This window comes from Lates calcarifer, linkage group LG8 (assembly GCF_001640805.2).
Source record: "Lates calcarifer isolate ASB-BC8 linkage group LG8, TLL_Latcal_v3, whole genome shotgun sequence".
NCBI lineage: Eukaryota > Metazoa > Chordata > Actinopteri > Centropomidae > Lates > Lates calcarifer.
Genome location: NC_066840.1, coordinates 12,966,529 through 13,035,744, shown reverse-complemented (window position 1 = coordinate 13,035,744; position 69,216 = coordinate 12,966,529). Strand labels below are relative to the sequence as shown.

The following is a 69,216-nucleotide window of genomic DNA, read 5'->3' as shown; positions in this document are numbered from 1 at the left end:
AACTTACTTCATTGTAACTGATGTTCCACGTACAGGTATATAGCCTGTTTTACTACAAGTCTTCAAATATTACAAAACAGTTCACTATTCCCAAGTGTCTGCAACCACTACAGGAGATGAGAGCATTGTTTCAACTCAAATATATAAAATATGCATCACCTATTTTGCTTTAACATAGTAAAACACCTTTGCTGCTGCATTTTTATACCGTGGGTGGAACATTTAAGTTCCCTGAAAGATGCTGACTGCCACACACTGGATCCTCAGGTGAAAACAAGCTTTTGTTGATTTAAAAAAGGGAAGGAGAAAACGCATAGAAAGCTAGATATTATCATCTTGTGAATTCAGACTTTAAAAATAAATGTCATTTCTTTCCAGTATTCGCAAAGGATGCATCTGATACCAATGTGCAATGGTTGAAACAAGGTCATCGCAACACAACACAGTGCTCCTACTCACCGATCGTGCCTGCTGTGTCGGATAGGGTCCAAACTGTCCAGGCTGGGGCAGGTGAGGTGGGTGGTGGGAGAGATGTGTTGGGGGATGGGGGAGGTGTGGAGGGGGAAGCAGGAAGGCTGGGTCACTGGACAGCAACGATGGGAAGGGATAGGGCATCGGTAAATGCTGCACAGAACAAGTCTGAAGGACCTGACAGAGCAAGGGAAAAAAGAAAGCAAGATTTAATTTAGGAAGTAAAACATCAAGTAAAGAAAACTCATCAGTGAGAATGAGGAACCACACCACATGGAAATAACTGGAAAGAAACACAAACACTCACAGGAGGAGGGACGCTGCAGACGGGATAGTGCTGTCCACTGAAAACCACCGAGCATGCTGGGATCTGTTGAGGGGCAGATCGAGGCGGCAGGCCGGGTGGCGCTCCCGGAGGAGACACGGGATACGATACTGGAGCTGAACCCTAAATATGGAGATCAAAGGGCCCTCAATGTTACATATGCAGACTGTGACTTGAAGCTGTAATCAGAAGACTTAGCACAAATCCTCTATGCACCAAATAAAGCTCATCAATACCTCATGTATCAACCGCAGATGTGTCTTTGTGTTACGCACCACTGGTGTGAGGTTTCCCAAGAATGCAGGCATTTTCTTAGATGATAAAATTCAAGCTTTCATGATAACAAACATATTGCTTTGGATTTAATGATGCTCACGAAAGGATTTAGCCTAATTCCAGATGGATTTAGCCTAATTCCAGATGTATGCCCACTTCTTTATTTATTTTTGGAGTGATTCAATTAACAAATTAAATGGCAAATTCAGTTTGATTATAAAGCTACATAATAACATTTGGAACAAGTCAGTTAATTCAAGTTACAATCAAGTTACATCAGTATTTTGTGTGTATAAGTGCCTTTCTTTTCCTTGTAAATGGCACTTGTGTGTGGATATGAATTCCAATATGAACTTGGCTGAATTATAATTTAAATGACAAAATCCCAAAATCCTGCAGATGAAAATTAGTCCCATCACAGACTTTACAGGTTATCTACTAATACAAACTGTTTCCATCAAATCCAATTAGTCATGCGTTGTTTTTCACTGTTTCTAAAAAAATGAAAGGAGAGTATATGCTGCAATATACAAAAACAACTATATACTGAATACAAAATAACTCCTAGTTGTATTTGGCTTTCTAAAAAGATCAATGATACACACCACAATTTCTCTAGGGTAAAGTTTCCATTATGCCAATAACCTTTCCTCCATCCCAGCCAATTTAAAAACTTATTTCACTGAATCATTCCCCACTGGAAGAGAACAAGCACACACATGCTAATAGACAGACCCACATTAACCATCTGAATCTTTCACCAACATGGTGATGAAGAATTTGCTTTGATAAATTACAGGGAGTGTATTGGTCGACATCTCCAACTGCAAATAAGTTAATATACCCACGAGAGGCTGGCTTTAATTTTCACATTTCATTTTTTTTAGAAGAAGTGTATAAAGTGTTATAGTTTGTGAGCATGTCTCGATCTTTGCAGCATTACAAGGAGGCGATCTCAGTCGGTCATAAATAGCAAGTCATGTTTTCTCATTTCAGCCCTTTCTATACTGGAGTGCTTTTTTTTCCCCCAATACACCCAACAAAAAACAAACTCACCTGCTCATGGAGGTCCAGCACCACACTGCTCTGTTGCTGGGATGGGTGAGGGTGAGGGTGAGGGTGCTGTGGGTGGGCTGCAGGGTGCAGCAGCCTGGGAGACAGGTTTGGTGACTGGTGGAGGGGCCTCGGGGAGGGGTTTGGGGGATGGTAACCTGGGCGTTCTTCTGGTCCGGGCCCAGGCCCGGGACCTCTGGGCGGTTGCTGGCTGTAGGGTGGGTAGCCCTGAGGAGGCGCCGGATGACGGTAGTTTTCGTCCTGGTGGCCTGGCGAAGGGCCGTGGTGGGAGTGCAGGTGGTGGTGGTGATGATGGTGGGCGTTTGGGTGGTGATGGTGGTGGTGGTGGTTGTTGTTGTTGCTGTTGTAGTGGTGGTGGTTGTTGTGGGCGTGGTGGTGGTGGCGGGTCAGACGGTCTCTCCGGCCTCGCTGGCGTCTCATTGGAGGGCTGAGGTGGAAGAAAGAGGGGAAAACTAAACAAGAGGCAGAAGAAGCTATGTGCTCATTTGCATCACCATTAACACTGGAGCTGCAACCTACTGCAAAATGATAAATATGACTATAAAAGAAGCAGGACAGAAGAAGATAGTACATGTTAACCTTTAGTGTACTTCATGTGTGCTCAAGAGTCCGTTTAAGCACGTGAGAACATGAATACTTACACTATAAACACATATTTAACACTTGACAGACAGGTTAGGGCTGATATCATTTAGATTTTTGACATTAAACTTAAATTAAACTGCTGATTACTCTACGAGTTAATCAGTCTATCGCCTAAGTAGACAATTTTTTGGTTACAGTTTCTCAAATTTTTGTTTTGGTGATGTCATTTTTATTTAAACACCTTTAAGTTTTTAGACAGAAAAGGCTATTTCAGGATATAAATCTGTGATCTTGAAATCTATGATCAGAATTTTTCATTTTTTTTTAATCATTTTATAGACTGAACATTAACCAGATTGATAGTAAGGATAATGGTTATGTGTATTTCTGTGACACGTGTACACACACTTACCTGCGTCGGTTGCGAACAGGTGTGTGGCATCTCTCTGGCATGTAGTGGGGGTGTGGTCTGCGACTGGGAGGCAGCTCCCAGGGGCGAATGGGAGAGGAAGGAGTAGAGGGGGGGGCGGAGCTCAGATCCAACATGGACTGCTGGGAAAGACGCTGCCTTTTGGGGCTTGGGCTGTCTTCCATCTGCACACAGAGGTGAAGGAGGAAGGGAGGGGGGGCAGGGGAATGGTTGGTCAGTGGGAAAAAAGATAAAGAGGTCGGACAAAAGGGGAGAATGAATAAGGAGGAGAAAACAATGGCATACAAATCCTATTCAAACCAGGAGCAAAGCGGAGGCAACAGGCAGCGGTCATGTTTCATACTTACTTTGTCCCGATCCTCGCTGCACACATTATCTGGATGAAAATGTAGCACTCCTCCTGCAGGCCACAGAGGAAATAAAAACATAATCAGATAAGAGGGCTGAGAAAAACATCAACATCACAAGACACATGGACATACGCTTGCTAAGCCAACAGAAATACAACAACACGGACAACACACGAGCATCTGGTTGCCTTTGATTTTATTTTCCATTCTAAGACCACACTGGATGCCAAAAAGGCCTTATCTTAATGCAGCCTGTCTGATTTGCTTGAACAGTTACACAGACATAACACCACAAAATTCAACAGTGACAACACAAATGTGCATCTAACATCATGTGCAAACAGAGTTACAGCCCTGTGTTGTCACTGGGGGTCTGTCTTCCAAACAGGCTTTAAAATTTCCATCTTTTAACGGGGGAGACGAGAGAGGACGCTATCTCTGGAAGATGTCACACTGGACTCATCCTCTCTGGCTCTCACAAATCATTCCCTCTGATCTACCATGAGAAGCCTGCCATGCAGACTCACAGAAACAGATGCACAGACATCCACAATCAAACATGCGCAAGACTTTGAAGCATCTGGTTGGGTTTGAGAGCGAGAACACGTGCTACAGTGTTTGAATCTGGATAACTTTTGTTCTCAGACATCAGCCCATCGTCACCATCACTTTTCTCCAAATTATTACAGTGTAGTATCTGAAGGTGAAACAGTTGATTGATTGATTGATTGATTGATTAGTCCATTTAAAGGAAGTTAATAGGAAACAATGTTGATAATCAATGTAATTATTTATGTACTTTATCAAACAAAAATGCTGACATGCTCACAGCTTTTCAGATGTGAAGACTTGCTGTTTTTCTCTGTTTCCTATCATTATAAATTTAATATCTTTTAGTTTTGGACTGTTGGTCTGACAAAACAAACAATTTTTCTCACCATTTTCTGACATTTCATGGACTTGGTTAATGAAAAAAAGAGAAAAAACAGTATTATTCCATAAACTGGAGCTACACTGTGGAGTTCTCGCTATGGAAACTAACCCAGAAAGCCTGGGTTCAAGTCTGTGAGCTGGCAAGAATCTGCTGTGCTGACGTTTCCCTAAGCAAGGCAGTGAACCATTATTAGCTCTGCGGCAACTGCTCAGTTCCATGCTTCTTGCCCATTTTTAAATTTTGTAGTTGTGGGAGAACAAGCGATAAAAATCTCCCTCCAAAGATCAATAGACCATCGCAAAAAAAGACTCCTTAATGATATGAATGAGATGAGTATATCCAAAAAAATTCTATACTAAAAAAAAAAAAGAGAAAAACACATTACTGACTAAAGTGCTAATGCCATGAAAATAATCTCAGAAAAACACAATGCTCTCCCAGCTGTTTATCTGACAGTCCACATGTGCAATCTGGATGCAGCATGCGCGCACAGACATTTCAGCAGCTTAAGAAGGATGTCCTTGAACTCAGCTGACAAGAGTTTCCTCTAAGCAGTCTCCCAAAAACCTTTAATCACCAAAAAGAAGAGGAAAAAAAAACTCTCCTCCCCCCATCTCTTTCGGTTTCTCCTTCCATGCCTCCCCTCATCCAAACAGCCCCTTCAGCCACCTCAGAAACAACAGATCTGAAAGCAACCCCCCTACCCCTTTCTTGTCTTTGCGACGCCACTCCAGAGCCATGTGAAGTCTGCCGATAGTGACAGCTCAAAGACGCCCTGCTAGTGGCTGCGAAGAACAGAGGGATGGTTGGTTGACTGACTAGCCGACAGGAGGGCTAACACACACACCGGCTTACATCTTTATTCATCTACCATTGCTTTTTCTTTAGAACCTCATAGGGTCCTGGGACTCAGATGCCCATGTGTTTTGTGCAGAACTAGGTCTGTTAATGCTGATTCACCCCCGGGGGCCATAGGAGAGGGGATGGTGAGCCAGACTGGACGGGTTTTGCTGGCGAGCACACACACACAACCTTGTTTCCTCCAAGCATGGCTGCTGGGGAAGACTGACACCATTTCTTTCACGACTGACAATCCAGTCAGGCAGGGTGGGAAACTTTGAGTATCAGCTGTCACCAAGTAGCAATTTCCTCCTGTTCTTTAACTGAGACACACAGACTTGAACCATTATTTAAGAGCGACAAGCCAAAAACAGAGGAAAAAAAATATTTTGCCCACATAATCTTTAGAGATCTCACAAAAGTATCAATGAAGATCTGTACAAACCAGCTGCTTTTAAGTTGCAGTGCTGACAGGTTGTGGGACACAACAGTCGTTATTAGAGCTACACTGGGTGATAACATGCTTGAAACTGGGGGAGTGAAAAAGGAGGAGAAAAGGATTTAAAAAAAAAAAAAAAAAAAAAAAAAAAGAGGTATGACAGGAACACACATTTTTAACACCCCCAAATCCAACCCTGACTCTTTTTGCATAAAGTGACACCAAGGGGTGTAACACTGTGACATGAACAAAAACAAACACACACAGACAAACAGGAAAACTGTAATGCACAACATACAAGCAGAACACGCTACACACACACACACACACACACACACACACACACACACACACACACACACACACACACACACACAGACCCCAGCCATCAACGAGGCATCTGCAGCTGCTAAAAGAAGGAAGCTCACACAGCTGGGAGATTCGCTCTTTAAGTCATTCACACAAACCCCTCTGTAGTCTTTCAATTTAGGAAGCATGTGTTTCTGTGTGTGTCCCCTCTATGTGGGTTATTTTGGGTGTTTGGCAATAGTGCTGCCATTACGACAGAGGCCCATTAAAAGCCTGCTTTCATTCATTCACTGCACTTTTTTTTGCCTTTGAGGGAATCCAATCTGGTATTACAGAAGGTTTCTCCAGTCACTTTCCAATTGTCAGCAGTGGAAGCCTGCTGAGGACTAACCAGACTGGTGTTAAAAACAATGAAAAGAGACTGGAGTGCACTCTCACTTTTCTGGTGGTTTCATTTATTTCTTCCTCTTACTCCTTAAAGGTTTTGGGGAGCTTTTCAGAGTCTTCTTAGTGAGTTTGGGTTGGATAAGGAACTGTTGACGTTGTGGGCACAAAAAGCCAATCGAATCACCATTTGACTGATATTGAGCAATAAAAATAAATCTGACTTGACAAAGTGAGAAAACCATCAACACTACTGTTCATTCCTCTGCTACTCTGTGTTTGGACGGTGCTTTAAAAGTACAACATCAATCGTTACTCTGCCCTGAACCACTGATGAGAGACCTGTTTGGCTAGTTTAGGAAAATATAGAGCTTTGAGTAGCATTAAGGCTTGTGGCAAACTACTGGGAAGACTGTGCAATGCCAGCCTGTATCACAGCAGTGAGCAATCTGAAACAAAAAGATAAAATCACTATCTAGAAAGAGCTGTCGTTTCAAACAATTTCAATGCTTGTGTCAAGGCTCCAGGCTGCTCTTTTAATCAGCCTCTTCTCTTACACAGATCTTGTAAAGACCAAAGAAGAGTATGTAACATGTCTAAACCGCTACACAAATGCATCTGTCCCTGATCTCCACAGGAGTAACATAATATGACCTGCAGGCCTTCAGCACCACCATCCCTGGACTATCCAAAGGAAAATTCTGCAGTGCTAAATTCCTTCTGAGGGCCAGGATAATTTGCACTGCAAGTATAAAGCCAGGCAGTGACATACAAGACAGGGAGTTCAGGAAGCTGGTGTGCCCTATTTACCTAAGTAAATGCTACTCAAACCTCTAAAGCAGAGCCTCCACTATATCACCTGGCATGACACGTAGCTGGCCTTTCAGGCAACAGCTGGCAGTGAAAGCACCAAGCCTTTTAGTTAAATGTCTCAAAGCCTGTTAAGCTGCTAGTGGTCTGCCTGCATCCCTCAGGGGGTGTATCCTGTGTGAGTGTGTGTAATGATGCATCTAGCTGGGCTGCAGGCCCTGTTTACTGAAGCCTACTTACCGGCCCCAGGGTGTCTGTGAGCTCCGTGCGAAGAGTGGCGCTGCGCCCCTGCGGACAGGTAGCTCCCCTGGGTGTGCTGCTGCTGGCTCTCCGGGTAGCTGCGACCACCGTGGTGCTGCGCCCAGCCAGGGTTGCTCTGCTGCGGGTAGCTCACCCCTCCTCCGCTGGCATTCATCAAGCTCCCGTTACCGACCGCGTTGCCACTGCCGTTGCTTCCAACGCTGCCGTTCATGCCGAAATGATAGAAGCCGGACCGAGACCGCGACCGAGTCCTCGGGGGGTCCATGGCTGGGGAGGAGGAGGAGGAGGAGGTGGAGGAAGAGGAGGGCGGCGGTGGATGGACGTGATGAAGGTAGGCTGGAGAGATGGACGTCCAGAAACGGGCAGTAGCCTTCCTCTTCAGACCGCTTCTCCGCGTCTCTCTATCCACCTAGTTACCTCCGATGACGACCGGCTACTGCGAGTGTTTTCTGAGACATTTACAGCTGATGTTTTAAAATAATGAGGTGGGATACCTGGAAGCAGCGGGTTCAGGGAAGCACAGCCTTCATATGTCGCACAAGCAACATCTGCATCGACTCCATCCACTGTCCCCTCTTTGCTATCTGTGCGGGTCAACTTAACGCAAGCCGCTTATTTATTTAACCACTTACGAGCGTGCGTAAGTATTAAAAATATTCTAGTTAAATCAGCTTACGATGGAACAAAACAATGATCAAAATACAGTTTAGTTATCAGTGGTTTTCGTCGTTACCAGAACAACAGCTGAGCAAGTCTCAGGTTCTCTATTGTCTTTTCACAGAGGCGTAAAATAAAGTATTTTTATGAGCTTTGGTCGCAAGCAGTTGGGTCCTAAACGAGTGAGTCCATTGCCGACGCGTACATTAACAAGCAACTGCAACTGAAGTTAATATCCCTGCCACCAAAAGCTAGCCAAGTTTAATACTTAAATCCTTCAACACGAGCAAGATGGCTAGCTGTCGAGCGTTAGCAAACTAAAGGAAACCAGCCGCCCCGATAGCTGGCTGTGAAACAAAGTTATTAGCATAGGTTCGTGAATAAATTACAACTAAACTGCAACGGGTAGCCCACCGTGAGTAGTTAAGTTACACCCCTCAGTGCTGGCAAACTATACCTGCTCGTTCATTAGCATAATTTCGATTTTCCAGCTAGCCCGAGGCTAAAAGGAAGCGGGGTCTAGAGGGGAAAACAAGTCCAACAGTGCCGACATTACAAGCTAGCTAACGCCGCTCTATATCGATGTTAGGCTGGTCGTTAAACAGCGCTACAAGCGGGTTATTTCAGACCGCATGAGAAAGCAGATAGCTACCTTATCCGTCAAGTAAGGTGGACAATATTTCTCCAATTTAAATCCCCTCTCGCATTCGCTGTGTTTTCTCTGGTCAGCGGGGAGTGTAGTGGAGATCAATCAATGGGAGTTTCACATCTCTGCTCAGTCATTACCAATCGATCACAGACTAACGTGTCGCTCGGTCACAGGAAAACCCGCGTTATACTTGTACATAAAATCACACAAACCCAAAATCGAGGAAATGTTAAAGTTCCTACAACACCACACACCCGCAAAAGCGACAGTAGTTTAATAAGCGGCGGTCAAGGTCGAGTTTGAAGCAGCAGCTTTTTTATCGGATTCGACTGCTTCGGTCTGGCAAACCCCGGGCAGCTGCTCAGCTCATTAATAATTCAGCAGCTTCATAGCAGCAATACTATAAGACAGCGCTTTGAAAAACACTGACTTCATACACACACTGACGTTTGAGGCTTTCTACGATGTACTACTTAAACCTGAGCCCCCTCTTCTCGCGTGTTTTCATGTACCAAATGTGTCACAATAATCCTCTCTTTGAACACAAATTACAAATGAGGTTATCTAGAAATGCACGTTTATTGTCGCTGTCTTTACAATATAAATATGACGCTTTACAAAGGCCAATCAAAGGTCTGTGCCTTTGACCTGATTTCAAGTATTTTACTGACAGAAAATGAAATGTCACTGCAAAACTAGCATTATATTTAGTGAGATGAAAACACGATACAAATGAGCAAAAAAAGCTAGGGTTGTATAAAAACATATTCAAGAATACTGTATGTTTAAAATTGTACATGTGAAATTTGGCCCAGCCAGTATAATAGCAGTAGATGTATTTACAGGATAAGGTTAGTACAAAATTACACAGACGATGATGACCCTTCAACTGTATCTGCTATTGTTTATTGCTATTATCTACAGTTGTGTTTTTCTGTATAACAATAAATTAATGAATCAATCAAAAGACCATGAAATACAAAATCACTTTTTTTGTCTTCCAGCTACATTTCTCACTATTTAAAAATAAATAAACAAGCAGTCAGGCTTTATCTTCTTCTGTGGCGTACTCTTTGCTTTGGAGAAAGAAGGTTTTCACTTCCAATGTCAATGTCACCATGAGGATATAAATCACCTCGTTTTATCCCTCCTCTCTTCTTCCACCTCTCTGTCTCTCTGCTCCTCCTACTCCTCCTGCCGCCTGCCTCATCCTTTCTCTTCTTCTGTGGAGGGTGTGTGGACGCCCAGTGACCATGGAGGGGGGACTTGAAGGGGTCTGCATGGCATGCTTCATTGTCAGCGTTGCCCTGGGACCTCCCCAGCAGCCCTCCTTCTCGTCTGGCTTGAGCCTCTCTCCTCAGCCTCTTGACCTCCTGCCTCTCTCTGCGCCTCTCTGGCCACGTCTTCCTCCTGCCAGCTCGGCGACACGTCTCCTGCTTTGTCCTGCTCCTCCTCTGGACCGGTTCATTTTCCTCACCACTCTCCCCTGTTGGTTCAGACAAGGGCTGCTGGTCTGAAGGACCCATGGATCCAGAATTCATGCGCTCTAAAAACAGACAACAATGATGAAGATTTCCTCGTTAATGAGATAAACATTCTGCAGAGCCTTTAAGCGTCTCTCAGCTTGTTGTGTTAATTTTGTAGTCTTGAACTTCACTGTTTTGATACACTTTCACTACCTTCACCAACCCTGTTTTGAGCGCAACACCTCTGATAAACCCACCTGCTCAGCACCAAACAGCAGACCAACAAGGCTAGCAAACAGCTGGTGAACATCATGGTAGATTTAGCAGCTAAAGAGTCAGATATTTCCCTCAAGAGTCATTGGAGACCTAAACAGACCTTAAAAGAGACTGAATATTGGATTTACATTCGTTGAGTGGCCAAAAACATGACTCCAAAGGAATGCTAATGTTTCTCTGTGCTAACATCAGGTGGATGTAAATAGGCAACTGTTTTGGTAACACAATCATCATAACAGCTTTGAATTGCTGACCCCAAATGGCAAAATGTTATAGTAACAATAATACTGCTTTAAAAAGTAACTTAACACTTGCTGATAATCTCTTTTAACTTCTCCCCTTGCTGTAGTGATATCCATGGTCCTGTTGGGTGTGGTTACAGGTTCAACAAAACAGAGGTTTTGAAACTTCAACCACAGAGGGGAGTAAATCCCTGTTTTTAAACCTGGTTTTAGTCACACTTTAAACCAATTTTAGAACAGGTAAAACTGTTCATATCTTGCCCAACATGACCCATAAAGACAAGATGACTTGCTCTGTCACCTTTGGCTCTTTTCTGAGTCCTGGTACGACATTGGAGGATATCATCAATGGTGTCATAGTGGCAAACATAAGGCAGTGAAGGAAAAGTCCCACTGACCATCCTCCTCTTCGTGCACTCCTGTTACAAGCAGAGAGATAGAGGGAATAAGGGAAAAGACTAGGAAAGACAATTAAAGTGAGGGAAGGATGCATTTTATTCACCACTTACATAGCCATAATGTCCTCTCTCAGAGCAGTTGTAACAGTGAGCGCGGTGTCTCTTATGTTTGAGGGTGTGAACTGTCCGTGGTCTGAGTGGCACCTCTAACCGGATCTGGAAAAAAAGTTTTTTAAACATTTTTTAGACATGGAAAAATGGCAATAGTTGATTTCTTGGAAGTTTTACCAATACACAGCCATGAATTTAGGCTCTAAATTTCATCACCACGTGAAGTGTTTTGAAGCTTGCTTAAGCTTAGGGTGGGATGAGAGTGTGCATTAAAGTCAAGGCTTCAACTCACTGTCAAGTGGTATTGTCTCCATGTATCAGGGCAGGCCTGAGGAAAAAATGAGAAAAGGAGAAAATTACTCTTTTGGGCAGGAATACATAAAAAAAGTAGAGTGTGTAACTGTGCTGAGGATGAGGAACTGTTTGCCGAGATCAAACAACACTTCATAATTGGGGCCCACACACACCTCAGGCTAAAAAAAATCTGTCAACACACAAGTGACAAATGCCTCCAAAGTTTCCTTCAACGCGGCAACACAAACACTCAAAGGGGCCAGACCTGCGGGCTAACAGACAAACTCACATCAGAGAGGTGTCCTGTCATGCCACAGCGCTGGCAGTGTTGGTTCCATACTGGGGGGGTTTCACAGGGCCTGAGGCCATGTGAAGGCAGCCCACAGCTGGGGCAGGGGCGGCTCGGACAGCCCCTCTGGATGTGGCCCTGGATCCCACAAAGGAAGCAGGTGGGACATTTCTGCAGGCACAGAGACCAAGGTTTAAAGATGGGTGTTATTAATCGGACAGATCAAAATATGATGTTGTTTTTTAGACCAATGGGACACCAGGGGCCAGAGGCATAAAACTCTGTAGATTCAAGATTATAACTAAATATGTATGCACCAAGACGGAAATAGGCAGATGCATTCTTTTTACAGTGTTTAGTTCTGTTTTATTAATATCAATAATATCAATCATTGTGGAAGTGGGCCCACACACACAAGCCTCATTTCTGTTCCCACAGTTTGCCATTAATGGATGCAGGAATGCCCATACACATCTGTTTGTATACTGATACGTGTGCCAGCTCCACCATTCATTAGACCTGTCACCTGTCAGAATGAGGAACGGCAAAGACAAAGTGCAGTTTTACAGATTCTATCTCCAGCAACATCGAACAGCTGTCAGCGCACACGGCCGTTACACACAGCTGTGGATATTTACCCATACTACTTAGGGTATCACACCTATCTGTAAACTATCATTACTCTAATACCTCCATCATAATTATTAAACATCAGAGAGATGATCATTCATTAATTTTTTGGTCTGATACAGAAACAAGCAGGGGTCACTGACACAGTAATGGCTACTTCAGAGTTGGGTATAAAATAACTGATCGCTGGCAGGGAGATAATAATGATTCATCAACTTAAAAAAACTTAAATTAAGCTTAGAAATTTGTCTTGAAATTTCACAGATTACTGTGTAGATTTAGAAAATAGTAAAATATTCACCATAACACACCTAAACAACATTTTACCACAACACAAAGCCAGCAGTCTCAGCAGCTGGGTGTGTATTTCAACCCAACCACTGTATCAAACTCCTGTAATGGCAATTCTTTGTAACAAAAACATAACACATGCTCACTACCTACTTACTGAGAATGTAAATGTATACCTTGTGTATGTATGAAAAAAGGATGTGTGTTCCTTTACCTTATGGTAATAGCAGCTTTTGGCAAGGTGTCCTGTCCTGTTGCAGATGTTACAGAGCAGAGAACGACCAGGCATAAAATAGCGGCTGGACAGAGACTGATCAGGACAGGAGAAGACAAAAAAAATAAATGAAAAAATTCAATTATTTAAACTCATGCTACTGAGTTCATATTGCAATATTAAACTAAAGCCAAAAATAATTGTGAAAACCATTTTCTTTCCCTCTTATGCCACAGTCTTTTTGTATTTAAAAAAATGTTGCTTTTGAAATTTGATATTATAAATAAAGAGGAGGAAAAAATACTGACTGCCAACTACTTAACAGATATTTAAACTGCCAGAGGCTTGAATAACGACTGTGGACACATAGTTCCCCGAATAACTGAGGTCTCCTGTTGTATTCCTCAAAATGGATGAATACTAAGAGTTACCTTGTCTTTCTCTGATACAGCCCAAGTATCTTTGACTGACTTCTCACTGGGATCTGTGATGGAAAGATTCACCATGGACATTGAGTTATGAAGACATAAATGCAGACCACAATGAAAGCCATAACTGAATGGCTCTCATGAAGGACACCTCTTGACATGCAACAAAGATTTCCAAAAACAGCCTTTACAAAAACGAACAGTTCAGGAGTTTTATTGAGCCTAGTAAATGTCGTCTCTCCCAGGTATTGTGTCTTGTAAAAGCTGTAGCTCCCAGGGATTAGAAACCTGATGAAAAACACTTGACCTTCCTAAAATAACTGTCACTTAGGTGTGTGGAAAAACTCAAATAAAACCTCTCTGCTGTGTTGGAGCTGCTGGCTGGCAAGACAAGATTAAGTGGCTGCATGGGGCAGCTCCCTGGCATGAATATGAGTATCTTCATTAATGTGAAGCAGAGCATCTCGGAAAAACAGAGTGCACGCTGAGCAAACTGGCTCTGCACAAGTTTAAAAATAAATTGCACTCCCACAGATTTACACAAATTTCTGTGATTCAACACACACAGCAACCGTCTCAGCTGCTAAACTGTCTATGAGATACTGCTGCTCATGGAGTTATCCATTATGCTGGAAAGGAGATTATTCTCATGGTTGTCCAGAGAGGTAAACAGGAACTTCACTTCAACTGAAAGTCCACAAATAGCAGTGACATTCATTCAGGTGATATTCACATACAAAGCAAATATAGTTGTAGCCTATTCCCCAAATGTAGCTGGACACACTTGGACATCTACTTGAACCTCACTCAGTTTCAGTGGTGTCTTCCTTCTAGTGAACATTTCAGAAACCAACAATGCAAAATGAACCACTATAAAAAATAAATAAATAAATAAAACTTAGCAGAATTCAAACAGGATGGCAGACAGCAGCACAATGTTAACCTTCACCTCCAGAGTCATCTTCAGAGCTGCTCCAGTATCCCAAGTTGAGCTGGATGCTTGAGTCTCCTGCTTGCTCCTCTCCTCCCAGGATCATCCACTCCTCGACGGGCTGCTCAGTGTCCTCCTCTTCCTCCTCTTCCTGCTCCTCCTGTAAGGCAATACTGGAAGCCGGACTGGAGCTGTTGTCCTCCAGAGTCCGTCCTGAGGTGATGGAGAAGGCCAGGAGAAGTGGAGGAGAGCTTTCCCCGCTGAGCCGCACAGCTTGTTCACAGCTGCTGCGATGTTTCTGCTGGCTTAACTCAATCACTCCTTCACCATCTGAACTCCAGGAGTCCTCAATAAAGAAAGCCCCCTCACTATCATCCTCCTCTTCGTTTTCCTTGGTGTAGTCCATAGTACAACCTGACACAAACTGCGGCTAAACAGCGCCAAGCAACGACTGCTCGAAGCACTGCTATGAAATACCAGAGGCTGTCGGCTCGATAATTACAGCTAACCCGGCAGAAATAAAATGGCTTTTTACTGTTTTTTAGTCTTCTTCTTCTTTATTCTGGATGTTAACATGCAAAATATCCTCACATGTAGCTTAATGTTAGGCTAACCAACTTTATGCTACCGGTAACTGGCTCCGTAGTAGCAGAGGATATTAATGTAGCTACTTTAGCCAACAAGACCAAGTCAAATAAAGTCTATACTGACATTTCTCGGATGCTTACCGTTTTCAGTTCACTATATTTCGGTTGCAACTTCACGTAGAATCACAATATTAATTTGTTCCCTCCCTACAACTGAAAAGATTGCCGCTTCCATGCTTGTTTACCCGGTGTTCCCGGAAAACATTGGACAACCAAAACTAACCCAGCGTTACAAAACAAAAAGCGTTTGGCAGCTAGCGCCTATCCCGGAGTGGAAATACTGCATTTTTTTAACCAGCATTTGCAAGACAGTGGTCATAAAGTGATGTTGAATGACTGGTGTTGACAACAGAAACATTATGAGTGGTTTGCTGTCAATGGTTGTTCCCATAGCAACGATCTCAAATCAGTTTACAAAGAAATTTGGGCACCAGCTAATTAGGCACCATTTATTTGGTTCTGTATGCTGTAGCCTAATTAATCAGACTACCTCATTAATGATTACAAATTATGTATTATTTTTAATTTATAATCAGTTATTTAGTATCTTTTTATCCTGCTCCAGCATGACACTTTGTTTGTCTTTTTTAGCTCTTAAACCAGCTGTGTATGAAAAACTTAAAATAGTAGTTACTAATGCAGAGAGAACAATACAGTGAATGTGAAATGTTGATGGTAAGTTTTTAATTATATTTTTGTCATGATGTTCCCACCCCACCGTGTTGTTTCAGTAAAGACTCTTTTGCATTTAATGTTTTGGTAAAAACGTTGCTGCTGTTCGCAGTAAGAGCTGACCACAGCTAAACGCACCGCTATAACTGGTCGCGTGTTCCAGTGTGTATGTGTCCAATCAAATAAAGCTCGTGCGACTGTCCACCGCTCAGGTGCTGAAAGCAGCAGAGAGGTGGTGCACCCTGTCACTCAACACCGCGAAGATACGGGACAAAATCTGAGCAGTGCTCTGTGAAAAACTTCAGTTTCATGTTTGAATGAAAATGTTTCATCCTCGGAAACAACTACAATTCGTAGGAACTAACATCTGAAGTTCAGGAGGACTACAGACTTTCTTTTAGAGTCAGACAACAGTGTGTGATGGAAGTACGCTTTGGACAGGTGCCGCTCACCGTAACGCACAGTAAGTAACGACATTTCCTAATTTAAAGTCATAAAGTGACACCTGTAGGCTAAGCGTACACTTTATTATACGACTGAATTATGTTGAGCGCGCGCTTAAATGTTGGTAGAACTGTACGTATGTCTTTTAATTGGTGTTCCTTTGATTCGCTCCGGTGCTCAGGGCACGGCGGCGTAAACCAGCTCGGCGGAGTCTTCATTAACGGGCGCCCGTTACCGCACGTGGTGAGACAGCGTATTGTGGAGCTCGCGCAACTGGGCGTGCGTCCCTGTGAGATCTCCCGCCGCCTGCGCGTCAGTCACGGCTGTGTCAGCAAAATACTGGCCAGGTAAATTTAATCCGCCTATTTCTGATTTTTTTTTTTTTTAAATATACAGATTCATCTTGGAGCATCTCACTTTATTCCAACTTCTGTACTTGTCAGGTAAAATGTTAACCTCTCCTGACAGATATCGACATTGTTCATTCAGGTACAATGAGACAGGGAGCATCAGACCAGGAGTGATTGGAGGCTCCAAGCCAAAAGTGGCCACTCCTAAAGTTGTGCAAATGATCCTGCATCTGAAACACACCAACCCCACCATGTTCGCCTGGGAGATCAGAGACAGGCTGGTGCTGGAGCGAGTGTGTGACCATGACAGCGTGCCCAGCATCAGCTCCATCAACAGGTACAGAGGACTTCACGTGTGTGCTTCAGCAACAAAGAATATTAAAATGAGAGTTGAGTGAGCTCCCTCTGTCTTCACAGGATCATCAGAAATAAAGGCCAGTCTGAGTCTTGTGAAGTTGGTGAGTCTCTCTGTCCCTTCTCCTCTCTCCTGATCTATCTGCCTCTGTCTAATGTTTCCTGACACTGACCTCTGCCCCTGCAGTGGCATCAGCATCATCTGTTGCCGTGGGAACAGCCCATTCCTCAGAGTCGACCTATTCCATCCGTGGGATTCTGGGGATCAGAAAACACAGCGGCAAATATAAAGAAGGTAATACAGTCTGTGAGTGTGAGTGGTGTATGTGCATGTGTTTGAAAGTGCATGTATATATGAGAATATTTTATTCTGTTTTCTTTCTGTCAGAAGTTGTGTACTTCATAAATCAAAAACAATCTTTTACCTACCTGGTATAATAAGTTAACTTTGTCACTTTTCTCATGTGAATGCCTCTCTGACTCAGATTAATAATTTAATTCAGTGTGGAATTGATACATAATTCCATTAAGTTTTCTTGGAGTGGACATCTAGGGGCCAAAATGTACTTAAAGTCAATTCATAGTAATATCACATGTTAGCTGTGACGTTTCCTCCTTCATTTACAAGAGCAATTAAGTTTTATTTTCACACAATCATCTAGTTTGATTTTTATTTTAGAAAATCTCAGTGATCCCACAACCATGTTTTTCAAACAGCTGTTAAAGCTACATAGCGATAGCAAAAAAACTGACATATAGCACCTTTAAGGCAGAACAAAATCATCTGACTCATATCAAGAAAATGACACTGATGCAATAACATTTCTGAAACAAGTTGTTTCGGATTGTAAAAAAGACGTGACCTTTCTCCGCTGACAGCTTCTTTTCTTGTGTTATATCGGCAGAATGTAAGATTCCACGTTAGATTAAACATCTCGTGAAGATGGATGAACTTTCAGTGCAGACACAGAGATTACAGTGGATTTTCTGTGGCACCAGGCCACACAGCAGACTGATGAGTAAAGCCGGCAGTCTTGTGTTAATATTAGTCTGAATGAAACAACCTCCACAGCAGGAGATCCACCTCACCGCCCCAGGCTTCTGTCCTCTCAGCCAGCAGGCTCTCTGCTCCTCCCCGCCTCCCCCCTCACCTCTGCCTCTCATTACAGACCTGCTTACACCTCCACTCCTCCATCACTGAAACCATTAGAATATGAGATCAAACAGATAAATAAACACACTTACACTTGGGAACACACACACACACGTGCATGCATTTTGTCATTCTTCTAATTAGAACAAGTGAAGATCACAGTGGGGGGATTGAGGTAGGAGGAGAAATAAATGTGAACGTGGACTGAAGCTGGTTTGTTTTCCCAGTCAGGGACGTCTCCTGCGGCGTGTACCACGATCAGCCATGTTCCTGTAATGACACCTGGGGACGGTGTGACCCCTGCCTGACCTCTATCTCCAGCCTGACCTTTTACCCCAGCCTGCCAGCTAATCATAATCCAGGTCTGACAGGTCAGTCTGCGTCAAAATATGACCACTTCTGTCCAGTGTGAGTTCAGCTTTGATGTGTTTTCTCAAAGGTCTGTCTCTCTTGTTTAGGGTCTCCATGTCATTACAGCTGAAGGGAGGGCTGTAAAATACCCCAGAAGAAAGAATCTCATCAATTTTTGTGCCAAAACAACACGATTTCACAACTGGATTGATGGAAATTTTATGTATTAGAAAATCAATGATCAAGATAGAAACCTACATCACAATTTGCAAGTCTGTTCAAATAAAACTGAAATGACAGGACTAATTTTCTATGTTTTATTTACATAATTTTTCCTCAAAACACATACTGTTATTTCAGAGGCTTAATAGAGCTTCATCAGTCCAACATATTATCCCCTGTCCCTGTCACCCCTGTGGCCATTTTCTCCCCAGTCAGTGGTAGAGGTGGAGCATCATTAGGGGCACCATGATGGAGGACAGTGATTGTTTTTTCTCCTCAGTGTGCATCTCCCTGGCCTCCCCCCTTTCCAGGATGAGGGATTAAAGGAGAAGGTGGGGAGCTGCCAGAGGGACCGCCAGGGTCAAAGAGCACAGCTGAGACAGAAACCTGTGGCCAGCAGTGGGCATCAATCTGCAGGAGGCATGTAGAGAACCGGGCGCATGGTGGCGACTGTTATTACTGTGTATATGAACAGACAAGCACACGTACACACACATGGATTTTTACATCTACAACTACTTGTGGCTGAGACTCTTGGGAATTAATACACATGTTCAAGTTTGTGTCACAACTTTTTCACATTTCACAAATGTCAACCTAATTATATTTTATTTATATTAAACTAGACAAAAAAACTAAAGGAGAGCAACAGAGGAGGTGGAGAATACTCTTCTATCAGACCTGCAATGGGTGTCAAATATACAGAGAAGATAGAAGTGGCAGGTGTAGAATTACAGTGTGTGACAGTTAAGGGAATTAAATGAATAAATAATCATTATCAGTAAATTATTAAGCAGATAAAGTACAAACATATTAAGTGTAATAAGTTGGAGAGTCTAGAATATGAAAGTGTTTTTTACTGTTTACTGACACAGCAGAATGGATAGGAGTCATTGTTAATGTTAGTTAGTTTCACCTTTTCTATAATAAGTCAAACTGTTTGCTATGAAAAACAAACACTCCTGGTTGGTACATGGTGAAAACAGGCTCATAGTAATGAGTATATTATATGAAAGCGCAGGCCTGTGTTTTAAGTGGTGTGTTTTGTTCTTTGCATGCATTCATATCTTCACCATAAGCCTGTCTGAACATCACTAGTTAACTAGTATCAGTAGTTTTCTTGGTAAACTGACTCAGTGTTCATGAGGCAAAAATAACCGAGCTCTGTTACGTTGAAGCTCCAGCTCATTAAGACAAGATACAATAGCTGGCTCTGATTCACTTTTACAAACAACCAAAGTGAATTGCTGCTTATGTCCTCAGGCAATCTCCCAGTATAATCAGTTGTTTTTAGGTTTTAGTTTCAATGCAGCCAATTCTCCAGTGGACATTGTGAGACTAGCTGTTGTTGCTAGGAGAATAGTGACACAAGTGCAAGAGCCAGACAACCAAGAAGGGAGCTCTTATTTTAAGTCTAGACAACAAAAACAACAGAGACCTGCTGATCCCAGGCTGTGTGTTGTGTGATATAAGTAACGTGAGCCAGGTCTGTTAATGCCTGAAACATTTAAATTAATGCAAAAAATGTCCTAACCTGGGTTTCTGCTGCATGCGGTGCAGGACATCCTCCTCCGGACACACAAGATAAAGATTTGGTTTGAAAAATAAAAATAACTTGCTGTTAAAACTATATTCATGGAGAGTTAAAATAATGTAAACAGACTGAATTAACCAGTGCATTTCTACAGATAAATAATGTGGAAATAAAGTGGAATATTCCTATAACTGTGATACTGAGGACAATGACATTAAAGGCAGCATTGTACACAGTGTGGAATGCAGACAAACCTGCTCTCAGCACCATATTTAATTACTGAGCCAATGTTTCATGTGCTGAGTCTCTTCTCCAAATCTTTGCAACTGCAGAGATGGAAATAAGACACCTTTAAATTTTGTTTCTACACACAACATTTAAAAGTTTTGTGTAAAACTCACCATCACACAACTGAAATAAAGTAATGAAACTAACATCTCTTCTCACTGTCTGTTTAAACACTTTATGACAGACATTACAAGAGAAAAAACATACAGATACAAGGCTTGATGTGTAGCATGTATTTATATTCTCTACTCCTAATTCTAAATAAAGTAAAATGAAATATGTGGAGCACTGGTAAACATTTGTGCACAGTATGAGCAGTTGTTAGGAGGCACAGCTCTTCCTCTCACCAGCCTCCAGTTAGTTTCACTTTCCCAGCCTTGTTGCCACTGACGACAAACCTGCTCAGTCACTGTACCAGACGCTCCACAGCAGGAGCAACGTGCGACTCAACGACATGAGGGGCTTCAATGATGGTGATGATGATGATGATGATGATGATGAAGATGACATTTGTCCAGAGGGTCGATCACCCAGCAGCTGTGATGAGTTCAGTTACTGCCGCTACCTGAATCATATCATCAGAATCTGCAGGAACTATGAGCAGGCAGCAGAGGGCGATTTCTTTTCACACATTTCACAGGTGAGAAGAAGGAAAAAGCTTTCAGATGCTGCTGTTGTCAGTTACTGACTGGTGTATGTTTAACTGTTTGTAGACCAAATGTAGGATTATGGCTTGTGCTGGTTGTAACTAATACACTATAGATCACTATTTCTATTATTATTTGTTACTGTTACTATCAGTGCAGTACCTTTTGGTGGTGTGTATTACCACTGACACTACTATACTACTACACACTACTGTAATATCTGTACCATTACTAATATCTGCCTGAAGTATTTTTACAGCTGCTGCTAATTTGGACACTCCAGCATTACAACATTTTTCAATTTCAATAATAATGATAATTTAAAAAACTTCAATTGACTAGAAACACTTGATCATAACTCTAGAGTTGTGAGTAACAAGTGTGCAGTAAAAAATGAAAATAATGTTCATCTCTTGTGGTATAAATACAGTGTAGACCACAGAGAAGGAACAGGCTCGGTGTGAAATGGCTGTGGAAGACCTGCGTGTTGTTTTTCGTCTTGGCGTTCACTTTTCTCAGTAAGTGACAAAACTGTTGATCGTGAACACGCTCACAGAATGAAATTATGTTTATAGCAGAATCTCTCTTTGTACATCATTTTACAAAAAACATGGAGATAATATTTCACCGTAAAGATGCTTATTGTTGTTTTTGTCTTTTTCTTGTCAAAGTGGGAACAGTTGGAAAGGAGGAGAACGATGCACACGACTATGTGAGCACATATTAACACTCTGTAAAACATTTGCAACTTCCTGATACAAAACAAAAGGAGTGACACTCTCTCTGTCTCTTCCTCTCTCTTGTAGGATGCTGATTTCTTTCTTCCATCCAAGGCTCTGTGGTTGTTGGGTTCTCTGCTGTTCTGGACCGTTTGGTTTCTCCTGCGTCTCCTCCAGATGTTCCTCTGGTTGATCAAAGGGCTGCTGTGGTTCATCTCCATCTCTGTGCCTCCACTGTGTCGCTGTTTGTCCTCCCTTCTGTCCTGTGTGCTGCTGCTGCTGCCTTACTTATGTGATGCTGTGTATTTTGCCACCACCAGTCCCGTGTATGTTTACAGCATGGTTCTCTGTGTCTGCATCTCACTGTTTATTCTCAGCACAAGAAAACCAAACACATAAAGTTTCACATGTAAAAACACTCAGACACGGACAACAGGCTTTACAGGAAGACATTACAAATGACATGTTTCATTTGTAATGCATGAAACGCACCTTTGCTCAGTTCAGTGCACTCAGGGCCTTTGCTGCTACAGCTTTACTCGACTGTGGTGTCACCAATACCTTTTATTGTTGAGTAACTAACATTACAGAGTCAGTTCACATACTACTTACTATGTTACTTGTTAGCATTTAGCATCATCCTGCAGTATCCACATAGGGGCATTTATATATATATATATATATATATATATATATATATATCATCATTAAATTACTCTATATCATGAATACACTTTTAGTATTGTGCCTTCTCTCATTGCATTCACTCTCTGTGACATTTTGAGCTTCTTTTACTTGAAGATCTATGAATTAAAAGTCATTTCCAGTTTCCTTTGATTTCATAATAAATTTGATCCTCATTCATCCAGCTGCTGAACTCACAGCTGCTAGCTGTACCAGTGTGGGATAAGTCAGGACTGTTTTCACTCTAATAATCTGAAATAAAACCATTACAAAGTCTGAATGTTGACTTAGAAAGATAAACTGATGAGAATTCTCCCTGATGTGATTCTGAGGTAAAAACCCCAACCACTCACACCCTGTGCAAATAATTAATCTGGCTTGCACAAAAAGGTTTAGCTCAGTGTGTGTGTGTGTGTGTGTGTGTGTGTGCGCGCCTGCATGCTTCATTGCCTCTCAAAGCTATTTTTCCTGTGTTATGCTCAGGTTCAAAGTACAAAAGTGGATTTTTATTTGTGATATTTTACACCTAACTACTTCCTTCTTTATAAATCACTGCAGCATTTCCTCATTCTCAGGGTCAACACTCCCTGAGAAAGGAGGAAAGGGGGAAGAAAAAAAGCATATCAGTGTAGCTTTATTGGTGATAATAATCATCTCAGATATACCAAAGACTCAAGGTGAATTCATCACTGCTTTGAGAGCTGCACAGGGAAGCAACAAGGAAAAGGAACTTTCTTGGGGACTCACCTCAGCAGAATTGTTTATTCAGCGTTAATGACCACACTGCCGGACAAACAGAAGTGAGCTGGGAGCAAAAACTGAACCAAACCAGGACAGAAGAAGCACAGGGATCAGACTGAGGGCTGGATCATGTCTGTGCCCCCCAGAGTTGTCCACAAGAGGAGAGCGACGATCACAGATCTGCCTCTGTACTACTCAGGATACCTGCTGAAGAAACACACCAAGGAGAAGGTGAGGACAAAGACGGGAAAGATATAGAGTGATGCAAGTGCAGTGAGAGGAAAAATAACTGGGAGAAAACTCAGACAAGCAGAGGATTAAACAAGTGATAAATGGTGTGAAATTCCAGTGTGTTCAATTCTGTTTAATATGTGAGGGCAGTGGTGGAGGAAGTAATCTGATGTTACAGAAATATTACACTATAAAAAATACTTTATTACAAGTAAACAATCAAAATGTTACTGAAATAAAAGTACAGAAGTGTCAAAAGTAATAATAATAATAATAATAATAATAATAATAATAATAATAATAATAATAATAATTAAGCAAAATGATCAGTGTCAGTGTAATGTTTTTTTTTTTTTTATCAGACAATAGTTGTGGAGAAAAAAAATACAAGAAATTCCTGTAAAATTTGGTGAAGTAGAAAAGTAGGAAAGCACGTTATTCTAAATTGTACATGTACAGGTAAATACTGTCCACCACTAGTGTGAAGGTGAATGTTGGAAGAATAATTCAAAATGACATTTATGATTTTTAGGATTTCAAGAAGTATTATGCAGAGCTGCGTGGAGCCACCCTGTTCCTGTACAAAGATGACACACAGGATACAGTAAGGGAACAGTTTAATTTTGACCACTGTTCTGTTAAGTTATTGCAAAGAAGAGTTGGATTTTTATTTACAGACTCTGAAAACGTGTTAACAATTAATTTTAAACAGTAAGAGTGGTGTGTGTGTTTTCCCAAGAGCAGACGTTTAAAGTCTAAAATTATTAACAAAGGCAGCACTGTTAGGGGGCTATGAAAGCACTGTAGGTAAAATAAGAGGGGAAACAACACAATACTCATTCTCATTTTACATCAGCTGATTTTCAGATATACATTGTTGTTGGTTCAGTACACAGAGAAGCTGGACCTGGAGCAGCTGAAGTCCATGGAGTTAGACTCTCCATATAAGAAGAAGATGCCGACCATCTTCACTCTCACCCTGCACACAGAGGAGGTGCAGCTGAAGGTGTGTCCCTCATTAACATGGTTTCAGCCTCATCTGTTCAAAAACTAGAAATAATTAAAAAAAAAAAAACAATAATTATAATAAAGTCATGCGAGTCGAATGAAAGCAGATTGATGCTAACCACAGTCCTATGGTTGGTTTTGACTGCATAGATGGACAATCCTGACACAGGAGAGGAGTGGAGGGGTTACATCCTGACTGTGGTCAAAGTAAGCAAACACATACACACACACACACACAAAAGCAGGTATTTAACTGCAACACAACTTACAATGTAGTTTTTTGTGACACAACTTGCGTTTCTTGGACTCCTTTTGAGAATAATTCTCAGCTATGCAATTATTTACCTTTTTGACAAACAAAGCCGAGCATGACAAACAAAGAGAAATTCCCCTGGTTAATAATTAGGTACTAACTTGGCTCGTGGTCTTTCTGAAGACTGATAGTGAAACATAAATGGCAAACAAGGTTACAAACCAGAGAGGAAGTACATCTGCAAACTGGAAACAAGATCCCATATATTATGAGTCAATTAACATGTCAACAACATTTCCTTGCAGAAGGAGATTCCCAGTAAACTGCAGCTGCTGCCGGGCCAGATGTTGCAGCTGGAGGAGGCTCTGGCTCAGGAGAGAAGGAGAAATCCTCCCACGTCGCGTCCACCTCTCCCGCCCCGACCGCCCTTCCTACCCCAAATCCCATCCTCAAAACCTCCTCCCCCTCCACCACACAAAGACGAGCCAGACCCCAGCAGCCCTGACATGCCTGCGTAAGTCTCCTCTGTGTGTAACACAAAACAAGACATAAAAGTACAACTAAATGGTTATTACAGATGGGATAAACTGCACTTTTATTACCCCCACCAGCAATGAGGAAGTGTTTATTTTGTTTCCTGTATCCCTCTAGGTGTTTCTTCAATGTGACTCGGAAGGAGGCAGAGAAGATGTTGGAGGCAAACCCAGAGTACGGAGGCATCATCCTCCGCCCATCCACGCTGGCCAACAACTACGCCCTGACCATCAGACAACCAACACCCAGGTCTGACAAATCCACCTCAGCCTCTGAAATGTGCCACTCATCACTGGCTAATGTATCTGTTTCAATGACCTGAGATCTTTGGTTTTCTAGTCTTTCTTTTATATCAGCGCTTCATTACTTATGTGAGCCATCTGACACATACAGGAAGAGAAGTGTCCACCAGAATCTAATTAACCAGAGCAGGAATTGCATAGGAGTTCATGTGAACTTTGTATTCATGGCATGTGAATGTAACAGAAGGAGAGTAGACAGAAATAAAAAGGTGATAAGTCTAAATGACAATTTTTTCTTCTTTATTTTTAACACAAATACAAGTCCTTCATTAGCATATGGACGATTTGCATTTTCAGCATAGTGTATAATGACAGTCAGTAACCATGAGATGCTACAGTTGAATAAGGGATCAGCATATGCATACTGGTTGTTGTCATTTCAATCACCTGAGGCCCCAGTCAGCAGTAAGCGGATTCTTCCTTGTGTTTCAGAGGGCCTGTCATGAGGAACTACAGAGTCACCTCCACAAACTCAGGGTTCGTCATTGAACTGGACAAAGCGGTAAGTCCCTCAGCTCTCTCCACAACTTTTAACTATGCAGGACATGATTTCAAAAATGGGAAGTTGGTGAAATGGAATCTTTAACATGTGAGATTTTCAAATATGCCCCTGAACTGCACTGCATGCTTGTTCCACTGTAGTAGAGTGTGGGTCAGATTCCTTCTTGATTTCAAGAAGTTATTCCACTAAGAACTGCAGTGTTAAAGGTGTACGTATCGGTCCTAAATGACCAGTGAATGAGTCTAAAAATCGACGCAATCTTGTTGATACACTTGTTGAGTATATATTTTCAATGGCATTTGTTCCTAAAGTTGGGAAAGTGAATACTTTTTCTCTTCATTGTGGCTCTTAATTGCAGAATATATGTACTTATTAAAAGGCAGGTCTCTCCTGCCACCACACACTCCCCCCAACAAAAGAAAAAAATATTGTATTTGCATTGGCAGCCTCAGTCAACAAAGACAAAGCCTGATTTCACTGAATGGTTTTAAGTAATGACAGACATTGCCTGTCAAGGACTAGGACTAATAATTACTGAGGGAAAGTTAATTAAGTTTGGTAATCTACAAGACATAAAGACCATAACACAACAGGAAACAAATGTTCCTATGATGTATACAAAGTGAAATAATCTAAATCTAGGCTTGGAACTGCCTTAGACGTCATAAAACTGGCCTCTGTTTTTGCTTTTCGTTTTTCTCTCTGCAGGTGTCAGTCTCCTCCTTGAATGATGTCCTTAAATATTTCCTTGAAAAGACAGAGTACCGCCTTCATCCCTACATGGCATCTCAGCCCTACGACACTCGGATCGGTGAGAAGAACAACGCTTTCAGAAATAGTCTCAGTTTTACTGTGTACAACAATTCAACTCCTGACAGTGTTTACGGCTGTGTTCGACAGAGGTGACACCCGCTCCAAAGTGTGTCAGCATCACCTCACCTGCCACTAAAACGGTACCCAAGGCGCAGGTGGCGCCCATGCAGCGGTTGCCAACCAAAGAGGAGCTTCCGCCTCCTCCAACGAAGCCGGTGGAAGGTGAATACGTGGTTCCAGATGATCACAGGCTTGATGATCACGACCTAAAGCTAGGTGGGAATGAGAAAGAATGTTGGTTTTAACATTGGTAGCTGCATCAGAGCTGCTTTAGGATTGAATTCACGTGTCTGTATGAGCAAGTGAAGTGACATTTGTTTTCGTCTAAATTAGTTCAGCTGGACAGTGAGCTTCGGCAAGTTTTGAAATTCCGGAGGGAAAACATCTACGCTGAAAGCGGCGATCAGGAAGACCCCTCCTATGAGAATCAAACCACTGACAAATCCCCCTCCTGCACAGCACAGTGGACGACGTAGAAGGCAGTAAGAACCTCACAAGTCTGCTTGTGAGCTGCAAGTTTCCATGTGGATTTGACAAACTGCTGCCACCTTTAGTGTTAAGAAAGTTTTTCAAAAGTTCACTGGACGAGGTTAGAAATGTGCGGCAGCTAAGCTAAAATGAAACAAGTTCTCAGTTTCTTAAAGCAGGGGGATCTAAAACCACCTATAGCACTGGCCAGGTTCTTTCTTTTCTATCCATTTTTTCATCAATGAATTTCAACCCCAGATCTCTTATCTCCCTTCCCTCGTACCTGGCATACAGCTCTACATGTTTAGAAAAGTAATGCTGCAACTTTATCTGAGCAGATGAGTCACAAAATGTAGTTAGCTGTCCAGCTCTCGTCAAACTCTCTATGCTCTAGTGCTGTCTCATCAAGCTGCACAGTTAGTTACAGCTCCCTGCATGCTAAATATGAAATAACAAGAGTCTGTTTAGTAGGTGTTGAGATACTTCACTGAATTTGTTGTGGAGGAAAAGTCAGAGGATCACTGAAGTCAATAGGATTTATTCTCTTGGATTCTGTTTTTGATGAAAGATTGTTTACAAATCACTGATTTAAGCTGTGTCACTGTGTAATTGTAGCTTTTGCGTCTAAATGACAAGGATGCAAAAGCTCTTAGATACGGCTAACACGGCTCAGGCTGCAACTAACAATTATTTAGTCTGTAGAAAAGTCAGAAGGTGGTGAAAAACGTTTATCGCAGTTTCCCAGTGCACAAAGTGATACTTTCAAACAGCCAAAAGACAGTTCATTTGATATCATATATGACAAGGAAAAACCTCACATTTGAGAAGCTATGACCAGCAAATGTGTAGTGCTTTTGCTCAGGAAATTATGGATCGATCACCCGAACAGCTGCTGATTAATGACTAAATGTTGCAGCTTTAGTTTCAACAACATGTAATGGCTGTTTTCTGTTTCACAGCCTGAAAAGTTGAGTTCTCTTTGTTTTTGCACACTTTTAAAAGTGTAAAAATGAATGAATCAATCACTGTACAGGTCACAACATTTGACCTTTTTTGAAGTTAAAAAATGATGAACGTGTAAAAATATTGCATACTTATGAGTCTTGTTTCTTCTTTTGTTCTTAAACAGTGAAGAAGAAAACATAACGTTAATCCAGGATGATCATTATTCTTTATTTTCCACACATAGGAGTAAGCCAACATAAATGTTTCAAATGTTATAATCATATTTTTATAAGTTATTCAGTTAAGATTGTATTTTCATCATTTTCACCATTATCATGAATCATGTTATAGGTTTAAAGTTTAAGGATCATTTATCACTCAATAAAGACAGCAAGACTGTGAAAAATAGTCAATAAAAAACAGAAAAAACAAAGATTCTCTCCCTTTTGTCTCCTCCTTCACTGTAGTGTGTTTCAGAGTACCCCTTTTTTTTCTTTTTTTTCATCTCTCATGCTCACATTCCTTATGTTCCGGTCCTTAACGCTCTCCTGTAGCAGCCGTTGTGTGAGAAAGACAAATAAAATATCTGTAATAACTTAATATCTCAGGATTTTTAAAAATAAAAACAAAATAAATTAAGAGGATCGTTCCCCAATGAAGACCCGCCTCCATTGCTGCTGTTATGACATTACTTCTCGGTGAGTGACAGCTGTAGGATCCGCTCCAGCTCCTCCTCTTCCTCCTTCTGCTTCCTGTGATCAAAAATAACAGATAAAACTCATGGCTCAAAGCAATGACCAATTAAAATTCATACTTCCTAGAACAACAGATGTTGATGTTATTTCATATTTGTTTGATAACATTTTTAGTGATTTTTTTTTTCTCCTCAAAGTAACTAACTGTACAGAGTGGTTTGATTCGTATCCTCTGATTGGTTTTAATTTCTCTGAGTGGTTATATGGTGGCATCTGCCCATGTTTATAGAGCTGACCTGAGGGTTTTACTGTGCACAGTTAAAGTGTTCATTCACATCTATTCTAAAGAAATACTTTTACAAGCTGCTGAACTATAAGCTGCCATTTTAGCATCAAAAATAACAAGAGCACACCACTGCAGCTAAAAAGCTAATGCAGTTGTTTTACTGCCATTTTCATGTCTTTAGACTTCAGCATTTAGTTCCAGTAGTTGCTCAGCAGCATTAATGAGGTTTGGAGAAGGCGTCTTCGTTTCAGTGCATAAGATAAGCTCCGGTAAACAGACACACAAGAACAAGTATTAGGTTCCTGCAGGTATTTTTTTTTCCAGGAAAAGGAAGGAGTTTTATGTGTAAATACTGTAATCTCAAGTTTCCCAGTGTTCAACCCTCGTCACAGATTAAAGCGGCCGAAGGGCGATGCTGTCCTTGAAATACATCAGTGCTTTGTCTTTCAGTTTTATATCCAAACTTTCCAATATTTAACAAATGAATCTGACTCCTTCCTTCAATCAGCCAATAATTATTAATAATAAATAAATAAAATAAATAATTATTAAATATTCAGCCAAGGCTGAGCTCCACCACGTGACAGTCCAACATCGCAAATACCATCTGCTAGTTATTTTCTCATTTAACTAATTAATAATTTAGTCTGTTTAATATCCACAAAAAAGGGGAGAGGAGAGAGAGAGAGAGAGAGAGAGAGAGAGAGAGAGGAGGAGAGAGAGAGAGAGAGAGAGAGAGAGCAGCTTCAGGGACCCCAAAGTTGCAGACTCAGCAGCCCAAAACCACAAAACATATTCAGTTTCCTGTCACAGGACAAAGAGAACCAGTGACCAATGACAGGAATGATTAACACATAATCAAAACAGCTGCCGATTCATTTTTTTCAGTCAACTAACCAATTAATTGCCTAATCGGTGCAGCTCTAGTCGTGACCTTATCTTCGTTGCACCATCTCTGCCTTCATGTGCACAACTAACAGCACGAAGAGATTCTTTCTTTGCATTTAGACGTTGGGAGGTTTTGACACCCCACGGTGTCGCAGGCATCTTTTGTCTCCCCCTGCTGTGCCAGAATAGAGTTTGAGAGAGATGGAGGAGCAGACTGCAGCTAAAAAACAAACAAACAATAAAATAAAAGAAGAGCAATTGAGGGAGAATTTGGAGAACAGTTGGGGAGAAGCAGGGAGCCTACGTTTTCTAAAGCCCACACAATGCAGGCCACAACTATTACGTTCCATGATAATAATAATAATAGTAATAATAAAAAAAGGTCTTTATTCTAAAAAAGGTGTGTGGGTTTCTTCTGGGTGCTCTGGTTTTCTCCCACAGTTCAAAGACACGTGGGTCAGGTGAAGCCGCAACTACAAACTATCCACAGCTGAGAATATGAGTGTGACCGTTTACTCTTAGATTAGCCTTATTAGACCGGCAAGATGGATTGTACCGATAAGTGGGTATAGATAACAGACAGACATCTTCTCCCTGCTTTCCTTTGGCTGTACTGCATCTAAAAATCGCTACAACGCAAACAAAACCAAAACTCAAACAACACCTGTCGTCGAGCAGGAACCACCAAACTGAGCCGATTCTAACGCGGCGATTTTGTCTCTAACGTGCTGAGTCAGACCGCTCTTAACTGCCTTTGCATTCCTCCCGCTTTCACCTGTCCAGCTCCTCCTGCTCCCGGCACGACAGCTCCATGGCGAGACGCAGCTGCTCGTCGAAGCTCGTCGCCACTCCGAAGTGCCCCGACAACCGCGGGTCGGTCACTGCGCTGTAGGAGAGCGGAGAATTGGCGGTGGGGTCCAGCGGCGAGACGGAGGAGGGCTGGCTGGGGTCGGCCGTGTCTTCTCCCTCTCTGCTGGCCAGAGAGATGGACAGGGACTCCTGGATCGCCCTGAAGGGAGACAGACATAAGGGACATTAAGACTTAAGTATTATTAAACAAAGAAGGATAAAGTTTCACCGCTGGGATTCATTACAGGATGACTGGGATTCACTGTTCCCAAGAGAAGGTGGAAGGAAAGAGCTAATCACTGAGCTCTATTTAGAGACGTTTAATTAAATTACTTCACAAGTCAGGGGTTTCCCTGAGTAAAGACAGAATTACGAAGAAGCATGAGGAAAACCTCATGACGATTTACAGTCACAACTATAAATGAACGATCCCTCCTCTTCCTTATCATCCTCTGTTTATAAATGACCTGCCTGTAAAGGAGACAAGACAAGTAAAGTCTGAAGGTCAGCTCACCTCTCCAGCTGAGAGTCTTCCTCGTACAGTGGAGACTGGGGCACCGGGCGGCTGTTGGTCAGGGCCTCCCAGATGGTCACCTAGAAACCAGATGTAAGTGTTTCAACTGCTTTTAGATGAGAGGGAACCCTGTACGGACACTCTGCTGCCATGATAAAAAGTGATCATTAGCTTTTAAATGAGTCGTTGTGGCACAGATTGTACAAATGTGGAGGTGTAAAACCAGAAAAGGAAGTAAAGAAAGAACCAAAAATAGCATTTTCCATCAGGGACAGTCAGTGACCAGCACAGTATGTTATTTTGTTCTGATGTGTAACTGGGTCACCACTTGAAAGCAAGAGTGAAAGATTAAAAGAAAAATAAAATAAAAAGGAAGAGTAAGTTTCTACATCTGAAGCAGTAACTCGAGTTCTCGGACTCAGGCTGGTGACAGGCCTCGCTCTGACCTGGTCGCTCTCCGTGCCGGCGTCCAGCAGGCTCTGCTGGATGGCGAACTGCAGCAAGTTGTCGTCCTCGTCCCTCATCGGCTCGCTGCGGCCCGGGCCGAGGGTGGTGTAGTCCGGAGGGGGCTCGAACACTGAGGGATCCACCTCGCAGTGGAAGGGAGGGGGAGACTGACCTGGGGTGAAGACGGGTTACAGGATGTTACAGTAACTGAAAGCTAAATGTGTGTCGTTTCAGAATCTGAGTTTGCTCTAACTACAATGCTAAAAGGAAAATAATAACTTCATTCTAAATTACGATATACAGTAGAACTTCCATACTAGGTGAAGATACAACTGTATCTCTCATGTACTCATGTACGTCAAGTTTTAGATTTCTGTCCATTGCAGGTCACTGTAAACAGCCAGCGACTGTCTGATGTTTGAATACTGGACCCCAGGCAGAGTAGTGGATATAAATAAACAACGAGCAATACGTCACATTCTTCTAACTGTATCTGCGGTGTGTGTATGTGTGAGTCTGTAGTTACCAGCCTCTCCGGAGCTCTCTGGTTTGTGAACCGTCACCGAGCTGACCGGCTCGTCGCAGCCGCACAAGTTACTGAACGTCACTCTGGCGTTCAACACGTGAAACAGGGGAATCTCTGGAGGACAGAGAGTTGAGTTCAGACTACATCACAATGACCAGCATCGTAAACATTTTTTTTTCTCTTTTTGACTGGTGTAAATGGCTTATTATTGCTAGCAGCACCAGTGGCCTATGGTTATGATGAAAGAATACTGGAGGAATCAGGACTGAGCTGTAGCACAAAACAGCAGGCCTGGAACTGGTCTGGAATCAGTGTTTGAGATAAAAATATGGACTTGAGTCCTGGTTAAATAACCTCACGACATCCAGCTACATCCACATCCACAGGAAATGGACCCACACTGACTCGATCTCTCACACCCACCTATCTTGACAGGGAAGCCTGGCGGCAGGCGCAGGGTTATGAAGTCACGCAGCTTGGCAAAGTGGGCATTGGAGATGGCCATGAGGTCGATGATGGGCGTCACCTGCTCAGCCAGGGACAGAGGGTGAGTTTCACTCAGCCACAGGGTCGCTTTAAACCTGCAGAGGAAGCAGAGAGACTGTAGTACTCTGGTTATTTAAACGCTACCAATTTAGTGACGCGCATTTTCACTTCATTGTCATCGCCTCACCATACCTCTGGACTTTGCTGGTAAGCTCGATGGGACGTCCGATGTCCCGGCCATTCAGGTTGAACTCTGGGTTGAAGTATTCCTCGGCTGTGATGGCTGTGGGGTTGTGAGGACTTGCACACTGGGACACATTACTCTGACAGAAGCACAGAGAGAGAGAGAGAGACGGTCACAAGCGATGCCATTTATCAAAAGAGGCAGCAGGTGGTGTGGGTGGTGAGTGTGGATGTGATGCACAGGTACTATGGAGACTCTTACCCCATTGTGAGCTGTATGCTGTTCGGCAATCCCCAAGAAGGACTGCAGAGGAGTCTTTGAGCCTGTGTGGGAACAGTGTAGAGAGAGATCATCATCAACAGCCTCAAATTTGTTCTATTTTTACTCTTAATGGTCTTATCGAATTTTTCACTGTTATATTTCCCGGTTATATTTCTCTGAAGTTATTTTCTGGCCTAAAAACAACCATTTTCAGGCGAAGACTTGCCCACTTTGCTTTCCACAGTGTCTGTAATCACCTTTGCTTCTTGACTTGTCCTGGTCTGATAGATGCTCTGTCCTCGACCGGGTCACCAGCTCCACATTGGTAGCACTGTAAACCTGGAAACGTTGACACACAAAGAGAAGAGAAATCACACACTTTTTAAAGATATCATTTTAGTAAAGCTCCATCAAATCCAATAAAAATGTTTATTTATTTATTCACATTAATCTTTGTCAGGTCATATTTGACAATGCGGTATATTTTGTGGTCGCAGAAAATTGTACCAAACTCAGTCTGAACTATGTTCCTCAGCCAGCTTTCCTACTTGTAAAAACCCAGCTGAACTAGGCTGGCTCAGCAGTCTCTTACCTTGGCTTCATACCCGCTGACCACCTCGCTCTTCTCAGAGCGCCAGCCCCAGATTCCCGACTTGTTCCTAAGCAAGCAAAGAGATAAAGTAAGGGCTCATGGCACAGAGGCCATCAGCGTTGACTGTGGGGATGCTGATGTACAATATGTATGTGGAGCTCCATAAAGCAAAAAGAGGCAGACTGCATCGAAATGAATCTGGTTTGTATGTCTGTTTACAGTATGTACTTGTTACCGTTCGAAGGCAATGTTGCGTGTGTTGAGGTGCGTGGAGACGATGGGTGACGTCAGTCTCTGTGCCGTATTCTCCTGCGAAGGCTGCATGGCTGCCAGGAGGGAGGGTGCGTCACGAGGTGACAGCACGAGCGGCTCCGTGTACACCACCTGCTTCTCGTGGTCAACCTCCATCACCACCGCCCCGTCATCTTGAGAGGCATAGAAAAGTTGGCATTAGAGGAACTGTAAAAGCCAAGAAAAGTTTTCAGCGCAAAATCATCCATCCATCGCCCTCAGCAGGTCAGGGTGCTTTCGTGCATGTGACGGTGTTCTTTTAGAGCATTTAGTCCACACCTCCACCCTTGAAGATGTAGCTGCGTCGGCCTTTCAGCCAGGTCATGTGTTCGAAGCCCAAGAGGGTGGTGTCCACGCGGAGGCATGAGCCGCTTTTCCACACCCGGTAGACGTCACTGGGACACACCTTTGACACCAAGGGCACTGAGAGAAGGGATGAAGAAGAGAAGAGGAGTTTTAGAAACAGGAGACAAAGAAGAGGAACATTCAAATACAGTTTGTTACATTACAGACGCAGCTAATGATTGTTTTCATTATCAGTTAATTCACTGATGCAAGTAACCATCACAATTAGAAAACACGATGCCTTAAAATTACTGTTTGTTTTCTGACTGAGCATGTAAACTGTAACCAGAACATATCTATATTTCATACTGAAATTATATGTAACCCAGCTGATTTATATGTCAACAAAAAACATGTTAAAATTCCACTGCTACAATGCTTCATTATAAAACTGACCTAGACATGTATCTATTGAAACTGTCTATCTATTGAGACTGACATTAGTCTTGTAACAGTGGATCTAAAATTTTAACAACAAGAGGCATTAACATATTGAGATTGTACATATTATAATCTTAGTTGTAAACACTGATAACAATAGTAAAATCGTTAATTAAACGTAATTAACTGCTTACGTGAGCATCTTCTGGAGATTAGAGAAGGCAAAGTAATCCAAACACAGGAAACCACATTACATTACTGAGCAGTCCTGTCAAATACATTACAGATAACACTTTAGACAGGGTAACAGTGATCTGTAGTGGGTTACTGACTGGAGTAAACAGTCCTGTACGTCTGTCAAAGTCTGCTGAGCGACAGCTGCTGCTGGGAGGAGCTGTCCAACCACTGTGGTGCTGAAACTGACCTCTGTGAAAACACACTAATGAAACACACTCACCCCAACTGGTGAACTCCCACTTCATCTCCACATAGAAGTCCCGCGCCTGGAAGACATCAAGAAAACCATACTCAGACAAAAGCAAAATTCTTCTGTGTTTTCTTACATCCCTGCATCCTGACTTTAAAACACACTGGGAACACCCAGCAACCATAAAACCTTCCCACAAATCTTTTGAGACGTGGTCGATGATCAGCTGTGTTGCGCTGTGCAACAGGTAAGGTGTCAGAACTTCTCATCACTCATTCACCTGTCTTAGTTTGCTGAGCAGCTCTGGGATGCCGGCCAGTCTCTCAGTGGCACGCTTGAAGTCTCTGTACTGAAGCACCAGCTGAACCAGCTCAGGATCCCCGGTGCTGACCGCCTCCTGCAAGACTGACAAATACATCCACATTTTAATGACCGTGGAAAAAGACACTGAGAGGCACAACAGCAGGATCAGCACTCACTGGTCCATCCTTGTGCGTTGCAGTGTGTCGGGTCTGCGGAGTGTCTGAGCAGCACCCGGGTCGACTCCAGGTGGCCCAGACACACAGCCAGCTCCAGCGGGGTGCGCCCTCTCGGATCCAGGCGCTCCACATCCTGCTGCGGAACCGAACACACAAGCAGCGTCAGCGCAATGCAGTGCGACATAACAAACGCATCTGTTAAAATAAAAAATAAAAAAAACATCAACCACCAGCTGCAAAATAAACCTCCTCACTTACCTCTTTCTTCTGTAGCTCTCGGTCGAGCTCCAGATACTGATTGTTCCAGACCAGAAAATGCAAAGGAAACGCTTCGTGAGCCATGGTTGTCGTCCGCTTGACAGTTAAACAGTAGTAAAGCTGTATTAGCAATATGACTTCTGCAGCCAACAGATTGCAGTGACACCACAGCAGCGCTCAGCCGCACAGCTGGTTAGCTAGCTAGCTTGGTTCACAGGCAGAAAAATGGGCAAGCGCTGAAAGCAAGAAGTGTGTCAGTGGAAAAACCTGTCACCGAGTAAATCTATCAAAGTAGCTAATGTAAGGCAGCAAACAAACCAGAGTATTGAGCGTGCCTATTTAAATTAGTGGGCTGAGTTAGCTCGGCTAACTCAGCCCACTAATTTGATGTAGTTAACGTTAACTAACAGCTAGCTGTGCTAACGTTAGCTAACTGGCTAATAACAACATTGCTTCCTGCTCCTCTTGGCACCTGTTTTCCATTCTGCACAGAGCAAGACAACTGATTCAGCCGGCTAAAAATGCACCGCCAAGCCCGCTCATTTTTTTATTTTCATAAGTTCTGGAGGAAAAAAGAAGATAATGGGTGAAATCGCCGGCTGACGAAGTAAGCTAGCTATCCGCTGATGCAGCACCCATCCCCTGTTTATATCGCAGGGTTGTTACGGTCTGTCAAAATAAAGCGAGATTCGGCCTTTATTCCACTTTCACATCCAGGTCACTCGAGTTGAGGGCGTCCGATACGATGCTGGTGGAAGGTGGTGCAGCCACAACACAGTCCCGCTTGGATAACGATCATTAAACCGGTCCACATCAGTCAAAAATCCGCTACGTCCCTGTGCAACAGCCAGCTCTGTTAGAATGAAGTGTATTTACAGCTGCAGCAGCGCTAGTTTATTTATTTATTTATTTATTCTGGCGTCGCTTTATTTCCAGGTTATGGAAGGAAGCTGGGTGGAGCCAAGGAGAAGCTGATACTTGATCCAACAATGCAAATAAACTACGATCAAGCCAAACTAGCAATTTTAACATTAATTATATTTAAAGGACCTCTCCCACTGTCAGTAAGAATATAACCCGTTGTTTATCATTTTTTTTATTTTTCTTGAAAAATAACACAAACAACATAAAGTGAAAAAGGCTTCTGAAAATAATTACATTGCTACAGGATTCCCATTTTGATAATCTAAAAGAGGAAAACACATTTACACAAAAGTATATATTTATATACTTATATTCATTTTTAAGGGATATGGGCAGGAGAGCAGTCTGGGAGGAGACCTTTGATACAGAACCACTAGACTTGAAGGGAACAAAGAAATGAGTAACCCTCCCTCCCCTTTCCCCCAAACAAAATCATACATCTCTGCACTGAATTAGACAAGGTCATGAAATTCAGTGAAAAGTAGATACTCACATTTTTCATCCATGAAAAGAAAAAAGTGTATCAAAGAGGGGTGTGGGAGCAGTTTCATCTAGAATATTAACATTTTTGCTCTAAATGTTGTCTCTGTACAAAACAAAACAAAGCAAGAGGAGTTTGGAAATAATAGCACCTGAAGTCTAACTGTTGTTTGAAAATGCACCATTGATCTGACACCTAATCCTTGGCTTACCCCATACACTTAATGCAACCTGCCCTTTGTTGGGGTGAGGTCTTGTTGCCATGACGACTGCCCTTTCACACTGTCTTTTATACCCTCTTGCACAACCACATCCACTGAGTGTCCATGTATACTTAGCAAGTACACCACAGAACTGCTGTCGCAGGCAAGCGCCTTATGAAGCCGAACATACAGCTGGTAAACACAGGCCATTCCAGTAACTCACTTTATAAGTCATGATGTGAAAAACCTGTCACCTTTAGTCGTATTAAAAAAGAAAAAATCTCAACATATAGCTGTTGTGCACAAAGCAAAAGTCATCAAACAATGTTTGCTCTCTTGAATCTGACAAAAAAAAAAAAACATCTAATTGGAGCACCAAAATGTAGCTGAAAACAAATAAGTTTAAATGCATCACATGATAAATAAGACTTTATGGGGATCTGGCAAACAGAGCAATGCAAGTCTACCCCAAAGGATGAAACTCTAAAGTTTCTTTCTCACGGCAGGAGTTTCTGATGGGAGTCAAAGTTGGCATGTGTCCAAAAATTCTGAGTTGAGCAGTTGGTTATCCAATGAATGTGTGTAGTTTAATACAGCTAATTAATTGCCTATGTTCTCCCACTCCTGGCAATAAAAAAAAGACGTGCTTTTCCCACACAATATTAATTCCCAAAAGAACAACAGCAGAGGAAATAAAAAGCTCCTGAGTCTTTTTAGGTACACGGAAAAACTGTGCTGAAAAGAAACACTGTTACAGCTGTGACAACCCCTTTAACCAACACCAGCTAAGTGAGTAAGCCCTCCCAGTTTAGACCCCATCGCTCCTTTAAGTGACACAGGTGCATGTGAACTTCCCTGCCAGTCTGTGTCCTTTGTGTCACACGCAGATTCACATCAGGATCCAGTCTCCTTTGCTTTTGCACCTCAAACCACCTCCACAGTGAGAAGAGGAGGCAGGCGCTTAGGATATCCTCTGGATCAGTTTATCGTCTGATAGGCAGTAGAGTGTGTTGACTGACAGCTCGGAGATGAAGGCCTCGCACGCCTTGCGCGAGACGCCTTTACAGCCTCGCAGGTCAAGCAGTGAGATGCAGGAGAGGCGGCGGAGATACTTTAGACACGCATCTGTCAGTTTACTGCAGCCTGGGGAAAAAAAAAAAAAAACCAGTGCAACATGTGAGCATGGTCCCAAAAGTGATTTGTGAGTCTTGCATGTTAGCTATCCCGATCAATCTCACCTCCCAGGTTGAGTTCTGTGAGCGTGTTTCGGGTGGATGAGCCCACTGCAGTCAGCAGGTTGATGGAGTGGTCGGTGAGGCTATTGCAGTGGGAGAGGTCCAGTTTTGTTAAGTGGGGCATATGGCGGATCACCAAGCGCAGAGTGGAGTCGCTGATGTCCAGGCCTGCCAGTCGCAAACACTGCATGGTCCGCAACTGACTACGATTGTCACAGCCTGGAAGGAGAGGAGAAAAATGCAAGGGTTTTGTAAAAGAGGAATGAGGAAAAGCGTAAAAAGAGAGTGAAATGGGAGGAGAGGGAAAGGGGTAGAACATATGGACAAATAACACAATGTGAGACTTCATTTATGATGAAAGTGTGTATTAGTTTTAATCAAATTTTAGCCATTTCTGTTCATTTTAGCTGTTTTCAGTCTCATTTTCATCAATCATTTTTAATTGACACGCCTTCTAAGCATTTTGAGGCTACAGCTGTCGCCATCTTTGTGTACTGTTACTATGGTTACAACACTCTTCATCACAGTTTATTCTTACACTGATGTAAAAGATAACGCCTAGATCAATTAACAGCGATGATGTCATGCGCTGCTTCCTCACCTGGAGGGCTGACTAGATCCCTGATCTGAGAGTCTTTGACCCCGTCTGCGTACCGCAGGTCAAGAGAACGGAGGAGAGGGCAACCAGAGGAGCAGAGAGCTGAAATGGACGACCAGGAACAACCTGCCAGCATCAGATCCTTCAACCCTGTAAAATCAAGACAAGATGTTAATGTCTTATTGGTGCAAACATGACTAAAAAAAATGAACAAATAATGAATCTTCATGTTTTATTGTATCTACATATGAGATTCTATTGTTTATTAATGTCATATTTATTTACATTTATAATGTTGACTGTTTTGGAAATCAATAAAAATTGTGCGACAGTGTATCAGTGTGTGTGTCTTCGTACCAGGCAAGCGGCCAACGAGCCAGTTGAGCTGCTTTTTAGAGATGTTAGTCCAGGAGAGATCGAGTGTGACGGGCTGTCTCTTTATGATGCCAGTTAGGGCCTGAGGAGTGATGGTGCGCTTGACGCTCAGGTCAATCCGCGCCCAAAGCCGCTTGTCTAAACACCTATGTACAAAGCACATGCGCGCGCACACACTCATGAAGAACACATCCAATCAAATCTACTTATCAAAGTCAAATCCTATCGAATCCCTTATTGAATCTCATTAGGTTTAACTTTATAACATAACTACAAATCACAGCTGTCTCATCACCCTTTGTTGACTGAGACAGAACAGAAACACCACAGTATGAAATGTTAATTATTCTCGTAGCCATACTCTACATAGCTGAAAGAAGGTACTGATTCAGAACCACTAACCTAATCAGATTTAAAATAAAGCGTTGATATGATATACATCAAAGTTTAACAGGTTGATTCTTAAATTGAGGTGAGGTGATCGGCTAGATTGTTTCACCACTCAAACATACAGTCTACTCATGGTCTGTGGCATGACAAAGTGACATCTCTCTTCATCCACAATCAATTTCTGAATGAATCCAGACACTGGCTGCAGAGGGCATATTGTGTTAAAAGCTGACACAGGTCAAAAATGAGAACATGTCTATATGTTTTAATGTTGCACTCTGCTAAAAAGGAGAGATAAGAAAGTTGAGAGGACATTTGTTAGCATCAGATATGAATAAATACGGGTATTTTGCCAAAACAGAACCAGCGCAGAGGTCTTACCATTTGTACCAGTTCTTGCAGACAGCCATGCAGACGCAGAGATCTGCTCGACTTAAGTAGCGGAAGACAGACACCCACACCTCCCTCTCACAACCTGGCCCGCTTCCTCCGCTCTCCCTGTCTGCCTCGCTCCCTCCTTCCTGCAGGGCGGACAGAGGGATGCGGAGATGTGGAAGCTCAGAGGATGAAGAACAGGAGGCGCCGTTGCTCAGTTTAGCTGGCCTGTTTGGCCTTGGTCTTTTAGAGGCGTCCAGCCTCTCTGGGTGGGTGGTGTGAGTGTATGCGTGTCCACTGCGAGTGTGTGGGGGTGTGTGCCTACTAGAGTGCTGATCGGAACAGGGGCCACGATTTCTGATTGGGGGTCTGACGAGGGCTCTGGCCTGGTTGTGTATTGTGGAAGTAGCAGTTTGAGGGGCGATGGCCTCTAATTTGGGGACAATGGCTGATGGGTCCCGCTTGGCCCTGGTCGGCCTTTGCAGTGTCACTTTAAGATATGTGCTGTCCTTGTCCCCCATTTGACTGTCCTGCTCCATCTCTTCCTCATCTTCCTCATCCGCACAGTTTTGGTTGGCCATCTCGCTCCCTTCCTCTTCTCCGTCTTTGGCTGCTCGTCCTCCTCGCCTCGACTGCGGCTGGTTCTCTTTGTCCCCTCCCCTCCCACTGTTCTGCCCCCTCTCCTCTTCCTCATCGCTGCTGCTGCTGCTGTTGTTGGTGCTGCTGCTGCTGCTGTCCTCGCTCTCCTCCTCCTCGTCCTCCTCCTCGTCCTCCTCCTCCTCCAAGTCTCCATGGTCTCTGCCACCCCTGATTCCTCTTCCTGCTCCTCCTCCCCGCAGCCTCACCCCTCTTCCCCTCCCTCTGCGGGCCTCTCCCTTGGGCTCGAGTACCAGACCGAGGGAAGACTGCTGCTGCTGGAAGGACCCCGTTCCTCCTGGAGAGCTGTGGTAAGGGGTGCCACTCACCCAGGTGTGGCCCCGGCCTCTGCCCTGAGATAGTCTGCTGGTTGGAGAGCGCAGCCGGGACAGCACCCTGGAACCCAGCAGCCTTGGAGAACGATCTAGAGACGACTGTTTCTGTTGGCAGGAAAAGGGTGAAAAAAAAAAAGGTTGGTGAATGGAAACAAGATTATTTCAGACACGGTGCTACTGTATGATCTGAGCAGTACTGTCTTTTTAACAATAACCTTCAAATTAAATACCTTAAAAAGTTTTCAAATGAATGAAGAGTTTCCCTGACTGCCACACAACTAAATTTAATAACACAGTGCTCTCTGTAGTTTATAAAAAGCATCATCATTACTGGAATGCATTTTGACAGACTAACAGACTTGACTGGACTTGAATGAAACTACTATATATACACTGTAGTATTATTTAAATGTAATACAGACTCATTGAAGAAAAAATGCATTGCTTACCATTAAGAGTTTGCTGCGCTCCAGTTTTATCTGCAATAAACAGACAAGAGACTGGGGAATGAGATAAAGGTCAAATACAAAAAACTCAAAAAATATCCACACATAGGCAGGTTGTTATCTACTATTCTGTCTGGAAAGCAGCCAAAAATCATATCTGCAGCATCTGCCAAACCACTTTCAGGGTGACTGCAAGTTTTATCAAGGTAACAATTTGATTTTTAGATGTTTTAAGGTCTTAAGTGACTAAAACAGATCAAAATAATTGTCAAAACAGAGACAAAATAAGGCTTTGATGATTTCTTCCTCTTGGACCAGCTGAATTTTCAGTGCAGGCTTCTAAAAGTAAGAGTACAGTTAAAGTATTGCTCGACAAATACATCTAATTACTTATCAAGACATGCAGATGTGAACTGTCCAAAAGCATTAAATCAATACATTTTCCACACAGAACTAAAATAGAAATAAAAATAATTTGTCACTACTTGCTTTTGATCCAAACCATCTAAACCTTGGAAACCATTGGAAATTTTTACTTCAGCATCTAAATCCAGTAAAATCCACTTTACCCTCTTCTTAAGTCTGAGCTCCAGTGCACTTGCTCTTTTGCGATTCTGTTGATGCTGCAGTAACAGTTTCTGAGAAGGTGGTGGTGCTGTGGGTCGGGACTGGGGTCTGCTACGTCTCCCTCGTCTCACTCCTTCGCCTTCCTGGTATGCGAGTTTGGATTGCGGCATGGAGGACGAGCCCTCCGACTCTCCGCTTTCCTCGTCGCTGGAAGACTGGTGTGGGAAGGAAGGGAAGAGATGGTTGGTGTGGTTGAAGAACAAAGGGTGTCATTGTTAATTTGAGCGTCAAAATCAACTGTATGGAAACTGGTGGAGGTTACAAAACAGCGAAACTTTGCCGAGGGAAGGAAAAGTGTCCTAGAGAGTGAGAGACAGAGAACCACAGGGCACGTGAGAGAAAGAAGAAATGTGTTTGGTACCTCTGATGCTGAACCTTTGCCTTGATAACATTTAGGACATTCCCAGCAGCTGGGCAAATCCTTATTGATTTTCCCCTCACCAGGTTCCTGAAACAGAGAACAACTGAGAGTCTGAAACACCAACTACTAAACTTCTACTACTACCTTAAAATACAGCATTGCTGGCAGCAAACCAAGCGATGCAATGATTGGGTAATGTACTCAGTTTATGGCCTCCCCTATGTCTGAAGGAGATTACCTTAATGCATTGACGATGGGCAATCTGCGAGCAGACGGAGCACTCCATGAGTGAGTGAGTGCTCGGATTTGATTCATCTGATTCGCCCTCACCGCATATGGCACATCGAGCTGTGTTTGGCAACGCAGGCTGAGGGAATAAATAAATGTTATTTACACTAGGGGTAAAATAATAAGCAAACATATTATCAGCATTATTTGGTTCCACAAATACAAAGACAGTGATGGGCATGGACAACTCACCGCTAGACACTGTCTCATGATGCAGCTCTTTTTCATGCGTCCAGGCCCACCGAACTTCCTCATGTCGTGGCAGTACTGGCAGGTGCCGCACTCCTTCCTGCAGCAAGCGGCGCAACGTTTGCACCTCACCCGCCTGCGCCTCAGGGCAGAGATGGAGGAGCGCTTGGTGGACCTCTGACCCAGGGGCTTGTGGAGGCTAGGGCCCAAGCGAGGACGGTGAAGGACAGTGGGAGGGGGAGTGGGGGGCTGGTACCATGATGGCTGTATAAGGGACAAGGCGAGGAAAGGCAAAGTAAAAGTAAGTTAGAATTATGTCCCACAAATACATAAAGAGAAGGAAACCCTGTCTGATGGAATGAAGGACTTACTTATAATGATGTTTACTCCCAGCTGGTGAGAGGTGTGTAAAAAGAGGTTCTCTACTCACCCTTTTGGGCCACTTGACAATAGGCTCTCCATTGTAGGATATCTTGGGGTTATCACTGGCATGCTGCTTCAGAACAGCCTGGATAAGTGAAGAGAAAAAGTATGACAGACAAAAAATATGTAACATATCTGGACTTCCAGTAGTGGCAAACTGTGTAGCATGTGTTTGAATGTAGTGTAGACAAGGTGAGGTTGTTATGAGATAAACCCACCCTCATGTCCTCGAGCAGGGCTGCGGCGTTCCTGATGCCCGCAGGGACACACTTTTTATGGGCCGGCAGCTCCTCCAGTTTCCCCAAGAGGTTCCACAGTCCCTCCAGCTCGAACGGGGTCAGCGTGTGCTGAGGTGTGGTGACTGGAGCTGCTGCTCCTTCTTCTTCTTCTTTGATTTCTTCTTCCTTTAGTATGGCCTCTGTGTTTTCAGTGTTGCTGTCAACTCCATTGGACGTGCCGTTCCCGGTGTGATCAGAATTTTCAAGATCAGCCCGGGTCAGTCCTGCAAAGATAAAGGACATGATGGTTGACGTTAATGTCAGTGATGGATTACTTTAAAAAAGAGAAAAAAAATGAGGGCAGCAATGTTTTCTTGTGTTCTCACCTATGCCAAGGGAGTATTTTTGGAACTCAGGGGTGAGGTGAGAGATGTTGGTCAAGCAGTAGAGGTATCTCTCCAGCACATACCAGCACATCTCATAGTAGAAAGGGTAGCGGAACTTTGCTGGCACCTAGAGGAGAAACAGAAACAGATGAGGAAAAATATTTTTAAATAATTTTTGCATCTTCAAAACCCAGTTTAGCCTAAGACACGTGTCAAACTCAAGGCCCGCGGGCCACATCTGGCCCGTGAAGTAATTATCTTTGGCCCGCATGACAAAATCTATTTACTATTATAGCTGGCTGCCGGTGTATCGCACGCACCGCCATAATACTACAAATCCCACAGTGCACTGCCCGTGCATCGGCACATCAATCACAGGCCAGGAAAGCGTGCCCCACTTGTTCATCAGCAGTCTTGTGGTATTACACACCGCTTGTGTCAACTTTCAGCTATCCTTCTCCCCAAAAAACGGCTAAACGAAAAGTCGACTTTGAAAACAGGGGTTTTCAAGACAGGTGGGAGGCACAGTATACGTTTGCGGATGTAAAGGGCAAAGCTGTGTGTTTTCTGTGCGGAGACTGTGTAGCTGTAATGAAAGAATACAACATAAGAAGACACTATGAAATGAAGCACCACAACAGATAGAAGCATCTGGACACGACACAAAGGCTACAGAAGGTAGAAGACTTAAAAAGAAGTCTGGTTTCCAAGCAGGCTATGTTCACTGTAGAAAATGTTTTCACTTGAAATTACTGCAGATAGAGCCATAAGAAATTAACGAAACTGGTTTTATTTCTTTTATTTTTATTTATTTATTGTTTTTATTTCATTTATTTCATAACTAATGTTGTTTTATAGGCAATAATCTATAGGCCTTCTTAGTTCCAGGTTCAATATATGCAAAAAGGTTGTTTCAATAAGTTTTCAATAAACGTTGAACCCGTCTGGCCCTTGACTTGTAGCATTTTTTAAATTTTGGTCCACTGTGTATTTAAGTTTGACACCCCTGGCCTAAGACTACTATAAGGGATTCGAATATATAATGTACTCTACGTCTACAGTTGGTTCAAGCCAAGTCGTCTTCTTCTGCTTCTTTGACAAACTGCACGTAGGCTGTTCTTCATGAGACGTTTTAGCCATAACTTTGTTGTGGTTTGCACCTCTGCTGAGGAAGATGGGGGGGAAATGTGGTGTTGCTGCAGTGGTTAGAGTCCGGATGTGTGTTGAGCACCTGCATGTGTCCCCCGACCCAAGATAATCACCTGTAAATTCTGAAAAAATCTTTGTGTTGTCTCACAAAGGTCTGTTATTTGTTGTTTGCTAAAGATGGTTTGACTTTGTGTCATATCATATCGTGTCGTCTCATATCAATACGGCATAACCAAAATTCAAATTAAATACAATTTTTTGTCGTTCTAAAAGTCAGGGTTTTCAGAATCAGTTAAATTTGGTCACAGTGAGCAACAGCTCAGTCTTTAGTGCTGCAGTAATTCCTGCTAAGTTTCATGTTAAGTTACATAAAAATGATCCAAATGAGTTATACTCAGTGAGGTACAAGAATCTTATATTTGAGAAAAGACAGCGCTCGTTGGTGACTGTTACTTAGATTCAGCAGATACCCTGAGGTTCAGGTATGAGGATTTGTATTGGATAGGAAAACAAATGTTGCATCTGCAGCTTTATGGGTGTTTAAATTCTAAAAATTTATGTCACATTTCGGAGAAATCATTATTTTTCTATTGTGAGTAATTCCGCAGAATAAGACTCATGGTTTGCACAATCTCAAAATCTGAAGTAATCATCAGTGTGTGGCAAGAGCGTCGTATATATCAATATCTGTTTTAAAAAAGTGAACAGCGAATGTGAGGTTCTGCTCACCCGTGTGCGATCCTCAATGCTGTAGATGTTGAGCTGCATGGGGATGTTAAAGCTGTGGAGAAAATTCCCCCCAAACACTAACGTGTCCTCTGGGGTGTACACAGCATGGATCCATCCTGCAACATACAAGATACAGGAAGTTGGAGGCATTTAGTGGTCAGGTATGGGTGAGTTTATTTTTAATAGGCAAAGGTAGAGACAGTGTTTGCACATGTCTGTATGTCACTGCTAAATTCAGTAACAGACCTGATGGGATTATGAAGGTGTAGCCCTGCTTGAGTTCTATCCTCTGACAGTCATGACACTTGTCACCCAAGAAGATGTCTCCCTGTTTTCCTGATAAAACCCAGTTCTCATACGTCTCCAGGTTCTGTGGTGTGGGTGGAATCAACCAGAACACCTGCAAGAGTCGAATGTAAAAGGTCATGAATGGTCAACAAATGTATTAAAAAAAAGGCCAAGGAATAACTCTGCATTGACAGGAAACAGGAAGTTGAAAAGCAAGATGGAGCATTAGCCCACTGTCACATTTTCTGGCATGCTGCATGACTGACTCATGACGGCCAAAAAATTTCCACTGGGACACTACAAAGTCTGTGGTTCTTGTGTGGCGTGACACCCAGACTGACCTTTCCTCCTCGCAGGATGTGGTACCAGACAGTGGTGCCTCCAAAGTCAATGTGGAAATCTGTGAAGCAGCCCTGCACACTCATGAGACAGTATCTGAGAGAAGTGGTGGCAAGACCGTAGACACAGTGAGGATTTAGATAAAAATTTAATTAAAACTTGAAATGGAAAAAACAAAGAGGCATTAAGAGATTTTGTGCTGAATTGAACTGCATTGTGTTTTAACTACAGCAAGGCAAATGTTACACATTTCTGTGGTCTCTAGTTTACTCACTTCTGTACTTTGGGATAATGCATGTCTATGATGGCATTGGTGGAGTCTCTCTGTCTCTCCTTGAGATGGCGGGGCCACATGTTGTCCACCCAGTCAATAAGGTCCACCTGGATAATTACGACAGGAAATTGGTATAAAACATACATTCAAACTGTCTACACCAGGCCCAGGACTGCTTCTGATAACGGACGCCACTCTCTGTATGTACGTAGATAAAGTGTTATCACCCTGGGTCCCGAGCCATCAAAGCAGCAAACTCATAATTAGGACAACTACCCAGTTTCTCTGAACTGTGTAAAATATGATTTCTTGGTTCGTCAGTAAGAGTTCAAAAATGTTTGTTATCAATACAAGCTGCAGGGTTCAGGTGTGATATTGTGCATTCTTACCGAAGCTGGCCGTTTAACCAGATTCTCCAGCCTGGTGTGGCTGAACTCCAGGCTGATGACATTATAGAGTTTTTCTCTTTCTGACGGTGGCGTCTCATAGTAGCGTCGCCACTGAGCCATTGACATCTCGATTCCCTTCTGGGTGTTCACATCCATCACATCTACAATGCGTCGACTACCTGCAGGAGCATTAATAAAAGGGGTTCAACGCCACTGTAATTAAATTTGGTTGCTGACATTTTGTGTACAAAAGATAACGCCAATTACTCTGAAAGGGCATAAAACAGGAACTTACCAACAAACAACTTGACATCACTCACACTGAAATCAGGGTCTGGCATTCTGTAAGAGAGAGGCAATTCCTTGTAATTTAAATATGAAAAAAATAACAATAATCTGTGATTAAACAGTAAAAGAGTTCAACTCACTGTATGCCAAGACCATCAGCTCTCTTAAAGACAATGGGGTCCCTGAGCCCTTCCTTTTGGATGTATTCAAATGTGAAATCTAGAGGGGACATAAACACAGACACAGTCAATAATCAAAAAAACCCAAACTTGCATTGGGTAGATAGCCCAAAGTCCTGACAACAATCATTTGAATTAAGCCGTATGAACTCACAGGGCAGCACAGTATTGTAGAACAAACAGTTTGCCATAATTTCCTTCATATGGTATAACATTGTTGAGGGTTCACTGAAATCATATTGCAGAATGTTTCATTTTACATCTCACCTTTACCCTCCATGAGTTTGATCAAATCGGAGTTAAACCTGTTGCACTGCAACTTTTCATCCAAATCAAACATTCGTTTCCCTTCAATCTCATCATCTGAGATCCCGTCATCCTGGTAGCGGCGCCGCGTACCTGTACGCTGAGGACAAAAGAAGGCTTCTGTTAACATCTCAAACATGGACACTACGATTTTGAGAGAGCCACTAAAAAAGGACAGGAGGAGAGGGCTGGAGTAACTGGCAGTGAGATATATGGGATGTTTTACTGCACTGGAAATAATTCAGCACCATGACAAAACCTGTGTTATAGTAGACTATCAAACAGGCAGCAATGTTGATGTCAAGATCACATAAATACTAAAGTTACACAATAAAAGGGTCTTACAGGATACAGTTGGCTGACTGTGCTAAAATTTACAATTCAGAGGAAACCACATCAATAATTTTTCATCTAACTAGCTTTAATATGGAAAAACTCAGCTACTGAGGGACTGGTTCTACAGCTAAAAGCGAGTGGATTTGAATTTAATATTGGTCCAAAAACCCAAGAACCCTCTGCAACAATAATGTAATTTAAAATGTTCTTACTGGAGACTAATTTTTAAGACATGAGTTGGCACCCACGGGAGCTGTCCCTTCTAAAACAGAAACTAAAACTTAATGCATTCACCAAAGACAAGGACTAAATCACAATAAATCAATCCAAGCTGATCAGTCAGTCAGCCAGCCACCAAATCAGTTCATGTGGGAACCAAACAATACAGCGTTACAAAAGCAGGGGTTAATCTTCCACACACTGCCCCCCCTTTTACTCCCCCTCCTGCCATTCACCCTATGCAGTACTGCTTGGCTAGACAGATGAATCTCTCACATCTCCCCACCCCCACCTCTTTACGACAAATGTGGTATTATCTAAACTCTGATTCTACTAACTTTCATAACTGAAGGCTGCACAGAAACCTGTCAACTAGCAACTGAAATCAACTTAACATTATTAAATAAATCCACACGATTATTGTTATTAACAGTACTAAAACAACAAAGGGATTCAATGAATAATTGATAGTGTAATGGGTGAATTCAACAAATAGCAGAATTGCTTGCTTTCCAAAACCGATCCACTATGGCACAAAAGGCCTATTTACAGACATGTTTTAAAATGCATTCTTTATTTCATCCCCCTAACCACTTCTCTCAATAATTATCCTCTGATTACACAGAGGGAAGTTGGAAAGCAGTGAGTTAACTGCTTTATAGCGAGGGGAGATGATTGTAAAAAGGTAAAGAGGTGAAGCAAGGTCAAGGCACAAAAGCTGCTCAGGTTAGACAGTGAACTTGACCTCCTATTGAACCCAGAGTCTTCAGACAGGTTCATTACCGTCATTAGAGTGGACAACAAAACAGAACGCACCACTGCCATGACAGGGTCCTAAACGAAAAGCGGGCCAATCCGATCTAATACAGTAATTATTAATCTTCACATCAATTGCTTCATGTCTATTAAAAAGACTAATGTTGCGGACGTAGCTTAGATTAAAGTCACCTAACAGCTACATTGTGTACATAAAACAAGTGTTCCGGGAGCTAACAGTTTAAAGTTACTCACCAGGCGCTTGCTGTACCGTGTATGAGGATCCTCCATGATCTCTGGAAGAGAAACAAAGTTCCGGGAGTCGTATTCAATCACCCTGATTAAATATCCAGCGTCTGTTGAGATGTTTAGTGTGTTTTTACCCTCTGTCGGACAGAAACACACACCTCTCTCCGGCTAGAGCCTAGCTACATAGTGTAGCTAATGTTAGCTATCAGTGGTGCTTTAGCCAGAGCGCTACGGTTAGCAACATACACAATTACAAACATTAACGCTGAACATGCATTGCTGTGAGTAGACAAGTGCCGACTGAGCCGACTGCCCTTAAACAGGAATACTCTGAACCATTGTGTCAAATCACTCATGTTATTTAGCTGTCGTTATCGGCTAACGTAAACTAGCTCAGTTGACAATCCCTTTCATGAGTCCTCGGCTAACGTTGACGCTAGCCAGCTAGCTGACATTAGCCTCTATACGGCAGTTGTAATCTTCTTTATCATTACCTCTGCGTTTTAACTCCTTTTAGCCGTAGTGGTCAAAGTAATGTTTCCCAACTAGAGCGTCCGAGGCTTCTCAGTAAAGTTTCTCCCCATGTTAATGTGCTAACAGCTGTGTATATTGTTATGTTTATTATTGTGCGACAAAGTTAGAACGATTCGACGCTCCGAGCCGCCATTTTCAGCTGGGCAAAAAACACACACACACACACACATACACACAAACCAAAAAAAAAAAAAAAGCCTTGACGACCCGCCCCCCTATTTACACCACTGATACCGAAAATTAGCATAGCGCCACACTCATTGGACACTGCATGTGCTTTTTAAACGGGATTAGAATATGTTAATGTCCGAGTGTGCTTGGTTTGGTTTCCTCGGTCTGACGGCTTCAGAGGAAATATTCAAGTTATGTGGCAACCTCACATTCTCACACGCTCCATTACAAGGTCCTGTATTCGTACAAACGGATAAGCGATACAGATTACTCACATTTTAGGATCACAATGGCAGCACTGAATTATTATCATTATTATTATTATTATCAGTAGTAGTATCATTAGGGAGCTGCAACTAATGATTATTTTCATTATCAGTACATTATATTTCAGTGCCATTTTTTAAGGTAATCTAGGAATCATATTGGTGAAGAATACCCATTATAATGTCCCATAGACAAAGGCAATATCTTCAAATGTACTGTTTTGTTTGACCAGCAGTCCAATATACAAACATATCCAGTTTATTATGTTTGACTAGGAAACGTATCAATTCCTTTAAAAATGACAAATAATTATTCTGTTATAGAAATAGTGGCTGAATAATTTTGGTAAATTTTGGTGGTTTTACGTTGTTTTGCATGTGTGTCAATGGTGTAAGAATATATTCATACAATGTAAACAAGCACCTATGCCAAGTATCTATAGCACACCACAGAAAGCAGTTGAAAAGCTAAGACCCTGTGGGACTTCAAGCTCCAAACTGACAAATAGCTGCTGTCTAACCAGCCAGACATAGTGATGGTTGACAGTTAGCAGAAGAAAGCAGCTGTGATGGATGAGGCAATCCCAGCTGACAGGAACATCAGAGAGACAGAGCACAAGAAGACTGAGAAGTACCAGGGGTTGAAGGAACAGGTGGAACAGATGTGGAAGACAGAGTCCAGAGTAGTCCCACAAACTGCACACGTTTGTTTGTTTTCTTTTGGTTTTTGTTTTTTTTTTTTGTATCCTGTTCCACCTGTCTTGTGTGTTCTTGTGCTGCTGTAATGCTTAACTTTCCTCCAGGCTCTCAATCAAGTCTCCTTATCTAAACGCTCCCCAGTAACAGCAAGCAGCAAAACGAACGCACCCTTGCCCGGCGTAGTGGCTGATGGGCGGGGCCTGCCTCCGCTTGGAGAGAAACCGCGAGATGAGGGATGAAATGAGGTCAGGAGAGCCGCTCACGCACGTATGTCACGTCGGACATCGCCATACATCACACACATTAAAAAAAAGAGGGACAAATAATAGGAACAATGCTCTGAAAGTACAAAGCGTACGGGGTTTGAAGACCAGTCAGAGTGGGTCCCTCCGTGCAAACAGGCGATCAGCTGAGCCATGTTTAAACCCCCCCAACACAAAGCAATAACCAACACTTGGTACAACGCACAGAAATCTTTTATTACATAACAGGCTTTACTGGGTTGACACACAGCCAGTGAGCGAGTGGCAGCCGCTGTTACAGAAAAGACCATCATTATACAAGCATTGAAGCAACACGGACGCATACAGATCACACACAACAAAATCACACACAATTTTTTAAAATTAAAACAACATACAAGTCAGAAAATACTACTTGACTGGATATCCATGACCAGAGCATAAGTATTTGTATGTGCATTAATGGACTGTTTGTAGCCTAGACAGCACAGAAAAATCGCCTTTTACTAAATTTAAATAAATCCTATAATAAATAATTTCCTGTTAATTAAATTTTGTCTAAATATGACTGTCCCCTCCCTGTACCACCAGGAGGCAGTACACTGTAGTGGTCGAAAATGATTAAAAGTCACACGTTGAGCCATCTGGTTGTGAACAGGCAGACTGAGAAAAATCTACACATTTATATCACGTTTTCAAACACTTCATACAGCAAGAAAATAGTTTACATTTAAATGATTAATAAGAGGGGTTAAGTGCACAGGACAGATATGGTTTAATGTTTGTTTTTTGTTTTAGTTTTTATACTTTATTAGTTTTTAGAAGATTCAAATGATGGGGTAAAAATAGGTGAGGGCAGCTCAGGAAATTCTTTTCCTTGGAGAAAGCCTCTTCCCTGCAAACAGCACACAAAGACAACACATCAATTTACTGTGCAAGTAAAGAGGTCGTAATGTTAAAGGCTGATGCAGGTGTTTTACCTGTGTAAAACCTTTTATGAGAAGAAGCTGTAGAGATAGGAGAACCCAACAATCCCAATGATGGCACAGCACAATGTAATCATCATCTTTTTCTGTAGATTTAATCCAAAATAGACAGCAGGTAAGGCGAAAACAACCACAGGAATTACAGAGCAGCAAAACACAATACAAGTATTCACATCACACACCGGTTTGAGGAAATGATCGGGCAAAAAGGAGAACAGAGGGTCAGAGAGGTGAGGGTGTGTGTGTGTGTGAGACAGAGAAGAGGTTGGAAACAAAACAGAAAAACGTACCTCGTCTTTTACACTTGTGCACCAGTCTTGAAAAAGCTGTACTTTGTAACACGTGGTTAACGTGCTGTATCAACTCTCTGCTGACAACAGCATCCATAAAAACACACACACACATCCTCCAGAACATGCAGTCACCAAAAAGGGTAAAAACTATTTGGTTACATATTTACCTTGTGTCTCTTACAAAGGGAAGCAGGCAATGAAGCACTCTTCAATCAGTCAGTTAAAAAACATAAAATCTTTAATCTCCATTAAAATCATTGGCACTTAAGTTAAAACAGTCGACACCAGTTTTCAGTTTTCTGCTCCCTCTCTTACTGCAGCCTGTGCTGTAGAGAAAAAAAAAGGCTTGAATAGAAGCATGAGGATTGAACAGTCGTGGACAGAAGCCAAAGGAGCAGACTGCACTGGTCTAAAGATCAAGCTGGGGGCCTCTCACTTTCAAGTGCTTCCTGCACAACCAGAATTAAAAGCACCATTCAGGCTCTGGTTGAACTGAAACAAAGATTTCACTCAGTGATGGTGACTCTCAGAATGCACTGGACATTTTACAAAGTATGTCGCTGCACTACAAAACCCCTGATATATTCAATACCTGGTGATTTAAAGGGAAATAGTATCTCTGATACAGTCCTTGTATGAACAGCTGGGATCACCTGCTGCTTTAACTTCCCCATTAAAGCCACAGGGTGACAATATGTGCACTGTAGGTTTGACGGATTCCCTTTACCAAGAAAAAAAGGCCTAATGAAATGATGCTGACCATCAAGAATTGACCTCAGTTGCCAGTTTATTAGGAACACTAAAACTAAAGCAGTCTGGTAAAACAAATCCTGCCTTCACTCAGTTACTGAGTTTTCTAAAAATATGGTCTGAAACCACCCAAAAAACATGAAAACAGTGAAGGTGTCTGGAAGTTGTGCTTAGTGTTACTGTTGAGTTGTGTTGCTTTATACTGAGAGGTGTTTTTAATATTTTGCCCTCCCTGTTTATATAAGTGAGGGAGAGACACACCACAAACTACCACAACCTCCAAACACTGAATGTAACTATAACCTGGGATTTATTAGAGTTGTAGTATTTGACTGCATTAGTTTCAGATGGTCGTACCTCATAAACTGGCTACTGAGTTGTAAGTTTGCAGTAGAAATACGATATGTGGCCTAAAATATGGCAGGAAATGCATCTCACAGTGGTGAAGAGCCACAAGCCAGTGACACTGGAGGTTAAAGTTAAAGTTACATTCACACTTCATCCAGTGTGTGTGACTTTATTTGCAACACTTCATCAAAACGACAATAAATACAAAAACTATTTTGGCTCTTTTGGGAAACAAGCTAACTCACTAGTGTTACTACCAGTTCCTCTTTATATCATCTGGCATTAAAACATTATGTTTTTACAGCGTTGTTACAGGGGAGACAGTCATGTCTGTATGTGTGATAGAGCTGCAGTGTTCAGAGAGGAATGCCTTTTGATGCTTGTTTGCGTATCTTAGCTCTGCCTGTCAATGAAATGTGTTTCCATAAGCGCCATCCTTCACACGTTAAAATCAGAACCACTGTGCTCTCTAACAACCATTAGTGAGCACACTGACTCTCTTCAAGTTAAAGAACTGAGTCATATTCAGGGTTAGATATTGACAACACAAAACACAGTAATTCTATTATTTACATGATTGTCTGAGCTTAATTACAGATATAAGACATATTTTGAAATGTGAAAGTGCTGGAACTTCTCTAAACCAACGAAATGCCATTACAGTGAATATACAGTAGCTAGCTTTTCAATCACAGAATGTGTCAAGGCTCATAAAGGCAAGAAATAAGAGATAAGGGAGGTGATGTGCCTCAGTAAGGCTTCACAAAGGTCTGACCTGCTGGACAATGAAACATAAATTTCAGCTGACAAACACTTCGAGGCTGATTCTTTGGCAATGAATGTTGAACAATGAAATGCTTTAGTGACACGAGTGAAATTACAATCAGTTATTTTTCAATTCCCTTTTCACCTCCGCAGATACAACAGCTATTGTACCTCATTGTCAGCTTCAGTCTCATTTCCTCATTTACAGCAGAGCAGCCTCAAACTGTCCGAGCCCACACGGACCAGGAAGGCCAGTTCGGATGGGACTGGTAAAAGCAATTTAATAGGTCAAAAATATTTTTAAAAAATCTTGTAGGTCCTCTTTTTTTCAGTTCTTGAATGTAACACCAAGTTAAAAAGACTTGGTGCAGTTGTAAGTCTGTGAGTGAAATATTATTTTATCCATCTGAAGTGACCAGGTTTGAGCAATTCTTTGGTGGGCCACCTGATGGAGGGTACGGTGGAGTGGAGGATGAATAAACGGATGATGGCAGCAACACAGAGGTCCTGCTATAGTGTGAGGATGATGATGAGGAGGATGAGAGCAACCACGGCACAGACTGCACCGAGGATGATCATCTTCTACAGAGAGGGAAATACAGAAGAGACACAGAGGCAGAACAGTGTTAATGAAGGGGAGCATGAGAACTGAAATGAGCCCACAGACCAAACACCAGCTCAAACTATGTGCGACTAAAACTCACCACTAGTACTGCTTTGTTTGTTCAGCAGTAACCAGAGGCAAGTGTTATAGAGGAGGAAGGAAAAAAAACACACACCCAAGAACTTCAAATACACACAAACACACCTCAAGTAAACCCTCTGGACAGAAGGAAAACACACACACACACACACACACACACACACACACACACACACACACACACACACACACAGCCTGAGCAAAAGAACATGCAAACCCTTTTCCAAAGCAGGCATCATAACCCACGCCCATTGTAGCACTACAGTGGTTATTTGCTCCAGAGTTACTCACCCTTAGCTCTCCTCTTACTCAGATAGCTCATCAGCTTTTCTTCAGTCCCACTGACAACCCGATAATGAGAGCTAGTAAGGCCAGCAAGATCACCACAACCACCACTATTATCACCATTTTCTGTTGGGAACAACCAAGTGCACACAGGACCATCAGGACCATTCTCAGTGGGAAACAACAAGTATATTCTTAATTTATGCACATGTGCAACAATTATGGTATCCACTACCGTGTGTTATATGGTCTATATGCAAAGGAATGTTACACTATATAGAAACAATGGCTGTATCAAATATCATGAATTCATTTTGTAGCTTAGTAACCATCAAAACTCTGTGCATCAATCTTGCTGAGGTCTGAAAAACCAGTTTTATCTTGGCACAGAGGTGTTGACTTTGTGTTAACGTGTCAGAGCAAAAGTTATTCTCACACACACACACACACACACACACACACGTGCTGGAATAGCCAGAAGCTAACAAACAGTATCTTCAAATATTTGACAGGTAAAACCAAAGAAGAGGAATAATAAGAAGAAAGCAGCAGCCGTGAGCAAACTGTAAACAAAGATGAAGTTAAGGTTAAAGCTAAAGACAAAGAACTGGGAGAAAAGAGTTGAGTGTGAAACCTTTGTGTGTTTGTGTATGTGGTTGTTTAAGGAGGTCGGAGGGGGTTCTGGTTTTTGGGTGCTGGACAGGTTATCAAAGCACAGAGATCCACAGAACACACAGGATGGAGAGTTTGGGATCATCACAGGTAATAAGGTGGAGATCGGGGTCTTGATGGTGGGGATGGTCGTCATGATGTCAGGTAGGTTTCCCAAAAGCACTCTTGACTAAAAATCCGCTGCCACCTTTCATACACTAACTGGGCACCAAAAACACCAAAAACTAGCTGTTGAATGACTAGCTGTCATTCAACAGCTAGTTTGAATGACAGATCCATGAGTCTGAAGTGGAACAAGATTTTCCGACTATTTCATTGCTTTGATCTCAAGGTAAAGAACAGAGAAACTCCATTTATGTTGCAAAGAATCTACCAGAAATATGTGCTTGCATATATTTAATTGGCTGACACTGCATACTGTATGTCACATTATGTGGTAGACGCAGAAATCCCTTTAAAATGAATTAGTGGGTTTTTTCACTTAGTGCTGTTCTCTGTCTTGATCATTGCTGTCCTAAACAACATCTGTACAGTCTAGAGTAGTGCAGTTTCAGCAATAACCAGGAGGAAACAGGGAAATGTTCATATTAGCTCAGGATCACCATAATAACATGGATTCTGTAACTTAATCATACTGTAATGTTATATGAGTCTTGTGAATTTATATCTGATTCAGTCTTTGTCCTTTGGTGTCCAGTTTAATTCATGTCATTGTTTACACCCCCTCTTCCTGCCTCTATCTTAATTTGGATACCACTGATGTCATTGTCATCGCCAACCTGTTTTAAGCGATAATAATAATAAAACTATTTCTTGTTGCTTTTGGGAAACCTGACCGCTGTTCTCAACCGCTGTCACTCACACGGCGAGCCTCTTGCTGAAACTTTGCGGCTTTCTTAGTGTCTGCTACAGCCCTCTCCACAAAGCCCACCGATTGGTCCATGTTGCTCTCAATCCTGTCAATCATTCCACCCTAACACGGGGCAGCATGGTGTCGAAGAGTAACAAAAGAAAATAAAATAGCAACAATAGTGAGACAGAGAAAGAGAAACAAAAAGCAAAAGACAAAGAATGGTGTGTGTATACAGCAGGGCGAGAGAGCGTGATCAGTCTGCACACTCTGTGGTTTAAAAGTGTCAAACAGTGCATAGAATGTGACTGTGTCAAGGAAATCAGCAGAAAAAAAGGAAAAAGGTGGCAAGCAAACCAGGGCAGCAGTTGGCTGAATTACATTACCTTTCGTGCTTTGGTCTGGTACCTTACAGCTTTTTTGGTCTGTTCCTTGGCCTCTATTATATGGTCCACTGACTTGGATACATTCTGCTCTATGTTGTCTACTATGTCGCCCTGAAAAACACACAACAGTCAGTAAGATACAGGCCAACACCTGAACGAGTAGCGCAACAAAGAGCAGGCTGGTTTAAATACATACATACAATTAGCATTAGCATTAGCATGAACAAATATTTTGATGTTTCTGTGGATTATTTTGTCAAAAGGCAGCTTTCAATAATGACCTCATGTGTTTGGGTTTGGCTTTCAATGCCACGGTAAATTTCACTGGCAAATATTTATGAGAATTTCTCTGGAAACAACTAAAAACTGGGAGTAAACATGGTTGAGAAAACAGTTTCTTGGGAAACCACACAACAAAAACAGGTCAACAGGCCTTACCTCAAACAAGACTTTCCCTCAGAAAGCATGGTGCAAGCATCGAGAAATATGCAGTTATACTTATGTACGCATACACACACACACAGTGACTGATCGACAACATGTGTAGTGATTCTGGTGTCTACAATGATGCTTTATATGAACATCTTACTAAACACTTTCATGTTGATTCCATCATTGTTGGGTGATGAGATGGAGGTGGTGATGGCAGAGGAAAGTAAAGAGAGGTATAAGAAAGGCATGGAGCTGGAAAAGAGGAAACAGAGACAGATGCAGATTGATAGTCAGACCACCACCAGTGACAGGAAGAGAAATAAACAGGAGAAATACAGAGTCCAGGATGAGTTCAAAGAGTGAATAAATGAATGAACAAGGTGAGAGGCTCCTAAAGTAACTGATGTGTGGACGAAATGATTGGCTGATGGCAAGAGCAGAGGAGTGTACCTGGCTCTCCACCAGCATGGCAATGTCTACAAACATATCATGCAGCTCCTTGATGCTACTTTCCAGACGGACGATGTCTTTGTGTCTGGATTCGATCTCACTCAGGGCTTGTTTAGAGATGCCAGAGTCCACGATCTGCGGAGAGGAGAGGTTTACTGTTACCTCACAGGATGTGCACATACAGACACCTCGCCATCGCATCTCAGTCTTATTGTCACATCTGATGCTTTTCATCACTACTTCTGATTACTGTAGCCAAAATTAGGCTTCATCTGGTTTGGTCTGCATCTTCACTTAAATGGCGTCTGGCTAGAAAACAGGAGGAACTGAAAATCAGGGTGACACACTGAGCGATACAGAGAAATGTAACAGATTCTTCCAATGAAAAGTGTCACTGCTGTTTCAAAAAGAAATGGCAGTACTTTTTTTTCAATATCTTGCTTTAAGGAATATAAATATATTTTTCTAGAAAACTTTTTTCCATGTTAAACAAAATAATTTAAACTTCTTAAATACATCTGTGGTTAACTGTCTTAATACAAAGTTGCTGTAAAAGAACTTACTGACTTACGATGTGTGCTGTGCAGTTTTTGCTTTGCTGCTGTTGACCTTTGTTATAGATTGTTTATATTAAGATAAGACTAAATTATGGATGAAAAAGAAAATGGGTCCATCTCACTTGTTTTTCATGTACATTCCCTGATTTTACTATAGCACCCAGTATCTCTAAAGGCCAAAAATTTCAGATGTTAATGTTGTTCTTTGCTATTTTTCTCCTTATCATTTAAGATATCTATGTTTTTATTCTGTCTTTATCAAAACCAGATCTGAGCCAGTCATGTGTAGGATTGTTTGGCCTTGGCGGGGGCATGCGCTCTTCGGAGTGCCATTCTAGTTTTAAAAGGCCTTTAGTTGTTATCAAATCTGAGAATGTCAAGTTAAACTGTGTCCTTGTGCAAGAAATTCTTCCTGAGCTGAACTGGAAACAACCTTCTAAGCAATGTGCGCACAGAGAGGCTTCCTCTGCTCTTATCTTACCAGCTGTTTCATGCAGCACTTTCCAATTCTGTCAGTCACAATGTGTATTCTTGCAACTCGTGTTTAAGCATTTCATTTGTTCTCACTGGCCAGTTCAAAATACAATGCAGCCATGCCTGAGAAGTAAACTTTCAAGATCCAGCTCTGTCTGTGTATTTGTTTATTCCTTTTTCTGCAGAATCATTATTAGGCTGTTACATGTGTGAAATGAGGGTCAGAGGAGTCAAGAAGCCACAAGAAGGCAAACTGACTTTGAGCCTAACAGGCTCAAGCAGAGCTAATCTTTAACCTGGTGATATAAAGCACTTTGAGTTTTACTGACCAACTAACACCTTAGCTTTTTATCAGTTCAACCACATCATGATCGGTGTCAAGGCAAAGTGCATGTTAATGTTCTGGTAGAAATAGTAGAAACAGCAGAACTGCAGACACACACACACACGCACACACTTACCCCTGCAGTGAACACAGCAGCATTGCCACTCTCCAACATCTCCTCCAGTTCTTCATCTGTTGTTGCTTTTCCGGCTGGAAAGGGGAAAGGAAAGAATAAATAACAAAGAACACTGTAGAACCATCACACGACTTTCTGGCTGTGTTTGTGTCACTCACTGATCTCTAGCTGTCTCTGAATACGTCCTTTACTCCTCTCTCTGAAGTCCACCTGGGCTTCATTATACTTTGTCATAACCTCCACAAACTTCCTGGACAGCACTGCATGCTGGGAGACAACAGGAAAAGGTATAATTAACACAGCAGTAACATTTTTCTCTGTCCTCGCTAACCAATATATCAAAGCTTCTGTAGCATTTCAAGTCAGATATAAACATGAAGAAAGTTAAAGATTAAACATTGGTGAACAAACAGAATGTGAAAAGTGCTTACATTCTGCATTCTTATATAACCTGCTTCTTCCAGAGGCCACCTGAAACTTCAGATGCACATCATTTACCTGTGATTTACGTATCCGCATGTCAGCCGACACCCGCTCCTGCTCCTCTGACTCCAGGTTCCTCTCGATGGCTGAGAATCAAACAAATATGCTTATTTTTGATTTAGCTTGAAATCATTACACATCAGCATCATTTTGTCATTTAATTCTTCAGTAGCATTTCACATTAAATCCATTAAACATCCCCATTATACTGACTGACAATCAGACTCACTCTTGAGTTTGTTTCTTGCATTGTTGGCCATCTTCTTTATGTCATTGGTGATTGCCTCCAAGTCATCCTGTGTTTCTGGGAAAGAAGAGACACAGGGATTAACAGCTAAGAATGTTACAAATACAAATCTACTTCTTGAGAGGAGAGAAATTCTCCCACCTTTCAAAATGCTATGACATTATTCTCTGACATTTTCAAACCAGTGAAGCTTCATTAATTGACATATGTTATGTGCTGGACCAAGAATGTTTTTGAGTTTTCCTGAGCAAAAGTCCGACTTAATTCAATTTGGAACACAAAAAATGCAAGCACCAGGAGCTTGTAAAGGAGAAACATCTGTAAAGGATTAATGTTAAGAAAGAAAAACATCCTTAATATGACCCTGCGTGGGTAGTGTGTGAATAAATTTCCAGAAGAGACAATAAAAAGGGTGTGTACAGGAAGGAAAGCTGGCAGTGGTAAGGTGTCTTACTCTGATCTGAAGTGGGAGCAGACAGGATGACCGAGTAAAGCTTTTTGACTTCAGCCACATTCTCATCTATTTTATCAATACTGTTCCTGATGTCCTCAATCTGAAACACACAAACAAAATAACACAAACATTCAAATGACAAAAAAAAACAAAAAACAAACTATATTCCCTCTTTAAGCGAACACACTAGTGACACCGACCTGAGAGAAGAACTCGTCCATGAAGGCTGCGTTGTCCACAGCGATCTCCACCTCGTCGTCATCTTGATCGCACGTCTGACAAGATAAAAAGGTAAAGAGTGTATCAGACTGGTGATTGTAGGTCCAGCTGGCCAGAGAGAGCGTGTGAAGGGTATTAGATGTTTCTCTGAAGCTCATGGTATAAAGCGTTTCATCAACACCTCGGGATTAAAGGTTCATTCGGATGTTCGTTGTGTCCGCCGGGGTAAAAACAGAAAAGCAGACAGCTGTGTGTGCTGATAAATATGAGGAATAAATATACACTATGTTGGTAACAATTACAGAGACATCACATGCTGTACATCACACAGCATGTGTGCCCAATGCTTCTTGAACACTCTCTTTCCTACATAAGGCTAAATATCAATTAAAGTTTTAATACCAAGGTCAATATATACAAGCTTCTCTCTTAATAACAAAACAATACTTATTTTTAGTTTAGGGATATATCCATATCTAACAAAATAACCCAAACTTCTTAGACGCATCTGGATGTCTCAGGACTATTTCCTGGAGTCTTGTCATCACAGTTATCAGAGGAGATATCAGGAAGTCACTGGTCCCACCAAAGACTTCATAACTACCCATAAAAATCACAACCTGTTGTTTTTACACTTTGGTTTCTGTATGGATGAAACAAACATGATATAATGTGTTAATTTGTGAATTAGAGGCACTGGTAGGCAGCTGTCGTTGACTCTGGACAGAGCGTTGGACCCGCTGGCTCTAACTCCACATCTACCGTACAATAATGGGAGTGGTAACAATACTACACAGGAAATACAAGAAAACTAGAATCAGATTTCCCAAACTATTCCTTCAATTGTGTCTCAATACAAAGCAGATGTACAAGAACTGTGCCCATATAAAATGCAGCCAAAATGAGCACAATTAGGTGCTTTCAAAGAATGAAAATAGGTAACCAGCCATTCGATACCAAGTTTTTACAGAACAATACAAACATTTTTGACTGAAGACTAATAATTTATGCCAATATTCTGTATCAATAATCAACCTGTTTTCTTTCTAAATATTTTCATGTCTAAAAATACAAAGAATTTCTCCCATGTTTATTTCTAGTCAACACAAAAACAACATTTAGACCGCAAGCAGCCACTGAAGGCACTGAAGGCCGTACTAATGAAATTGCTTCCTGGTTAGCAGCTCAGTATGATGCATCCACCAGAAATATTCTGACCCTAATCAGCCTACACCCAGAAAATCTATCGGAAAGCTTCACTCTGCTGAAGTCATAAACATGTCACAAGGGACAGTCAGTAAACAGAGGGCACTGCAGCAGGTCGGCCACAAAGAGCTCTGCACTGCTGGTGAATATTTACACGATGAAGGACCAGGGCCAGGCTCCAGGAACTCAACCTGCTTTCAACTGACTTCGAGAAACCACAGCTAAGGTGCAGTGTAAACAAACATCACAGTGCCATGCTATGACGCTGTCAGGAGGAGTGGGAAAAAAGGGACGGAAATTCCACTTGTTCCCTCCCTCTGAATTACTTCTGCATTTTAAGTCTGATATGTTTACACTGAGCACCTGATGAGTTCTGTTGACCCACTAAACTCTTAACACATTGTAGTTTGTGTTTCTGTTTTGGGTGCCTGAGAGATTGAAGTCTGGGCACTTCACTTTCCTGAATCCACCTGGACCAAAGCCAAAGCGTGGAAAATGTTAGCCAACACACCTGTCGACTTCCCTGCTCTCATATCACCTGACTCAACCTCAATCTCTAAACTGGTAATCTCAATAAATATCAGTACTACGCTTCATTTAACCTATGTTGTTCCTTGGTTTCTTACACCATGTACAGAACATTTAAAAAAGAACCAGTAACTAGAGCGGCAACAATTTGTTGATTTATTGAGCAGTCAGTTAACTGGCATCAGTTTTGATCATAGATTTAGGGCTGCATCTAACAATGATTTTCTCAATTTATTGTTCAGTCTACAAATTGTTAAACAATAGTGAAAAAAATGATTGACTGATAAATGACTGATATTCTCTAGGTCATCTGATCAATTAACCAATCCGTTGTTGCTGCTCTAAACTGATTCATTTTGTCATTTTAAAGCAAAACTGCAAATCATGATGGTTGCAGCTTCTCAAGTATGATGATCTGCTGCTTCTCTTTGTCATACTTGATCATAGATAGTACATTGTTCTGGTCAAATAAAACAAGTTATTTTAATATATCACCTTGAGCTTTAGGCCTTTTTTTTTCTTTTTACTGTTTTCAGACATCTTATTAACAAAATGTGTTGCAGCCATACTGGCCAGTAACATTTACTGCAACTGTTCAAATGCTTAAGTTTTAGACTTACTCTTTAACCTTCTACCCCTCATCTAAAATTTGACTTGCAAATGCAGGCTGGACTATTTGATTCAGCCTGCTGTAACTAACAACACTAGTGAGCACAGAGTTCCCTGGACACGCACACGGACACACTGCTTGCTTTTGAATCTCTCTGCGAGTTATTCATCCTCTGGCCTGCACATTATGCTCCCTCACGTAGCATTTCTGCAATAGCGAGATAAGAACAAACACTTCCTTCCAGTGTCTCTCATTCAGCAAAAATAGGGGGAAAGTGACTGAAGTGTGCAACAAATAACACACACACACACACACACACACACACACACACACACAGGCACTTGCTTTCATGTAAAAACGGTTTGATACGGACAATAACCGTCAAAACTCTCTTATCTCATGACTATCACTGTTAGAAAACCCCAAAACAAATTCAGAAACTTGAGCTGGCTTCATTATTTCAAATCAATTTATTCATGCACTAATCTCGTACTGTTTCTGACCAACCACTGCATGGGGGTTGGTAGTGGTGTAATGCATAGTGTAACCCCTCGTGATTAGTTGTGGTTATTTGTTGTCTCATGCTGAGTATGATGCACCCTCTCATTGTGTTTCTGTTTGAAAAATAAATATAGAAATTTTGAACAAGCTAGACTTAATGCCACTTTGTGCAACTGTGCCAAAACGTTGACTGACAGAGAGAACCACGCAGAAGCAAATTAGATTTCCTCTTTCTTTTTTTTTTGACCAAAATGCTATAATCTCATGCTCAGTTGCGCCAAGACTGTGTAATCAACAAAACATTAAAAAAACATGCTGGGTAACATTTGGACAACTCATCAAAATTAGGAAATAGCACACATGCTGCACATGTATGATGGAGATGTCAGTACAGATGCAAGCTAATTCCTTTTATTCAAAACATTTAATTGCGCTTATTCTGCATACAAAAGCACCATATGTCATGCTGCATAATTCCCCCCAACAAGGCAATGACTAAGCAGAGGTTTTACACTGCAGCAGATAGAGTGATCCTCTGCCTCACAAGCACAACTGGTCATCACACACAGTGTCAATGGAGTTCCACTTATTATAAGACTGTTTTTTACTGGTCAGATCAAAAGGTGAAAGACAGAAAAGAGTGATCACACATGAGCAATACACTGAGCTCATCCTACCCATGGCAAAATGGACCTGAGTGCACACTAGACAATAAGTCTAAAGCAACCTCTATGACTCATTATCATGCACAAAACTATGCACACACAAGGACCGCGACACCAATCATGGCCCGCGTGTAATGTCCAACCCTCTCACTCGTTTATCTTTCCCGTGACTCCGTCATCTCAAAAAAAGTGGGAGGTGATAAACCAGCAGACTTTGTCTCTCAGGATTGTAAATGACAAAACTGTATCAGGCATAACACTTAACTGAATGAACACCAGAACTTCAAGGCTGAGAGGACAGCTGAGGGTGAACAAAGACTGAACTGAGGTGAAAAGGAAGCTGTATAACAGCAAACAAAATGTGTACACTTGTAGAGCTGAGATTTGGTTTGAGGATTAATCAATTAGCCAATGGAAAGAAAAGTAAGCAGCAACTGTTTTAGTAATCAATGAATCAAGTCATTCTTCAAGCAAAAAAGCTGAACTTTTAGCTGATCATTCATCAGGATTTGATGCATTTCTTTTCAGTAAACTAATTATCTCTGGAGTGTTGGTCTCTTTTTTCGACTTGCTATCAACCAAACTATAAAGTAAAGAAAATATTCATCAGGTTAATTCATGATGAAACTGATTTTTAGTTGCAGTCCTGTGCACTAGATTTTCCCACGGGATGATTTAGAGAGTGTGCCACTAGCTATCACAGCAGCAGGACGGGGATCTGCGGTCAGATTTACAGCAACATGGTGACAGAAGCCAAAATACTCCATCAGGACTTGTGTTAATGCAATGCTGGAATCTGATGAGGGATTTCATATCTCCATGTGCCACAGAAGAAGCTATGTCAGTGCTGTCACAATTTGCTCCATTCAGTGTGTTGATATCTGAGCCATGTGGTGGAGAAGAGTGGTTACAGTCTGAGGGGAAGCAGTTTGTGAACGCTAAACTGGACAGAGAGAATATGGCTTTGACTTGAAATACTGAGAGGAAAATGGAACAAAATGGCTGAATACCAGAAAAAATGCTGTCATGTTGACGTTGGCCTTCAGGCTGATTTATGTTCATAAATTCTATTTCAGTCTATGTAACCATCAAAAGGAGACATCTTGAAATGTATTCTTTAGTCCAACCTGGAGTCCAAAACTCAAAGATATTCACTTTACAATGATATAATACAGAAAAAGGCGACAAATCTTCAGATTTGAGAGGCTTGAACCTGAGAATGTTTGATATATTTTGTCTCTATCTTTGCTTTACTGACAAATCATCTGATTTTTTTTCCTGCAACATTACCAACTAATTTTCTTGGTATAAATGGTCTGAACAACCACCTGTATTCAAACAACACGCAGCATGAGCTGTCACATGAAGCCACAGCTCCAAGTTAAGCTATTATCCTGGTTTCCTGTTCTTGTTTTCCAAACTTCTCCAGGTCTACAGTATGTCAGGTGACGTGATCACGCTGAGTCCATATTCAATATGTCTCCACAACACACACACACACACACACACACACACACATAGACACACCAATATACAGCCTGAATTACAGCCAGAAAGTTAAACATTAGAAAGGAAACTCAAGTAGGAAAACATAGGCGGTGGGTGAGTGCGGATAAGGTAGAAAGATAAAGAAACTGAGGAGTGCACACTGGAAAAAAATGGTCAGGATGGAGACACCCATTGTAATAGAACTGTTACTTAGCTTTACAGGCCTTAACACATACATTATACTCCAAATTTCCGAACAAATGGGTGGCCTACTTCACCTGCTACCTGCACTTCTTTTCCCTGAAAAGAAGCCAGCTGTGTGAGATACAGATGCCTGAGGTGGGGGTGGGGTTGGGGGTGGGGACACCACAGTACAACAACTTTAAACACAGCAAATATTTGGCTGGCAGTTTCAGGTAGCTGTAGCAACACATCCCGACCTAAGTTACAATAGGATCAAGCCTCATCCACCGCTGGGCAGCAAGTGTGTTTACTGTCATCAACTTAGTTTTGAATAGAGAAGAAATAAATAAAATGCGTGCTCATGTGTTGTTAATGATTAAGTAATGACAATAATGTGACTGTAATAACTAAAGACATGAGAATGTAATGGAGTATATGGGCCCTTGAACTCAGGTTCAATCCATCTCAACTGTAGATCCTGTGTTCATTTTTCACCTTTCTACTTTGATATTTGTTGTAGTTCCAGTGGTTTAATATATTTATAGCAGTGGTGACTACTGGGACTGCAACTAATGAATATTTCATTATTGATTGTTGTATTACCTCATTATCTTTTCCTTCCAACAACCAATCACTTAGTTTACAAAATGTCAGATAACAGTACCCAATGCCCAAAGATATGATACCTACTGACATAAAGCAGAAGATGGTAACGCATGCTCACATTTGAGAAGGTGAAAACAGAGAATATTCTACATTTCTGCTTGATCCACAACTTAAAGACGGATTTTCTGTCAATCAGGAAACAATGACAGTCTGAGTAACAGCTTAAATATACTTAAGGCATCAGATACAGATCAATTAATTAGATCTCTGGCACTCAGCTCTCACCACACAGCATGGTTGCATGCAGAAAAACGGAAAAAGATAGATCTAAATAACTGAACCTCCTGTACATCCCCATTTCATCACTTTCTAACCTGCAGTGTTACTACATCCATCGCATGAGTTATGTCATCACACTGTACAACACTGGTTCAATGGATACAATGTTCTGTGTTCTGTATTTATCGTAATGGTTTAATTGTAAGTGAAAATAGTTTTTAAAAAAAATGCTTTTACTGATTTTAACCTCTAATTTATTTCTATAAGGAATGTTTTTCTGTGGTTAATCAAAGCATACAGAGACAACACTGGAGAATAGCCCACTATAAGCAGCATTTCCTGGACACAACTTACCGCTCTAAGTTGCTCCAATCGGTCCTTCATCTTTCAGACGGTTGATGTGACACTTTTTAACTAAAGCGAGAACCACAATATTGTGTAAAATGGCTCAAAAACTAGCTCCAATGTCTGAATTCCTCAGCCAGCTGGCAGGCTAGCTGTCCAACACAGACCCACCGCCAGTAAGACAGAAGATTAAACTTCCCAAAAGTCTTGACACAGGTGTCTGAGAAAACGACTTTTTCTGAAAAGAGGAGTCTTTCCGTCGTTTTTCCATACAATATGGCTGCTGGGTTTAAAGCCAGTGTTTTTTCTTTGCTAAATCTCCTCGCCCAGGGGATTAAAACAACAGTTGTGTAGAGCCGTATAATCTGTCTCTCCGCTGGCCACCAGTAATCATTCTAAAACGCACTTTTCTGCCTCGCGCATGCGCGGAAAAAGCCCTGTCCGCCGGGGATGAAGCCACGCCCTGAGCCACCTGCACCAGTGATGCATTCAGGTGTTGTGGGAATAAAAATTTCTTTAACTACTTAACTGCATAAAACAACGACTTGATTCTCTGCCTTCCTGCCAGCTGCCGGTGCAGTGATAGATATTTAACATCAGCCTCCCTTGACATCTTTTTTCCAGTGGTGCAAAGTAACATAAGCACTTTTTAAAAAAACTTTACTTCAAACGTTTACTCCACTACATTTCAGAGGCACACTTTTACCCCTACTCTGTGTATCAGACAACTTTAGTTAGTTTTTAATTCTAAAAATCAATACAAAATATAATTAACAATTAACTATGGTGCATTATTATGGATTGAGCTACATGGCAGTATGTTTGCGTATATTTGTTTATACTTACATACTTTACTTGGGCAAAAACTTGAAGTTAAAATAATTATCAAAGAG

General features: G+C 42.0%; 7 protein-coding genes across 9 annotated transcripts in view; 2 read left to right on the top strand and 5 right to left on the bottom strand.

Moving 5' to 3' along the window:
• Nucleotides 1–8,902, bottom strand: part of LOC108878338 (E3 ubiquitin-protein ligase RNF38-like) — a 12,466-nt gene extending 3,564 nt beyond the window's left edge. Inside the window, 6 exon segments of the mRNA XM_018668940.2 lie at nt 460–648; nt 779–919; nt 2,129–2,573; nt 3,144–3,325; nt 3,509–3,561; nt 7,468–8,902. Of these exon segments, the coding sequence (XP_018524456.1) occupies nt 460–648; nt 779–919; nt 2,129–2,573; nt 3,144–3,325; nt 3,509–3,561; nt 7,468–7,753 (1,296 nt within the window). The 5' untranslated portion in view covers nt 7,754–8,902.
• A 447-nt stretch (nt 8,903–9,349) lies between these two features.
• On the bottom strand, nt 9,350–15,226 carry LOC108878330 (zinc finger CCHC domain-containing protein 7). Its single transcript, XM_018668926.2, has 8 exons — nt 14,383–15,226; nt 13,437–13,489; nt 13,006–13,101; nt 11,871–12,041; nt 11,580–11,615; nt 11,288–11,392; nt 11,080–11,197; nt 9,350–10,340 (listed from the first exon to the last, which is right to left on the bottom strand). The coding sequence occupies exons 1-8, from the start codon at nt 14,768–14,770 to the stop codon at nt 9,844–9,846; spliced, it is 1,464 nt and encodes a 487-aa protein (XP_018524442.1). The 5' UTR covers nt 14,771–15,226; the 3' UTR covers nt 9,350–9,843.
• Nucleotides 15,227–16,209: 983 nt separating this feature from the next.
• On the top strand, nt 16,210–18,873 carry LOC108877897 (paired box protein Pax-5). Its single transcript, XM_051072605.1, has 6 exons — nt 16,210–16,474; nt 16,617–16,814; nt 16,895–16,935; nt 17,019–17,126; nt 18,212–18,355; nt 18,869–18,873. The coding sequence occupies exons 1-6, from the start codon at nt 16,227–16,229 to the stop codon at nt 18,871–18,873; spliced, it is 744 nt and encodes a 247-aa protein (XP_050928562.1). The 5' UTR covers nt 16,210–16,226.
• A 1,802-nt stretch (nt 18,874–20,675) lies between these two features.
• Nucleotides 20,676–28,672, top strand: LOC108878315 (signal-transducing adaptor protein 1). The gene is made up of 13 exons (XM_018668893.2): nt 20,676–21,019; nt 21,457–21,544; nt 21,698–21,738; nt 21,833–23,401; nt 23,934–24,005; nt 24,291–24,407; nt 24,560–24,616; nt 24,968–25,176; nt 25,314–25,445; nt 25,931–26,000; nt 26,709–26,811; nt 26,901–27,089; nt 27,207–28,672. Exons 4-13 carry the CDS (start codon nt 23,300–23,302, stop codon nt 27,347–27,349), a joined length of 1,194 nt encoding a protein of 397 aa, XP_018524409.1. The 5' UTR covers nt 20,676–21,019; nt 21,457–21,544; nt 21,698–21,738; nt 21,833–23,299; the 3' UTR covers nt 27,350–28,672.
• ankrd13d (ankyrin repeat domain 13 family, member D) lies at nt 28,494–37,118 on the bottom strand. Its single transcript, XM_018668881.2, has 16 exons — nt 36,196–37,118; nt 35,938–36,073; nt 35,739–35,863; nt 35,489–35,534; nt 34,585–34,728; nt 34,250–34,439; nt 34,015–34,081; nt 33,680–33,761; nt 33,423–33,484; nt 33,170–33,300; nt 32,915–33,072; nt 32,492–32,605; nt 31,965–32,137; nt 31,519–31,598; nt 30,931–31,164; nt 28,494–29,038 (listed from the first exon to the last, which is right to left on the bottom strand). Exons 1-16 carry the CDS (start codon nt 36,277–36,279, stop codon nt 28,975–28,977), a joined length of 1,890 nt encoding a protein of 629 aa, XP_018524397.1. The 5' UTR covers nt 36,280–37,118; the 3' UTR covers nt 28,494–28,974.
• A 157-nt stretch (nt 37,119–37,275) lies between these two features.
• Nucleotides 37,276–50,904, bottom strand: kdm2ab (lysine (K)-specific demethylase 2Ab). Of its 2 annotated transcripts, none has more exons than XM_018668857.1 (23): nt 50,680–50,904; nt 50,192–50,232; nt 48,587–48,725; nt 48,281–48,359; nt 48,148–48,194; nt 47,853–48,031; nt 47,464–47,570; nt 47,192–47,285; nt 46,809–46,962; nt 46,563–46,678; nt 44,685–44,811; nt 44,299–44,582; nt 44,088–44,165; nt 43,661–43,921; nt 43,419–43,547; nt 43,181–43,267; nt 42,762–42,974; nt 42,196–42,225; nt 40,782–41,851; nt 39,993–40,156; nt 39,639–39,785; nt 39,041–39,256; nt 37,276–38,945 (listed from the first exon to the last, which is right to left on the bottom strand). In XM_018668857.1, exons 2-23 carry the CDS (start codon nt 50,225–50,227, stop codon nt 38,764–38,766), a joined length of 3,939 nt encoding a protein of 1,312 aa, XP_018524373.1. In that variant the 5' UTR covers nt 50,228–50,232; nt 50,680–50,904; the 3' UTR covers nt 37,276–38,763. The 2 variants fall into 2 exon arrangements, with proteins under 2 accessions (XP_018524373.1, XP_018524384.1); XM_018668868.2 differs by having other exon boundaries at nt 50,192–50,292; nt 50,680–50,893.
• Nucleotides 50,905–52,313: 1,409 nt separating this feature from the next.
• Nucleotides 52,314–68,744, bottom strand: stx3b (syntaxin 3b). 2 transcript variants are annotated; one of them, XM_018668840.2, is made up of 11 exons: nt 68,333–68,740; nt 61,894–61,968; nt 61,694–61,793; nt 61,222–61,296; nt 61,008–61,078; nt 60,668–60,776; nt 60,510–60,583; nt 59,018–59,152; nt 58,136–58,246; nt 56,234–56,353; nt 53,154–55,821 (listed from the first exon to the last, which is right to left on the bottom strand). In XM_018668840.2, exons 1-10 carry the CDS (start codon nt 68,360–68,362, stop codon nt 56,264–56,266), a joined length of 870 nt encoding a protein of 289 aa, XP_018524356.1. In that variant the 5' UTR covers nt 68,363–68,740; the 3' UTR covers nt 53,154–55,821; nt 56,234–56,263. The 2 variants fall into 2 exon arrangements, with proteins under 2 accessions (XP_050928369.1, XP_018524356.1); XM_051072412.1 differs by lacking the exons at nt 56,234–56,353; nt 58,136–58,246 and adding an exon at nt 57,762–57,872 and having other exon boundaries at nt 52,314–53,169; nt 68,333–68,744.
• Nucleotides 68,745–69,216: the final 472 nt, after the last annotated feature.

Excerpts from the sequence above, each read along its gene's own strand:
- kdm2ab (XM_018668857.1), bottom strand. The coding sequence starts at position 50,227 with ATGGAGGATCCTCATACACGGTACAGCAAGCGCCTG. Across the intron at positions 44,166-44,298 it reads CCCTGCTCGAGGACATGAGG|GCTGTTCTGAAGCAGCATGC; the intron begins GTGGGTTTATCT and ends TCACTTATCCAG. Across the intron at positions 43,268-43,418 it reads CCCATCGTCAATGCATTAAG|GAACCTGGTGAGGGGAAAAT; the intron begins GTAATCTCCTTC and ends TCTCTGTTTCAG.
- stx3b (XM_018668840.2), bottom strand. The coding sequence starts at position 68,362 with ATGAAGGACCGATTGGAGCAACTTAGAGCG. Across the intron at positions 59,153-60,509 it reads CTGCTGTGTTCACTGCAGGG|ATCGTGGACTCTGGCATCTC; the intron begins GTAAGTGTGTGC and ends TCCTCTCCGCAG. Across the intron at positions 56,354-58,135 it reads ACCAGACCAAAGCACGAAAG|AAAATGGTGATAATAGTGGT; the intron begins GTAATGTAATTC and ends TGTTCCCAACAG.
- ankrd13d (XM_018668881.2), bottom strand. The coding sequence starts at position 36,279 with ATGGCTCACGAAGCGTTTCCTTTGCATTTTCTGGTCTGGAACAATCAG. Across the intron at positions 35,864-35,937 it reads CAACGCACAAGGATGGACCA|TCTTGCAGGAGGCGGTCAGC; the intron begins GTGAGTGCTGAT and ends TGTATTTGTCAG. Across the intron at positions 33,485-33,679 it reads GGACAAGTCAAGAAGCAAAG|GCTCAAAGACTCCTCTGCAG; the intron begins GTGATTACAGAC and ends GTTCCCACACAG.
- LOC108878315 (XM_018668893.2), top strand. The coding sequence starts at position 23,300 with ATGTCTGTGCCCCCCAGAGTTGTCCACAAGAGGAGAGCGACGATCACA. Across the intron at positions 23,402-23,933 it reads AGAAACACACCAAGGAGAAG|GATTTCAAGAAGTATTATGC; the intron begins GTGAGGACAAAG and ends TATGATTTTTAG. Across the intron at positions 24,408-24,559 it reads CAGAGGAGGTGCAGCTGAAG|ATGGACAATCCTGACACAGG; the intron begins GTGTGTCCCTCA and ends TTGACTGCATAG.
- LOC108877897 (XM_051072605.1), top strand. The coding sequence starts at position 16,227 with ATGTTGAGCGCGCGCTTAAATGTTGGTAGAACTGTACGTATGTCTTTT. Across the intron at positions 16,815-16,894 it reads AGCATCAGCTCCATCAACAG|GATCATCAGAAATAAAGGCC; the intron begins GTACAGAGGACT and ends CTGTCTTCACAG. Across the intron at positions 16,936-17,018 it reads GTCTGAGTCTTGTGAAGTTG|TGGCATCAGCATCATCTGTT; the intron begins GTGAGTCTCTCT and ends CTGCCCCTGCAG.
- LOC108878330 (XM_018668926.2), bottom strand. The coding sequence starts at position 14,770 with ATGGACTACACCAAGGAAAACGAAGAGGAGGATGATAGTGAGGGGGCT. Across the intron at positions 13,102-13,436 it reads CTGTATCAGAGAAAGACAAG|TCTCTGTCCAGCCGCTATTT; the intron begins GTAACTCTTAGT and ends TGTCCTGATCAG. Across the intron at positions 11,198-11,287 it reads AGAGAGGACATTATGGCTAT|GAGTGCACGAAGAGGAGGAT; the intron begins GTAAGTGGTGAA and ends TGCTTGTAACAG.